The sequence below is a fragment of the Filicampus tigris genome, chromosome 3 (assembly GCF_054856515.1).
Source record: "Filicampus tigris isolate MCC_2025a chromosome 3, RoL_Ftig_1.0, whole genome shotgun sequence".
In the NCBI taxonomy this organism is placed as follows: Eukaryota; Metazoa; Chordata; class Actinopteri; order Syngnathiformes; family Syngnathidae; genus Filicampus; species Filicampus tigris.
This window is the reverse complement of record NC_141219.1, coordinates 9,274,751-9,346,839: the sequence shown is the minus strand read 5'-3', so window position 1 is coordinate 9,346,839 and position 72,089 is coordinate 9,274,751. Positions and strand designations below refer to the sequence as shown.

The window sequence follows — 72,089 nt, the reverse complement described above, 5'->3', positions numbered from 1 at the left end:
GTTGTTTCTTTTAGGTTAGGCTACTCTGTACCACAAGTCAGTAGTCCGCTTTCTGTTGGATGGCAGTGTTCTTGACTTCCTCCAGTTGTAGTATGTGTTATTCTTTTTAAATACTATCCACTGGCTATGCATAAGATAAGTTTGATCTGGTACCATGATGATATATGTAACCATCATTGAAATTGCCACTTTTAGCTATTCTATGTCTTGTGCTTAGTCCCATCGTAGTAATTTTAATAATTCACATGCCTGAATATCTTGGTTAAGTAATAGTTGCCTTTCTCTTCATGTGAATCGTTGGTGATAAGGTTCAATCAGAGTCCCTTAAGGTTTTTGTATTTGAAATTATTAGACAGTGCACGTATACCTAACACTGTGACCAATGAATATATGTTATTGTTTTCATGTGTCTTCCCTCTTTCAGTAACTCTTTGGGTTAGTACTTGTCATGATGAATCAAGGCCTGGTATTCGTTCGGAACCTTTAGATTAAAATTCTGATTATCAGTGCTTTGCAATGTATACTAAATTGATACATTTTTTTTCATGCAGGGGAAAATATAGCAACAAATGAGTACTGTTACAAACCTTGATCATAGAGGTTATACAATTCTTAAGAGTGGACCCCAACTAATTGCAGGTATTTTGGACCAGGGCAGCTCGCAAATAGTGAAACTCCATGTATAACCCACCAATAAGCATTTTCCACAAACATTTCCCCCACGCCTCCCCCCAAAATATTAAATATATATGTTTGTTTACATACTGAAAATTCTTGAATAGGTTAATCTGCGGGTGCCAAACCGCAACTATGAGGAGGTCCACTGTATTCTAAAATTGTCCTTACAGATTAGTCTGTCATACAAACTGGCCTGACAGCTGGGATAGGCTCCAGCACGCCCCGCGACCCTTGTGAGGAGAAGCGGTACAGATAATGGATGGATGGATGGATGGACAAACTGGCCTGATTACTAATAGTAATAATTGCCTTCATACTGTAACTGCAAACTACGTCTGCTGTATTGTGTCTGTAAGTATAAAGACAGCCTTTACAACTGTTAGGCCTTGATACTAATGTACTGTATAACACCCAAAGGAACAACCATTAGAGTGCGCGAGAGCAGACGTTTTTCAAGCGAGACAACGCAGAGCTGGGTGAATCTCTTTGTGAGGCAAGAAACACCTACAACGGGGGATAAACCCTGTCCCTATCTACATGTCTCTGGGTAGGGTGTTCATTGTTCGGGTGAAACTGCAGAGATCCGGAGGGAGACCCTGACCCCGCACTCTCCTCACCCACTGGTTTTTCCTCTGCTGGTTTCATTCTTATCCGACCAATAGCATCAAGTCTATTTTTTATGCTGAACTGTATCTTATCAAGTCTTTGAGCCTTTTGACAGGGCATGAAGAAAGAATGAAGAAACAGCCTACGGGCGATAGTCTCAACACATTGTCTTGCACGCACAAACACGCACGTTTTAATAAGAGCGATGTCTTTGTCACCCACTGTGTGAAAACGACAGTAGCATCATCTCATTATAGACCATTAAGTTGCCACACAAAGAATCAAGTGACTCTTGATCATTGATTTTTCATTGTGAGAATGTAAAACTATATCGCTGGTGGCTATCTTGGAATTAATTAGTTGTTTGCTTTGTCATTTCATTTAGCAACCAATAAAGTGATAGAATAGACCCAAGGGACACTGTAATGTTGAAACTATAGAATTTAACACAGTAGTCGTTATTTAAGCAAAGACATAGACACGATACATAGAGTCTAACATGGAGCACGATATTGATAAACAGAGTCTATGCAGAGTACTTTTCTGGTGGTGGGCGTATCCTCCATCTTTGCAGTGGCAGCACCCCCTTTAAATAACGCACGTCAACTTCACTCAACAATGCCTTTTGTCCACCTAGTTACCCACACTAATTTGATTTTGGTAACAGATTGGCACCTGAAACAACATGTTTTTTTAAAATCTGATGATTGACGCAAAAAAAAAAAAAAAAAACGGGAACTTTTTAACAATCCAAATAAACCAAGAGTGTAGCAAGAAAAATATTTTAGTAATAGTAATTGAAATCTTAAACCATGCCATTTAAGGAAAAAAATATGGAATTTCCTTTTTTGGTTTAAATTACATCCTGTACAAATGCTTTCAAAAATGTCCTTTTTTTGGGTCACCCTGTACACGTGTACGCTGTCATTTAACATATTTCACTATTTATCGCCACATTAACAGTGTACCACTCATATAAACATTGGGACTTGTTTGAGACTTGAAGGTTATGACTCGAGACTTAGTTGTTATGTGCACATTCGTCTATTCCTTCCCATCTGTTTGGTCACTAGAAACACATGAAATATGAAATGAAAGATTTACAAGCTTGTGCTAAATGTTTCTTCAGTCCTCATACCTTTGGTCTGCGCCCTGTAAAATACAATGCAATACAATACAATTTTATCAAGGAAAGTTGTGGCAACCATCAAAGAGGCACAATTCATTGAAGTCTGACAGACTAGCTGCGAATCATGGAGCATAGTCTTTTCCTGAGACTTATAAATGCAATTGAAAATCATTTGAACAATGTAACACACTTTAAATATGAAATACGTATGCATCGTCACAAGTTGGGACATGAGCACGGCTGCGTAACACAATACACGTTGAAAGAGAGCTGTTCTGTACATCGAATATCAAATCACACCAAATTCCTTAAACTCATCAGAGAATTCGTACAGTATAAGCACATGGGCAGATTTGACAGGCAATGCCCATATCTTGGGGTTGCTCCATCTGCAGTGTGTATCTGGCATGAAGGGTAAACAAAAGAATGTGCGCAGTCAGAAGAGTGTGCAGCCGCATGGGCAAAGTATAACCCTAAATTTGACATCATACAGAATGGCTTTGGGTGTGCTAATGAGGATCTATTACAACTACTTTATTTGTAAATTATGTATTAACCATGTAAAAGTAAGTTCAGACAAACACATTCTTTTGTACATGATAATTACGGAGCATTCAGCCATCGAGAAATGGCATAGGAGTTGAGCAAAATGTATTGATGCACTTGGCACTTCTTAAACCACCGTTGCAAAAAGGTCTGCGCCCGCTGAAGTGAGGATGTCTGGCCGAGTGAATTACATTGGCCTTGTTGTTTTTGGATTGTCACAAGCCTTTTGGGACTGACTTAGAGTAATGCCTTGCCCCATATCTCCCTCAGCACTCAGCCAAATGCAGCTGCGCAACAGTAGGCCCACTTAATGTGATCTTCCCTGGCTTTCTGAGAGGGAAGTGGCAGAGAGACAAAAAAGGACAAAGAACGAGTCAGACTGATGCACACACATACACACATTCTCAGCAATACACAACCACATGCCAAGAATTGTTACTGTGTTTGTGCTTCCGCACATTTAAGTGTATGAACTGCTCCTATCTAAGTCATATGTAAGTCTAAGTCATCCATTCTCAATATCTGTTTATGGGGAGACGCAAAAAGTAGACTATTATAGATTCTTTACTGGTTATCTAACTAGGTTAACGTCAAACTTAGAGGGATCTAACGGTGTTTGAGGCACGAATAACTGTATATGGACAGCTACATATGGCTTCAACCACTTAAGCCGATGTGACCGCTTTGATCGGGTCATCAGGACTGTATTCCAAACAATTGCGACATCAAACCAGGATCATTTCATGTTTGGCAATATGCTATCATGAATATTTTATGCTGGCAATGCAAGCTACCTTGGCATGCCCCATGTATTAGTGAGCTTTGGGCATTTCTTTGAGCAGAGATGCGAGGGCTGGTAGTGAAATGAGGCTATATTCAAATCTTGCTAGCAGTATGAAGACTGTATACACTACCTAAGTAGGCAAGGGCAAGTTAAGCGAATGTATTTTTCGAGCACATTTCATACACAAGGCAACTCAATGTGCTTCACACAACCAAAAGCATAACACCAAAAAGCATTTGCAAACACAACATCCAAAGGCATTCAAAGGCAAAACAAAGAGAACAAAAGTTACTTATTAAAATTAGTAAAAGAACTCACGTTGACATAATTTAAATACATTGACAAACAAAAGGTTTAAAGTTATTTAAAATAAAAAGAAACTTTCTGAAATGATTAAAAGACCATAGAGGGAAACTGATTTTGATATATTTTAAAGATCTTAATCAAAGGAATGTGAAAAAGCATAGATCTTAACCTTGATTTTAAGGCATTTAAACTTGGAGTCGAATTCACTTCTGTTGGCAACGTATTCCATTTGCGTGTAGCACAACAGCTAAATGTCACTTTGCCATGTTTGCTTTGAAACATGTGCTCCACTAATTGAGCTGAGTTTATTTTCATTAATGTATTCAGGACCCAAACCATTCAGTGATTTATAGACCAGCGACAGAATCTTAAAATCTATGTCACAGTACAGCTGACTGGCAGCCAGTGCCTTTAGGACTGAAATAATATGTTCCAATCTCTTTGTTCTGGTCAGAACCCGAGCAGCAGGAAATAGTCATTATTTGTTTTCCTGAGTCACAGAGAGCCACAACAGAAGGATGAAAGAGCCAAATGTGGCCCTGGAGCTGCGGTTTGCAGACCCCTGGGATAAATGGTATACAAATGAATGGTTGGAACACTCATAATTCCAAAACAGTGCCAGTATAAAGTGCATCTAATATATTGTTTTACATTTTAACTCAACTCTATCTGTAAAAAAAATTTCGTCCATTTTGTGCTCCCTCTCAGCGTCAACGTTGCCTTGTTTTTATAAAGCAGATTATATTCAGTCTCCAATCCAGAACATTAGCTATTTGTTTTATTAAGGCTCTGTTTTGCATTTGAGCTGGAAGTGATTGATCACAGGCAAAAGGGGACAGTGGAGCAGGGACAGCCTGGTGATTTAAATCACATCGGATAGAGGGCACATAGATAATTGGTTGTCTGGCCCTATAGTCACGTGGAGCGAGCTGTTATCTTTTGCGGGAAGATAAACTAGAGGGCAGCCCACAATGATAACAACATACCTGACTGTCAACAGATGAGATGCAAAATGAACCCCCCTCGCACCACTTTCTTTTCTCCCTACCCGTTCTCCTTGACTGTTATTGTTCAAATGAGAAGTGAAGTGTTTAAGTGGATTGCAAATCAGTCGACAGAATGCTTGTTTAGCCGTTTTTCTTCTCTTTTCCCCCCACTTATGTCCTGTTTCAAAAAGAAGTTGTGCTGCTGTGGTCATCTGTGAATAGATGTATGTTGGGGTGCCTATTGTAAAGTCTAATCAATAAGGCAACATGAAGACTTTCTTGCAGCAATAGTGATGCTCATCCATTATCGCAGAGTGCTACCATCATCTTCTCAAGACATCTCTTCCTCCTCTCCATCACTTACACTTTTCAGGGTTTGTGAGGGTTGAGCAATAAACGTGATGTCCGTGCTCATCTGAAACACAAAGTCAGTCTTGATTAAATAACTTGACAATGCTCTGAATGTCACTGTTGCCAGGGAAACCAAACTGACCTTGGGTATTTCCAAGTAGGAAAAGGACACATTAGGCAGTACTTCAAAGCAAAAAAAAAAGAAACGACCACTCGTTAAAACGTTGAGTGTGTAAAATGAGTGCAACATTCCTGGGGCAAAGAATAACAAGCATGTTTTTGTTGTATACATCCAAATGGCACATTTAAATGCACCATATGGACTGTGACTGTGAATGAATGGCAACCAAACCAAAGTCTTCTGTGATGGGTTCCAGCTCATCTGTGACCCCTAACAAGATAAACGGCAGACTAGGCATACATGTTTTATTGTACCGCTGGCTTAGGTACACTACACAGCGTTTATTTTTATACTCTTCACTCCATCTATTTTGTGTACTGCTTATGCAGAAACCTTTACAATATACTGAACCCCACTGAACTCTACTTGGTTGGACGAAATGGGTCTTAATACAACTTTGCAAGAATGCGTTTCTCACTAGATGTGTCGCAGCCATATTATACAAGACAACAAAATAATATTGCGAACACCGCGAGCAGTGACACTTCTCATTTGGAGTCGTTTTTATTCAATGCAGCCTCCACATTTCTACTTATAAATGCGGATTACAGGATTCTTGGAGCATCCGCAGAGAACACAATACATTAAAAAAAAATAGTTTTCCTAATACTGTGTATCGGATTAAATACTTCCTGAGCCCATGGGTGCAATAATGGAGCCAAAGTGGAGCAACAAAAAACTGCTCTGAACTGTTGGCAGGAACCTAGCGCCTTTATTTTATTTCCTTAGTGTTCAAAAAGACTTACTGTAAGTGTAAATGGGCCTTGAGCTTTGCATCAAAGAAAATAACACACGTCTTATATATATATATATTTGGTCTAACGTGTCACCTCATGTCAATACTGGAAAGGCCAATCTGGAATTATTGGGACAAAAGAGGAGGAACAGTGGACCACTGCTTAGCACATCCACCTCACTGTAGAAGCCGTGGGTTCAAATCCAACTTCTGTTTTCTCTCCACGCCTGCATGGGTTTTTTTCTGTGAATGGTTATCAATGCTACTAAAAAAACGAAGATGGAATCTTCTTCAAAACTCAAATCAATTGTTCGTCGGAGATCATTTAGCAGTACATAAAATTATTATTATCATACATAGTTGGTTTGTTAAATATTATGTAATCCTAATAATACACACAAAGTAAAATGGATAAACATGCAAGATTATGAAATCATTAGTGGAGGGACTAATGAACACAATAACGACATGAAGAAAGTCAGAACTAATCCTAAACCATCATACTTATTTGTAAGCGGAAACTGCATAGTCATGCGCTTTTTCATTTTCTGCCAGTTACGTCTGCTGGATGCTTGACAATGAGTTTTGGTGGAAGGGGGATTTGAAGGGGAGGCCTTCATTATTATCATTCACGCTGTGTTTTGTGTGTGCCTGCTAATTGATTGGCTTTTTTCCTCTTGATTTCTTTCAGGAAACAATTCCGCAGACGAACATTCATTTGCCATTGGGGGATGGCTTCCACTGCCATCATTGAGCATCAATTACTATACCAGCATCACAACAGAAATGAGTGTATGTACATGATTGTACAGAGGCAGGGGTGGACTGGCCATCTTATACACTGGACATCGTCCTGGTGGGTCGGACACCCAATGTGGGCCCTTCCAGTCTGCTGTTTCTTTGTTCTTTTTTTTTCTTTTTATTTTTTCACATGGCTGATCAGACAGTCTATGTCTACTCATAACTACCGACAGTGGACTAGCAGTGAGTTGCCAGCAGACATCGACAGATATTATTGCACCATTGTTTGTCATAGTCAGTCACTCATGAGCTGACAGGGTCAGAGAGCCATTACAGTACTCTTTATCACTATATGAGCTGGGCTAGGGCGTGACATCTTTGGACAGGGCAAACTGTTAATAAATGCTAATAAAAGGATAAAATGGAGAGGAAGTAAAAAGAAAATGCTTGGGTGGCGCAGAAGAAACAACGGAACAAAAATCCCAAATCTCTCGAGGTTTCAAATGCTCGATGTTCAAAATTGATGGACCCATCTGGTGCCGTCACCACCCCAGCGACAGTTGGTGCTGCAATGGGAGTTAAAATGCTCAGACTATGCAGTGGGCGGAGGCAGACGTGACAAGTAACGTTAGCTTGGAGCTGGCGAGGATATATTTTTGAGACGTCCAAAACAAAGGAAACATTGTACATTCAAAGTTTTTACATCAAATGTGATGTTATCTTTATTGATAAAGACAAGTATCGTTCCTTCCTGCAATGCTTTACCTGCAAAGTGGCGCTCTGAGAATGGAGTGTCGCGTTTAGCCCACGCTTAATCTTGTTAATGGATGAAATACATTTAGAACCACTCAGTAAAGTATCCAGTTACATAAAACTGAAAAACGTGAATTTCTTTGAATGTAAAGGCTAAAGCATTAGTTTAGCCAGGTGATTTAGAATTATGTTAAAGGTAAAAAAAAAAAACCTGGAAAGTATAATGGCAGCACAGAAAAGGTTCATAACATTATACATATTTTGATCTGGAGTACGAGAGAGGTAGGATAGAAAATGATGGTTATTGTCAGAAATTGTCCAATTTGAGGTTTCAGTAAAAGTCGTCCGACTATTTCATACTCTCAAATGTCTTTTTTTCGGTTTAGTTTTGGGGCATTTTTCTGATCAGAATTAAGTCTCCTTACTGTTCCTCAAACCTTCACAACATTGAGTCATTTATGCACATCATAGCAGCAGGTGGTCATTCCATCTAACAAATTGCAAATGCTTTTGGCCATGCATCAATTGCTTTCACCCAATTTGCTGCAGTTTTGTACCATTCATTTTCATTTGCTTGTCATTTCAGTCAAACTGTACAGCCATTCCCTATAACACTAGTAGTTAGTACATACACAAATGCTCAACTAGTTGTTCAAATCTGTCAAGCAAATGTGATACTGTGTTTCATCATGAAGTGGCCTGTGTCTGACAGAAAAAATCAGGGCCAAATTTTTATCCCCAGTTCCTCCCTGTGCACAGTTGATAGGCTGTCGTGTCAAATGATAGTTTTCAGTAGCAAATACAATCAACAGTGTTTCGCTTGTGCTGCTTTAAAACAGCAGTTCTCATCCGTGGAGTCTGTATTGATCCTAGAGAGGTATGCCCTACTCCTCACATGCATAATCAAACTCAGATACATTCAGCTCACTCAAATCAATAGCTATTCCGACAGCAGATGCTCCAAAGCCACAATTCCTAATAAATGGAACACTGCAATATATACACCTGACCTCTTTGTTATGACAGTGCTTACATGATCATATCACAATAGCTGAAATCGATCAGAGCCAAGTTCACAAGGAGGTGAGTTCACTTATGCAATTTAACAAAGTTAGGGCATGTAGAGCACAATCCAATTCAAAAGAAGAAATTCTGAAATGAGTCAAAACATTATTCAGCCTTGTTGGTCCCTCTAGCAAGTCAACAGGGGCAATCCAGATTGCATGTTAGAGGACCAAAAGCAAAGCGCACTGAATACTTTACTTTAATTGCTTAGAGGCAACAATTTTGATCTTGTATAGTTTACACCCTTAAAGAAATCTTCCAATCACATCAACAAAACACATAGGAGAAATTCACTCCCATAAAACAGTTCAACATATAGTACTGTCCTTACATAGTCCCATTCTTGATAATCTAAGATCTCATGTTGAAAACATGACAACCAGCCCAAACATGTTTGGTTAATTTGTGAAGTTAATGTGCTAAAATTTGCATCGGCTGTGGCCAGCAACACTACTACAGATAACATAGATACGTTTTTTTTTGTTTTTTTTTGAGACGTGAAACAATTCCTGTGGCAAACCCTGTTGTTCCCTCCATTTTCAAAAACTGCATTAAAAAAATAAAATAAAATAACATTCACGATTTGAACCCTCCAGAGCGCAATATTTGTTTGGAGAAAAAAACAACAACTACAACATTAAAACTTTATTTTGTTGTGCTACAATAACCGTTGTTATATGGGTCATGTTTTTCTGGAGGAAATTAGTGGCTGAGAGGGCTATCTACCTATGTACTTAATGAGTTGCCCTTGTACATGCTGTAATTAGGTGCTATATTTATGATTTTCACCTCGCTTGCTAATGGGAAATGTGCCTCTCTTGCAGTCTCTCAGCAAATACATATCTGTTGTTACAAACCAGAGGTGGGTAGTAACACGGAACATTGTACTTGTCAGAGTAGCTTTGATGCAATATTGTCTTATTTTAACTTGAATATTTGTTTTATTAAGAAGAAACACCACTTTTACCTTGAGCTTCTTGAGTTGTTATATACAGGTATTTATTATTATGTTTATGATCTTGTTTGATTTTTCAGAGATAGTTATGTCACATGACTATGTTGCAGCAATCAAATGCAGCCAGGCAGTCACAGCACCACACAGTCTCCCTGGCGACATGACCTGATAGAGAAGCAAAGTTTTTAAAGTGACTTATTTACATGGCATGAATTTATATTAATCGTAAAGATTGGCTCCAATTTACCTAGGACCCTGGTATAAGCGGTATAGCAACTGGATCGATGGACCCCAAAAAAAGCAAAACTATGTTATTTCGGCACACTTGGATGTTGAGAAACAGCTGTGGCTAGTGACACCACAAATCCAACTAATCACTTTTGCGGGTGAAATGGTTTGGGATTGATTGATGTTAAAAAAAAACCATGAAGGCAGCATGTTTAATCTGAGGTCAGATATATAATACGCTGGGGCTGCTGTGCCCTCAAATCAAATCCATGCAAGCTTCCTCAACTCTTTCTCTGAAGCGAAGGCACGAAGCGTACTGTGTGCTGGCTGTCTGTGATCTAAATGCAATCAAACTGTGAAAATGAATTCGCATATTGTTTTGGTTCTCTTTTATCTTTATCTCTGAGCTGTTTTACAGAATGTGGAACTTGGTTGTGCACAACTGTTACTATCAATCAACAAAATTGTGGCTAGCAAAAATACTGAGTGGCTAGTAACTCTGTGAAGCCACTAGACACAGTGGATGATGAGCAAAAAAAAAAAAAGTTAATATCAAGCCCAGCTCTGTGGAATAAAGGTAGCTGATAAACCTCAGCATGCAAAAGAAAATTGCAGTTGCTCCAGTTTTGGTCCAATAAGACCCGCTGGAGTTCCTCCCTGTAGAAAGAAAGAAAGAAAGAAAGAAAGAAAGAAAGAAAGAAAGAAAGAAAGAAAGAAAGAAAGAAAGAAAGAAAGAAAGAAAGAAAGAAAGGAATCCTTTGCAGGCGCAGCATCTTTAGCAAGGATGCCCTAACTTCCCTCTCTCCAGCCATTTCATCCAGCTCCTCCAGGTTTTTTTATAATAAGTTTTTATATTGTTGCATTTTGCATTGCTGTGGAATTGCACTGACCATATGAAGCTACCTAAATAAGGTAACAAAATGATATTTGCATTAATAAGGCCAATCCCTAGTGAAGTGCTCTTTAGACAAACACTGCCTCATTTTGCAAAATACCAAGACATTGTAATTCTATTCAAATTACTGCTCGCAAGGTTAACACTGCATTTTTCTGTTGCTTCACTCCAATTTCCCACATGACTGCTCAGCATCCAGCCAAAGACACATCCAGAAAAGCTGTGGTAAACAGAAAATAGTATTGTGCCTAGTTTAATTGTTTGTAGCTTCAAGAATTTGAAGAAAATGGCTTCAGTACATGATGCACATTTTAATCATGAATCATTCAATTATATATTGTATCAGACCAGTGGTTATATTTTGGCAGATAAAAATCACATTTTCTTTGTCGATAAGTGGTTTTACTAAGTTATTTACATGTACTAAATAGTTTACTGCAGTGGGCAGCATATACCTGCACCTGTGCATTAAGAAAATGCAAAATTGGCAAAGAATCAACAACAATGACAATGGAACTCTCACTAATATGTGTGTGGCGGGGGATACATTTCTACACTCTCATGTCTTTCCTTGTGCTCTTCAAATCCTCCACAATCCAGTTGATGTGTTGAATGGCTTCTGAAGTAAGTGACATGAAAAAGAAATATCTCCTTCCACCACTGCTCACGTACACTTCATGTGAGAACTGTGGCGTTGTGAGTGAGGGATTTGAGTCTGCTCTTTTGACATCTTTAAAACCAGCCATCCAATCTTAATCCTATGGGCAAAATGCTCTCTTGCAAAGGATTCTGTCATCTGCTTTTAACCTCTAACACCCCCTCACCCAAAAAAGCACAGTGAAACATCACGTGCCTGTTGAATTTTCTACATCTGCTTGCAACATATTGGTGATTCACCTCTCATGTGGATGAATGGATGACATTTTACTGTATACCTGTACTACATGTTTCACTAATAGTGGACTTACTGTGGCACTTCTTACAAAACTCTTTAGTCAAATAGAGTTTTAATTTGAGAAAAATAAACCTAATTCCCCTTAGTTTACTTTTTTTTTTCTCTGTCACTTCAAAAGCCACTTCAGTCAAGCGGCAAGTTGTGCATTGCTTTGAGGATCATTTAAAGTGTAGCACTGTCAAAGACACAAGGAAGAGTGAAAAGCTAAGTGGATCAATAACAGGAAAAAACATCTTCCAGTAAAACTTCTGTTGTAATTTAGACTCCCCAAGAAAAGAGTCTTAATATTTTAACTCTTTAGTCTCAGGGGAATCAGATGAAATCTGGTGTTTTCTTCCCTTGGTTCCTTAATAGGTCTCCTGGGCTTCCCAACCAATATGTGGCAAAAAGAAAGTTTAGGGGAAAAAAAAAAGAAAAAAATACATTAATCATTTGTAAGTTATACATAAGGTAGTTATTAAGATACACCTCACTAATGCTGCTCCCTTTCCCAGCTATCCCCAAGACATTTACCAACTTGTTTTGTTTTCAGATACAAGAATCTTACCTTCTGCCATCACCATATGTACATTAGCTCAACACAGACATACACCGGCCAAATTAGCACACAAGCTTTGTCCTGCTTTTGAAAATTGTAATAATTCTCTTTTAACTTCTGAATTTGAATTGAGATTGCTGTGTTACACTTTAGCGAAATAATATTCTACTATGGAGCCGCAATTATTTTGGATTAGAATTATTGTTTCAAACATTATTAAATGTGTAAAATGCTATGTGTAAAATGCTTATTAGTCTACTTGCGATAGTAGTGGATGCTATGACTTCAAAATCTCCTGGCAAGATAAGCCAATTCATCAAGTCACCACATTCATCCCCCTCAACAAATTCACTCTCTTCACACAACCTGCTGATGCAGCTCAACACATACAGTACATCCTGACAAGCTATACAACCTAGAGTTTGACTTGTATGCATTATCAAAGTCTGCAACTAATTAGTCTTCATTATAATTGTTATAGACCGTATGCATCAATGTTATATGATAAGATGACCCGCATGTTTCATCTCTCCACAAAGGGCACACATAGACAAACAACCATTCACACCTACGGACAATCTAGACTAGGCTCTTCAATGAAATGCATATTTTTGGGATGTGGCAGGAGGCCAGAGAAAACCCTCACAAGCACACGGAAAACATGCAAATACCGCACAGAAATGCTGGAGCCCAGAGCTTATTCATTCATCCACTGTGCCCATTAATTTCTTTATTTCCCTCCCTCTAAATTGTCCATAAGTGTGTATGTGAGTCAGATATAATAGCAGTATAGGAAAAGGATGAATGGATGAATATAAATCTGAGTCCTTACCTTTATTCAGATCCTCAACAAAATTTGAGTCTTTCTCTGTAAATGTGTTACCCCTCTACTTAGTGTTATAGAGATTGGCTGCTTAATTGTAAGCACAATTTTACTAACAAAGCATTTAGTTAAATTCCTAAAACAAACTTACCAAAAAAACCTCTCGAGTTGCATTTTGCACTTGATCCAAGTAATAATGCCAAACTCAAATGTGACTCCAGTGTAAATTTTGAAGCCTGGCTCAACATGTAGCATCATATGTGTGTATGCCATGTTTAACATGGAGGTGCAGTGTCTTAAACGTGGCTTCTGGCTGGGTACTTAACATACACAAATATATTCATACATTTTTAACACATTTAAAAGTAGGCTCAATATCAGCTAATCAATTCAGTGAGTGCTTGATTATTCTTATAATCTTTCACATATTATTTAAATCACCCTCCTTGGTTGGGGCACAGTTTGGCTCACACATGGACACAAATGATCGGTTATGAAAGCGGTCTCCCACTTCACAGTGGTGATCCTGCTCAATTTACATCATCCATCAGTGAAGGTCCGCTTGCAGTTCCTTATGAATGTCGATTTTCTACATTTTCTTTTCTTTTTCTGCTTCCGCAATGGGCATCAGGAAGCTAGTCGGTTGTGTTCACGCCCACAGCAACTCAAACCCCCATTTCTGAATGCACTCAGCTGTGAAAACACCAAAAGAAAGAAAATTTCACCCATGCACACAATTAGACCGCGATTTGCGCTTGACTTGCCCGGGCATAAAAATAGGACCTTATCATCTTTAAACCTAAAATGTATTTTTTTTTTAATGGTGGGATGTGCCTTCTTATATAAAATCAACACAAGAGGAGCTTTTTCCTTATTTCTGATTTTGTTGGGTCGTGTGATTTCTCAGAATTTATCTGATGAGGTCTGTGACAATAATGACTGGATTTTTCCTGGGAAAAGCAAGGTGTTGTTGTGTGTCAATAAAGGGGTCTACCAACCACCACAAGTGCTTACCACTTCAGCATTTCTCCAATGCCAGCTATTTTTACCCGACTAGTGCATTTGTAACAAACCAAATAGGACTTCAGCACATTTCATTGCAACCCATTCCTTTATTGATTCAGGGAGGGCCAACTGAGAGCACACTCTCTTTTCCAATGAAGCCCTGATTGCAAACAGTTCATAAATCCAATATGGAACATGCAAAGTTGAAACAAATGTGACAATGGTCATCCGGTGAGGTCCTGCCCAAGGCCTGAATCTATGTGAGCACCATCCCCTGGGTTAAGACTTGAGTGTGTTAACCAGCAGGCTAAAAGCCCATGCTGCTAACCTGCAGGTCAGCACTACTCTTTGGCTCCCGAGGAGGTTTGACAAATGTACTTTTGCACAAACTGGCAGCCATAACCTAAAAAAAAGAAAGACACCGAATTAGAATTTGAGTTTTTGAATCACTTTATCACTTAAGCTTCACCTGGCGCTTAGCTAACTCAAAAGGAAGTGCCAGTTTTTCCCATTTTAACCAGTTCTCTATTAGCCAGTTTAACCTAGAGCAGAACTACTTACTGAACTGCAGTTGTTCGAGTAAAGAAATCACCAGCAAAATCTCTTGGCATTGGTTGTTGCAATGTTTGAAGTTCAGATGTAATTCTCAGTACAGTATGCCTTCTGTTTTATTTCTTTTCAGGTCACCATGGCTGAGGGGTAGAGTTAGAGTAGCTGTCTTGCAATTTGAAGATTGCTGGTGTGACTCCTTGTTCCCCCCCAGACCTGTCAAAGTGTCCTTGAGGGAGAAACTGAACCCCATTTGCTCCATGTGCTGGGCCCTCACGACTGTAGGGACTGTAAGGGATTATCCTCTTCTTCTTTGAACTTATTTCCCTTTTTTGGGTTGGGGGAGGGCATTTTGCAGGCAAGTTAAAGCAAAAAGTTATTTGTATGACCAATTTTATATGAGAGTCTACCCAAAGGACTTTTACTTGAAAACTGCTACGGAAGCTGCAATTAACTCTTTACTTTTTATCCTACAAGATAGTGTAGCTAAAAACACTGAAGAATGGCTAAGAGCAAAACATTGGACTGTTTTGAAGTGGCCTTTTACGACATTTAGCATTTACACAATCCTGCATTCTAGTTTCTATACACAAACGCACTGTGACATGGAGGTCTTATTAACAATTACTTGCAACCACACCACCCAAAGCCTTACATGTATTTGTGTGTAATATATTACCAGAGCTGGGCACTTGACCCTTTTTTGCCCGACCCTCCACCCTTGACCTGGGTACCCTTCCGGCCGCGACCCCTCGGCCATATTCGTAAACATTGGCGGCCCTCGACCCTTTACGAACCCCAGCTCCCCTCCTTCACACTTCCCTGCCTTCAAAATAAAAGCATACCAGCAAACCACTACACAGCAGGTTTGCTACGGCATATTTCCGGAAGTAGGGAAGTGCATGATGTGCCAGTGTCATACTTGAGTGCTGCGCGCAGCTTGATTTTCCTCACGGACACAATTTGTTTTGAAAGAAGCCTAAAAAGAAGCCTTTCACCAAGTAGGCTGAGATTAAATTTGGCCGCCTCGCGACTACTCACACGCATGAGGGCCGATTAGTGGGCCGGGCTAAAATCCACTCCCGGCCATGCTTAGTCTAGCCACTTTTTTTCAATTTGTCACCCCACACCCCTCCGCCCCCAAAATGGGCATCCGGCCGGGCCGGAGGGTCCGACCGGTCCGGCCCAGGGACGGACTGCCCAGCTCTGCATATTACACAGAAAAGAAAAATGATTTCACTGCCAATGATTCACAAAACCTGTGTTCGGGAGGTGTTAGTTCAAGCTCTAAGATCACCCCTTCATCCTCCCCTCAAAAGAAAATTTTGTTTTTTAATTAAACATGCTACAGATGGGTCCAAAATAACTACAGGCATATGCAGAATTAGGATTTTTATAGACTGGGGTCTGCTGCTGGGGAGAGCTAAAGTTTAAGAGCATCATGCACAACTAACTGTTGGGGACTTTGATGACTTGCTGTGGTGTTCCTCAGGAGTCAAAGTCTTAAAGATATGAACTATTAATAGGCCCCTCACGGCCGAAGGCAGAGGGATGCCACCTTATGTTGCCACCTTTACGGACAACTTGTTTTTTTGTTTTTGTTTTTTCTCGCTGTAATTATTCTTATTAGTGAGTGTTTTATGCAAAATCCCCATATGGAGTAATGAGAACCTATCAAAGGACAAGCTTCTCTTTTTGCATCGCCCATTCAGAGTATTATCTCAGTGCCGTGAATTGTGACTGCATTGGTACAGTACAACCATATGCCATACATGGTGGAATTTTTGCCATAGAGATAGAAAATAACGTGAAAACGCAGCGGAGAAATCAAAGTATTCAAGTTAGGCGGACTTAGTGATTAGCAATGGAAGATGGCCGCCGGTGGCTTCACTCTTCCCGACGGCGAGTAAGCGACATTGTTAGTCCATTCAGATAGAAGTATGTGTCAGCAGTGCTTTTGCATCAACTTGTCTCATTTCCATATTTTGTTCTTTGAGATGCCTAGGTCTAAAACTGGGGTTTTAATACACTGCTGCTACAAAACCACCCTATATTAGAACTGATTGTGTAAAAAAGTGACCAGAATGAAACAGAAATAATATGGATATTGCCACCGTACAATTTTGCGGAAACTGCTGTACCTTATAAGATTCAGCAAGGAGAACAAAGCAATCCCCTTGACTTCCTCAAGCATTATTGTTTGCCTCCTATGGCTCCTGAGGTCAGAAGTCTGGCTTGTGCCCATTGTGTCTCCTACCCCAAGGCCAGAAGAATATTGTCCTCGTCTTCCTACAATGTGATCTACCTTCAACAGAGCCATTATTCCAGCTGGGATTATTCTTCCTTTCTTTCAACTTCCTCCCAGTGACAGATGGTACCATAACTCGGATCAAATCCTTCAAGGCAAAGAAATTAGTGCCTTTCATATGGATCCAGAGCAGCCAGACACCAGGGATGTTTGGCAGAGGTAGGAGATGGGTTGAAGCCTTTCAGTATCATATACCCTTCGTTGTTGCAAAAAAAAAGACAAAACAAAAAAAAAACATTCTTGTAGAAGGCAAATACAAAGCTACAATATAATAGGGACCGGCCTGACATATTGTCTCTATTGTTTTACAGAACAAAAGAGAAGTCTGCATCAATATAAATAGAATGCACAGGGTGACACATCTGATTATGTGTATGTATTCCCCTACTATTATTATACACACACTCACATACACCTCTGTGGGCTGGTGATAACTGTTTAGCAGCGTGTGCTCCAACAATTGTCGGACTGCCAGTGCAGAGGGAGCCAGTTAGTGAAAAAGAGCGGGATGAAGGAGCAAGCTCTGAGTGGCACCACCGAGTGGGTACAAGGAGAATTGGATGGAGGTGTGGAGAAGGATTGGCAAGCAGGAGAACTGCAGGGAGTGATAAAAACATGTTTTAGTAAACAGAAAGTGCGACAAAGATTGCAGTCATAGAGAAAGGAACAGAAATAAATATACGGCAGGCTCAGCCCTGGGGCACCGATATGGGGTGGGGGAAGTGATGGTCAAAAATGGCCAAGCAATACTAATGTGCGAAAATGCCAAAAAGCAATCCTCGTAACAAAAATACATAAAAATGCATGGGGCCCTATTTTTATGCCTAGCACAAGTCTAGCGTAAAGCGCTGTGTAACTGTGCGTATAGGTGGAGTTTTCTTTCTTTGAGCGTTTTCGTTGGTGATAGAAATGGCCGTTTGCGCCTGTTAGGGGACTGTAAAGCACTAGCTGGTTTCGTGGCCGATGGAAGCGGCTCCCGCCATTCCCTTTAAATTCAGCGCAGCAGTGCCCCGCGATCTACATGGCAGAAGTGAACTGGCTGGAGTCGATGCAGGAGATTGGTGCGTGCAAAGTACATTTAAAAGGAACTGCAAGAAGATCTCCACTTGCAGATGATGTAAAATTGGCTGCTGTGAAGTGGGCACTTCAAAACGGTCCTCCAACCTTGATCGTGCATCTTTGTGTGACAAGGTATTAATACAGTCCAGAACCATAACGGTCCAGTCCACCTATCTGCCTATGACGGAAGCCCATTTTGTAGGCGATAAACGAAAGATGGGAAAGGCAAACCGGCCATTACTATTTGGTGGTACAAAAAGACGGATAAACGGTGGAAGTGCACTCCGGCTGCAGGTGCAAGGCGATAAACGGACCAGGATTTTTTTTTTTAAATGCCCAGCTCTGGGTATTAGTATCGCCAAAATCGTGTTTCATTAGCTGTGCCACAACTTAGACCTGCTTCCAGTGGGTCTAAAGTTAAGTCTAACTTTCTGCCACCAAAATGTCAATTTGGTCCGCCGGAACGCCCAGAAAGGTGCGGTGCGGTCTGCCAAATTTTCAAACACGGTAAACTACAATCGCAAACAAAAAATTTTTTACGCAGTGAGCATGTACACCTGTCTATGAAAATAGTGGTCATTGTGTAAAATGTGCCGAATGCCTCTCTCGTCCAAAAACAATTTCAAGAGACTAGTCACATAGTTTTTTGCACAATTTTAGTCACAAAGAAACGTCTATGACAATATGACATTCTTGGACCAAGTAATACATATTTGGGGGGAAAAATATGACAAATCATAGCAGGTGGCAGGTTATGTCTTCACATCCACTGACTACTCCCACTCCTCTCATGGTTAGCAGTCTGTCATCAGCTGTATATCATTTATTTATTGTACTGTGTATGATTGCAAGGACAACTGATGCAAGGCTCTTCCTTTTCAAACAAACATTCTCATGGCGTAGGTGAGTTGAGCTGCCGTATAACCTTAATTTCACTGAATTTGTGTCATTTCACCTCACACCATGCTATGTTGAAGAGCAGGAGTGAGAGAACGATGTGGTAAGTGTGTGTGTGTGTGTGTGTGTGTGTGTGTGTATGTGGGTGGAGGAGCATACTGATGCCATGCAATTGAAACTGTCCGTGACCCAGTGGTCAGCAGTCTACTAGCACCACCATGTGGCTGAAAAATCAGGGTCGTATCCCACAAAGGTTGTCTTGAAACACGGTGAAAAACATCCAGAGCATTGCATATGCTTTACGGTATTTGAAGTTCTTACCAAGTGCTGCTAATGTTTTGCAGTATAAACTTAAAGCACATTATCCTTGAGTGTACAGAAAAAAAAGGGGATGCTCTAGATGTATACCAGAAATATACACGGGCTCCCGCTTTGAATTGGGTCCTCAATGGGTCGCTATGGTGATGCTGTATCCCCCATTTGTCCATGTCAACAACTGACCTGCTTTTCTTCAGCTCCCCAACCCCCTGCTTCCTAGCTTCACACTGAAAAACCTTTTAGCTTTGTATAGGGCAGCCAGTTCAGGTTCTAGGCAAAGGCAGAGAAGGGAAATCGATGATATAAATAAAGTCTGTCACTTGACTTTTGGAAACATGGATTCACCAATTCCTTAATGACTCCAGAATAACTCATAACCAATAAGAAACAGATGTGGTCTTTTTTTATTGTTATAGAAATAGATGTGGCTTTATTATTATTATTATTATTATTATTATTATTATTATTATTATTATTATTATTATTATTATTATTATTATTATTATAACTATTTTTGTAGCCAAACTTCCAAAGTTTTTCAAGCCTGTTCACTGGAAAGTCAAGTGTTCAGTGCAACTTACGGTGTGGATGTTTCGCTGACCAAATAACCTTCGTCAATCTGAGGGGGAAAGACTTTCTTCATCATTTGGGGACTTGGGGGTATTGATGATTCAATATAGGGGTCCAAATTTTACTGTGATGCCCCTGGGTTCATCTTTGCTTACTTGGAAGTCTCCAAAAATATGTCAGAGCAGAATCACTGAACTTCTCATATAGACATTGTCTACAATGGCTGTGTAATAAATAACCCCCCTCCCCAGTCCTTTTTTTCCCATTTCAATTACACATAAAGTGCATTCACTGAACACATATAGTAAAACTGACATGGACTTAAGAGGGCTTCAGGTCCTATTCTTCAAGTGTGGCCACAATGCATTTTCTCCACAGGGCTGCAGGATGGAAACAATACTGTCTATCAAGGTGTGGTTAAAGCTTCTTTTTTTGTGCATAAGGCACCTTAAATATGCTTTTGAGAATGGATGACACTAATTCAAATGTTCTGTTAATCATGTTCATGTAGCAATCCGAATCATGCACGTCAAAGTGTGGTTGGAAATATCTTCGTTGTTACATCAATTTTTAGTAGCAACAAGGCTTCCTTAAAAATAATTTTATGCAATTTGAAAGATATTTGCTTCCCTAGGAGAACCCTGCCCTAATCATAACAATCATTCATTTGTAGGATTAGCAGCATAACTGAATAGGCCTATGTAAAATGTGTCAAAACGTAACTGCTTTTATTTTGTTGTTGCTTTTGTCGGATTGTATGACTCACGTCTGACCTGGGAACTAGCCCTGTCACACACTGCTGAATGGTGGCCTCGTTTTTCCATTGATGGAGGTGCTGCCCACACCATTACACAGCCTCCATGTGTTACGATACTGATACAACAATAGCGAAATGCTTCTGCCGGTCTTCAGCAAACGTTGACCCCGTGACTTCTGCAGGAATCAGATTTCATTGCTGAAGATGAAGTTCCTGAACTTGCTCAGGCCCGAATGCAGGTGTTGCTGACACCATTGCAAACAGGCTGGATGATGACGGATATTTATGGCAGGTCTCCTGGTGGCCCTTCTAGCCTGGAGATTGGCTACAGTATGTGTATTCTGTTTTGGAGCGAGAACTGTTCCCTATCATGCTATAGACCAGTGTTTTTCAAACTTTTTTGAGTCAAGGCACATTTATTTCATTTTTAAAAATCCTGCGGGACACCACCATCTGAAAGTGTGAAAAAAAAAGCTTATTTTAACAACATAAGTGTTATAGGGTTTATATAAGCATTTTTTTAACATTGAAGAATGATGTTATGACATCTTGAATAGGAATTAAAGAAACACAAAGAAAAACGTATTTTATAATGTTTCATATTGATACTTACTCAGTGTGAAACATGGGCCTGTTTGGATAAACATGCGTCACTAATTCGCTTGTCTCTAAACAAAGAAAATGTGCTACCTCCTGCTGCTGCTGCTGCTGCTACATACTGGTATGGAAGAGTACTACAATGTAATAACTACAGTACATGATTACGCTGCCAGGCACTAGACAAGCACACAAATTAGATAATTTGCCACGGCACACCTGACAATATCTCAGATTTTGAAAAACACTGCTGTAGACCAAGACTGCAAATTTGTAGAAGACATCCAAAATGCTGAAAGGTTGATGAAATTATCTGTCAATTCCAAGGATTCCTATATTATACAAATCTTACGGAGATCAGACACGGCAAGCTAATTCTTGGAAAAAGCATTTTTTCTTAGGCCCATAATCACTGGTGGGGGCACTGCAATTTCAGTTTTTAATAGCAACTGCAGAATAAATACCATACAATCGGAAACCATTTAAAAGGGAAATTAGAAAATATATTGAAGAAAAGCAAGAACCACTGTTGCAACAGAAAACTCTAGTAACACATTTTGTATTCTAATTATTTTTTCCTCCTATCCTATCAGGGTGCTGTGCAGATGAAAATTAAAACGATGAATACATTTTTCTCACAGTCTCAACAAGACTAGATAAAAGGTTGGTGGAGGGTACTTTTTATCAGCTGATGTCTGGAGGAATATGTGACAAGTTAAATCTCCACACACGTACAAACACCTTCTTTCTCACTTTGCACAATGATTTGGAAGGAAAAGGCCAAATCGATGGGAACAACTCAATCACATTTTCTTATGCAAAGAGCCAAGTGACCCCTCCACACGTTGCCATGCTGTTAGCATACCGCCGTGTGGCTCCTCTGGCACAGAAATGCACAAGGGAGAAATTAACATTTACTCTCATAGTCTGCAAATGGCAGCTCATGCTTAGACTAGCCAGCGCAGAAGAGAAAGAGAAAATATTTGAGTGGTTACCGATTAATAATTCGTCTAGCAGAGCAGTAACATTTGCTTTTGGGGTCAGTGAATTGACAGAATGAGTTTCCTTGGGAACTTTTGACTCAAAGCTGGCTTTTTGCTATCATTTACAGTTTCCACAGTGAATCCCGATGAATCACTTTGCACATAGGGCCATATTTTTTTAGGCTTAGCTGGCACACCTTCCAGCAACATCAGGGGTCTCTAACTCGCGGCCCATGGGCCATTTGCAGGATGATATTTTGCTTCCCCCTATACCATAGCTCACATCCATGACAGCTTTTGGCAAAATAGAATTCTGAAGTGACACCAAGTGGAAGGAAAACATCCTCTTACCCCGTCCCAGCCATGTCTTTTTACAAACCTACCAATTATGAGAAAGGTTGGTGATGGTAACTGCCAATTTCAAGACTAAAAGTAGACGAACAGTATTTGTTTGTTGTTGTTGAATACAGGAGTACACACACATTTCTTGAATGCACAGAGACAGTTACAGTGCTCCAAAAAAATCTGACATTATTACTCAAGTAGACATGATGAGGAGTATGCAAATTGCCAGGGAGATGAGAGAGAGGACCGGGTCACACATCTTGTTCACATTCTGAAGAACCATTTAGTTCCTGAATTGTTATTAATAAAGATTGAGAGGACTGGATTAGTCGTACGTTTTTGAATACTTGAACCCCCTTTTTGTGATATACTTGATGCAGCCCAGACACACCCAGACTCTCTCCAGCGCGCCGCACATAAATTGAGTTTGAGACCCCTGATCTACATCCCATCCAGACTTCTGGCACACCCACCATGCATAACCTGGGGAAATGTGTGCGTAAACACCACTGGTGCGATTCACTAAAGTCTAAATCATGGAGTACGGCGTTTTCCTCAGCCTTGTGAATGTCATTGAAATCCAGTTGAAAACTATAGCACACAAGGCAAGTCGCCTTGAGAGAGGTATTTTAGTTGAAAGAATTTGTGCTAATTATACAAAGAGTATAAAGACTAATTCTCTCCATCAATATGTAAACATAGATATAAGGCCAGTGTGATAGACATCGAAACCGTGTGATGAATTTATTGATGTTTAAACGAAACGGTCTGGCTACCACCAAGAGAAGAAACATAACAAATGAGTTTGCAGGGGTTTGCAACCATTCATCAAGGAAAATAGGACACATTGCAATAAAAGCGTAAACGACTGTAGATGGGCCACAACTGCCTGCTGAAACACCACAGGATCCAAGAGAAGAGCACTGTCCCCCTGCTACTCAAGATGTTTCACTCAAGGCAAAGAGGGCTACAGATGGCTTTTCTCTATCCGGTTGCAGCTGGATCCTGCTGTGTAAATGTACTGCCTTTTTTTTTTTTATAAACTCATAGTTTAAATGAGAAAAAAACAACAACAAAAAGATGCATAATCAGCTACCTTTTCCATCAACAATGTCCATCTTTAAACACCCTCGTGAAAGGTCATCGTAGATGGAGGAAATTACTTGTTTCAGAGAAAGGTCCCAATAGATCAATATGTCATTTAGTTTGGAGTCATTCTGTCCTACTGTTCAACTATTTTCAGGAGCTGAAGATTTGTTAGTCCACCAACATGAAAGTTCAGCCATTTTATATACCTCTCTGCATTTCTAACATTTCGGTGATACGTTTGGTTGTCCGGTATTAATGACTGTAATTCGGTATGTTTGCTTTCTCGCTCTTCTTTCCAACTCACACCAACACACTGACAAGCACCTATGTGGTGCCCTTTAAAGATCCTGGAAAAGTTGAGGGATTTGTTTATAAAAAAATATTAGACATAGTTGAGGATGAAATGCGACTGCAAATTTTAAAAATTTCAAGCTCATGCCTAAACTTGGTCGTTTTGCTGGAACACTAGTCCTGCGCCTGTGAGGGACAAATCCAAAAGACACCACTCACAGGGGTCTTCAATCCTGTTCCTTGAGGGGCGATTTCCTGGATGTTTTCCATTCATTCTTGCTGCAACACATCTGATTCAAACAGGCAGGATCATTATCCAGCTTCTGCAGACTTTGCTGATTGTCTGATCTTTTGAATCAGCTGTGTTGCAGCAGGGAGCGATGGAAAACCTCCAGGAAACCGGCCCTCGAGGAACAGGATTGAAAACCCCTGGTGTACACTGTGGCAAAAAGCCAGGTCAAATAAGATTTCAACCAGATTAGTAATATGAGTCTTTGCGTCTCTGACCTTCCTGGAGATCTAAATAAAGATGTCCCTTAATAATTGTTTAGGACTTTGGCTTCTGCCATCAGTCCCAACAAAAAACGTCTTTCAAAGTCATTTGGACATTTTTCTCTTGCCATCTTCATTGTGATCAATCATATTTATAATGTAGGCTGCAGGGCCATGGCTGCCTGGTATTATATTGGTAATTCGTGATTGGTGACTTTTGGTGCACTGCGTATTCATTGGCAGATTAATTTATTGCTCTAATAATATTCATTGACACAAATGTGGGTTTTTTTGTATCATTATAAGAAACAAAGTTCATGATGCATCCATTGCAGGAATCATTTTATTTTTGGACCCAATCAATGCATCTGTCCAGAAAACATCCAGTTTATATGATCGCATGTATTCTGCCATGTTCCTTTAACCAAAGTAGCTATTTCATCTGCACCTTAATTGTGTTTAATCTCTTGTATTCTACTGTGAGGACACTCGGTTTTCATTTATCTGGGAGTCAAGCGTGCTCAACTTCAAGGAGATGTGCACCTTTTGATGAGTGGGTCCAATGTTGATGCTGATTAAAAAGAGAAAAGCATATTAGAGCGTGGCTGTTATACGCCGCCTCCCGAGCAGAGAGCATGGTAGGCAGAGCATGAAAGAATCCCTTTGTAAGAATAACCTTGGCTTACCTGTGTGAAGAGCGTCTTGATCAGAGTATCTGTCGGATAGGTCCTCTGACATCGCATGCTCTATTTCTTTCACAACATCAGTCGTCTTCATTAGAGTCGAGACAGTTCAGTTCAGCCTTGAGAGGGGCAATAAGAATCAGCAGCTCCTCCTCACACATTACTTGGTGTGGTGATGTCACAAGGGACAGTCAATATTCTTTGTCTCAGTCACGTCATACTTTTTCCTGTAAACTCATTTGGCTTCTGTATGCCAAGTGTAAGTTTTCATATACAGTGTCCAAACTGCATGTTTGTTGAATAAGGAGAACTCAGCAGTAATGGGTTGCTCTAGTTCACATTCAGCCCCGGTAACATAAATCATTGTCAGCTAAAGTACATGTTTGTTTTTGTGACATGTATTGTTACAGTAGAATGCAAGCAACGCAATAATCAGATTATTACATCAATAGCTGCATTTAGGATGGAAGAAACAGCACACTGCTATAAAAGGCCAGTTTGTCAAATATTTTCCACATTCTTATAAACCTGTACAATTCAGCACAAAAATATTGGCAGGGAAATGTCATGCAAGCTTTTCTATATTCCTGTGAACATTCTCATTCATCCAGGTCATTTTGTTCTCAGGGCATTAAATCGATCGGAACCGGACTATTCTGGTTGTTTTCAAAAACGTTTCGCCTCTCATCCTTTGGTTAAAGGAAACCCGTTACACACTGACCAGAGCTTACTTTTGACTCACACCTCCCACTGGAGAACAAAGTGGGCACTATCAGAACCCTACAGCACAAAACTGATAATCTCACAAACAGCCCTCAGGCTAAAGAGAAAGACCATAGGAACGAGGCTGGAGTGGGGCTGGTTTGGGGGACTCAAAAGCTGTGGTTATCAAAAATGATAGTTTGTAAAAAGTGCATATTTTTCCAGAAGGGTGAGGGTCAAGATCAAGGTGGCTGATGAATAAAATAGTGACAGAGGCAACATTGGCATTTCATATGTATTAGATCTATCTGAGATTTTTTTTTTTTTCAAACCAACACATAATTTTGATACAAACCTGTTCACACCCAGAGACTGATGCACCCCAAAGACTAGGCACTCCATACCCAGAAGAACTATCTGGTGTACGCTGTCAAGTGCAGTGAACGAATGCATGATGTATACCGTATATTGGACCAACCAAACAAGCGCTGAGCAGACGCATGTCTATACAAAGACAAAGATCAAGACTCAGCTGTCTAACTGCACCTCAAAGAGAAACAGCACACTTTTGGGTGGGTGCTCTTCTCTCTTCAATGTGTCTTCTTAATGACTGTCATTTTGCATCCCAAACGAGTCATAGCTACCATTTGTGGTTGGGCCGTGCTTTGAACTTGGGGATGAAAAGCAATATTCAGACTAGAGCTGTCCGAGCAAGCCTCAGTGCATGAACTGATGAAGCCTGCTTGGATGAGAGGCGAAATGTCTTCTAAGACAAGACAACTAGAACAGTCCAGTTGCAATCAATCCAATCTCCCTTTCTTATAACACGTATCCTGTACTCGGTTATGATGGAAGAAAAGCCAATCCTAGGTGTTTTAAACTCATTCAAGTAATTTAACTTTATCTGTTTTTAGGTCTGGTCTGAACACAGTAATCAGACTTGGGTTTTGAGAAAACCAATCCGTACGGTTCCAAATGAACTTGATATGTTGTTACATAAGTTGTCCAACCTTGATATGTGGCAACAACATATGAATGAAATAATCAGGTTTCACACCTTTAGTGTGCCCCAACAATATATTATTAAAATTTGGGTTTGCTTGTTTAGCACTCAAATCAACACCCTTATTCCCTTTACCACCCTTCCTGTCTATCATCTTCTGCTTTGTTATTTGATTTAAATTTGGGAGAAAAAAAGAAAACAGGCAGATGAGTGTTTGCAAGATCCTACTGAGACTAAAGCCTCATTTTCGATGATGTCCTAGAAACATAAATCTCATTTGAATTTCTAACATCAAGACAATCTACTTGTGAATAGCAAAATTGTGAGTACAGCTATTAAAAAACAAAAAAAAACATGCTGAGGAAGGCAAACAACTTCAAAACCATCCATATGCATGGAGTGCTTTTCACAAGAACTAAAGAGCCTTACATATCAGAGGAAGAAACAAATAAATGCATTCTGAAATCTTCTGAAACTTTCCAATACAATAATAACCAACAATGTTGTGTTGGGCATACAAAGAACCCCGTATAGTTGTGGTTTGGCATTTGAAAATTCATGTGCAGTATTTGCAAATTTTTTGGGGAACCTATCCTCCGTTGTTTGCTGAAAATCTCAGCTATATTGCATTTTTGTGTTTGGGAAGTATTTCTTTGGGGCCATCTGGTGGAATCGTGTTATGGTTGTTAGTTTTGATTTATTGATAGTGTTGTATCACAGCATTGATTATTATGATTCTCAGAGATTATTATCAATTTTTCACTATTTGTGGCAAGTCTCGGTCCATATTCACTTTATGTTTGAACCAGACACAAGCGTATCGTGGTCTACTTCACCATCAATCTTAATTCACAGATGACTTTTTAAATTTTGCTTCATAACACAAGTTCACGTGACACTATTTTTTTCTTTGCATCCGGATCTATTATTATGCTTTATGAATAATGGAGGTCCATTACAACCTGAAAATGTTCTTTATTCTCCAACCATATCCTTATTATCAAGTTGTCAGGGCCTTAATTTCATTTCCTCCATTGATGAATGTGGAGTCATTGGGGGTCGGAGTAACGGAAGCTATTTTGATACCTCATCCAACCATGATTCCTCTGGGAAACTAAGTCTACAGCGTAATAATACTCATAACGGTCTGTAGAACAAAAATTAATTTATAAGGCACTTATTGCCTCCTGTTGAATAGGGTAGCAGGGGAGGGAAGTTTTTTTAGAGCCTGCACTGGGGGTATCTCATTTGTACTGTTTACAATTGTCTCATCTCATCCACCACCAGGGGAGTTTTGGACCAGGCTCAATGGTAATTGGAATGCATACTGTATGTGTTATACACAGTCAGCTTCAAGCCACAGTACAACAACGTGTGGAAAACAAGACAGGAAGTCACAGTGTGATCAACATATACTTTACGAAGTATGTCAGAAAAATTCCAGGGCTGCTGTCACAAAATGTATTTCAAATCCAAAAAACAGATTATAGGTAATCCCTCTGGAATCTGACACACTTTCCCGGACTTCTCTGCCTCGCCTTTATTCACTCCTGCATGTATTCTTCTGGGATCCCGGCTCCATTGTCGGTCCCATCTTGATGCTGTCCTCGTCTTCAAATTGGGTCCCATTGATGGCCCCCTTGAACTTTGGAAAGAGGAAGAAATCACACGGAGCCAAGTTGGGTGAGTAGGGTGGTTGCTCCAGCACGACGATGTTCTTCACCCTGGAACTATCGGATGCTCCAGACATTGTGAGCAGGGACGTTGTCAAGGTGAAGCTGCCAAAATGGAAAATTAACAGTTTGTTGTTCGGGTTTGAAATGTTTTGTTTGTGGAACTTTACTGACACGCCTTGTTCATTTTGCTTTTCTCATACTCGCTTTTTGAAAACAAAATGTGCACGACTGATTTTATATCGGGCTGGTGAAAGGGAAGAAGAAAAAAAACTTCTTTTTTTTTTCACCTAATTTAACCCCAAAATATATTGAGTCATGAATACAAACATTATAAAACATGCTCTTTACTTGTGACAGATGGTCAACTAATCATTTTGGGATAATGCGGAATTTAACGGTAACATATCTATGGTCCCCTTTTGAAGTCTTTATGTGCAAAACACTCATACCTTCCATGTGATCTTGCGCCAAACAGATCGCCGCAGTTTGATACAAAGCAGACTCAGTTGGAGCCTATCCCAGCTGAGGTAGTAATGACAAAAAGCAATGACAATGCACGTTGTGCTGCTCATTCTGGTGTGCGTGCCTCGGCCACCATTAAGCAATGTAAAACAGATACTGTACTGGAGAATAAGCTCCTTCCAGGATTCTCAGTACAGCAGTGATATTAAATATTCTTTGCAAAGGAAAAGATTAAATGCCTGTGAGTTTTATATTTATAAATGTGATTGTGATTGAAATGTTCAGCTCATCAGAAAGCTTTTCAGAAGCCTGATAAAGATCCAGATCATTTGAAATTGGTGTGTTGCAGCAGGGAGAGATGGAAAACATGCAGGATACGTGCCCTTGAGGACCGGACTTGGTGACCCCTGATGTAAAGCATGTGCCCTGACTCAATTCAAGTTGGGCAACAGTTTTTAGGGTAGCAACATGGTATACTTAACTGCTACAGAGTACTGAGGTTCTGGGTTGAATCTAAGCTCTGTCATTACTGCGGGGAGTTTGTGTTGCCATTGCGCTTGTGTGGGTTTTCTCCAAATAGGTCGACAGCGGCCTCCCCCCATAATCCGTAAAACATGCATGTTTGATTAATTGTGATTCTAAATTGCCCACAGGTGTAAATGTGAATGCTTATGCTTACTTGCCTATAGTGCAGCTGCAATTGGCTGGCTACCAATCCAGGGTTTATCCAACCCTCTCACCTCAAGTCAGCTGGAATCGGCCCCAGCTCATCCAAGAGCCTAATGAGGACAAGCAGTCCAGACAACGGTGGACAGTGTATAGCCTCTCTTTAAAAAAAAAAAAATACTTACATTTTACACAGCTTTCAGCTTTTGAAGACAATGCTGCAGCTGTTTGCCTCTGGACATATTCAACATATTGACGTTTCTTTAAGGGCATTCTTTTTTTAAATATGTAAATTAGCCTGAAGATTAATTTTTTGCTAACATTCAACTGTTTTGCGGTCACTTCGTGCATCCGACCCCATTTTTAGTTTGCTACAGAAAAAATATTGTTAACTGTACTGTATACTGCATTAAGCTATATGGCATACAAGGAAGTTTAATTAGTGTGAATGAAATATTTTCTCTTGTAAAAAGATCCTAAAGTAAACTAAAATTGCTCTACAGACACCATCTTACCTTTATTACATTTATATTCTCATGTGAGGGATGAACAATGCAATTTTTAAAGCTTTTCAGAGCTACAGATAATTTGAAGTGACTTAATGCTCTATTTATTCAATCATAATAATGTCTCATCCATGGGAGTAACAGAGCTCCATCAGTCCCTGCCACCCCCTGGGGCAACAGATGTTTCACGGCCCATATGGTGCCTTAATTTCTTTCATGGTTTCTCTGAATCTGTGCCTGTAATCTCAACATTTGTTGTTCTCTTGTTCTAACATGAGATATCCCTGCAGCCTTATACAGAATATTAGGTGTGTAAATGATGACTTTACAACGCATGGGATATTATACTGTACAATATTCCAGTCAAACTCCTGTTTGTGGGGTTTATGTGTTCCAGAGCATAATCCAAGTAAAGTGGAACGGTTTTCGAAAGGAATCAGGTTCGAATAGCGAATTTCCGTAGATAACCGATGCTCCCCTAAAAGTTATTATAATTGCTTTGCTTGGACCAAAAAACTCAAACTGATCTCAAAACACTAATAGGATTTCAAATGGTTACAAAAAATCCTCCAAATGTTGTCCTCTTAAAAATACAGGAAATAGTTAACAGCTAAATACACAACATAGAGTACCTGTACGTACGGTCATGATTCTGATGTTGATGATCAGAGTTTTCTATGACAACTAGTTCAAAGTTCAGTTCAGAAATAAAAAAAATATATATTTATATTTATTGCAATGTTAGAACCAGCGACTAGGTGAATTCGCAGATACTGGAGCACAAATATGCAGGGTGTATAGAATCGTCTACCAGCAAGATGCATTCACGTGATTTATTCCCACCCGTGCCATGATCTGTATTTGCAAACTTTTGCATTCTTTTTGAATATATTTAGTTTTGTTTCATGTTATGTCTCTTTTTCATGTCTTGTCAATTCGTTAGGTTTTCATCCCCACCTATTCTTGTCAGCACTGTTAGTTCTGTCTAACAATCAGATCCCTTCAGCCACTCATGTCTTGTCCAGGTGTACGTCATTTTCTCATCAGTGTGCTTTTACTGCATTTAGTTCCTTGCTTTCTTTCACCCTTTGTCACATCCTGCTGTGGGAATTGTTTGGCTTCCTACAGTTTCTTTGCTGCTTTGAATTTTCATTTTGGGGACTTTGTTTAGTATTTGTATTTAACAATGTGCCTTTTTTGTGTTTTTGAAAATAAATCCTCTTTTGGGATTCATACTGCCTTGCTCCTCCGCGCAGGGTTCTTCCATGTTTGTCAACATCACATTGCAAACCGTAACATTTAGAATTTTCTTAACTCAAAATTCTGATCACATTTTCCTATCAGGTCAGAAGTTGTTGTTTCTATTGTAGTTATCATGTTGTGGACAGAAAAGGAATCTATTGCCAACCATCATTTCACACACAAACACAAGATGAATAGGAAGCATGCATATGCCGTCAGTAGCAGTGGAGCTCTTTCTCCAAGAGACCCAAAGAGCTCTGCTGCCATAAACATTTTATGTCATCCCTTATTCCATTTTCTATTAGTTTATATAACAACTCTCCACTACGTGTGAGGTGACGACTCTTGCTAATATGTGCAGTAAATATATTTACACACAGTATATTCAACCATTTGTATACACATTAAAATGGTTATGCACCATATACTGTATTCATTCCATATAAGTTGTATTACTAGAAATACTATATGTCTCAAATTCATATATATACAATACAATACAATTTTATTTATATAGCGTATTTCATAACAGCTAGAGCTGTATTTTAATATATTTCCGTGCATGGGGAAATTTAAACTTAATTCAGAACAACTTTTTATACCCAAATATGGGGCTTGGTTGGTTCAAGACACCACCGGCTGAAAGAATGTAGACACAAAAAAAACAAAAAAAACACAATTTTAAAAGAACTTAAGAGGATGCGGCAATGGCTAATCCACTCCCACCAGACCTACGGCTATGGTGTCTTTGAGCTAGACACCAATACTCCGGGCGCTTAAGTTGCACCTTGCTCCAGTGTGTTTGCTCTGTCCACTACTGTGATGGCTCAAACACTGAGGACAAATTTAATCTACCTGACAAATAAATATGATTCTTCTCAAATTTGAGCAGGCTCACTGGGCATTGGTGAGAAATCAGAAATTAATCAAGCACAACATTCAACCACCAAATCTTCTGAATGCGAATGCAAGCAAATATCTAAAATTTGACCTCTTAAACACTTGTGTATTTCATTAAGTGGTTCACATAGCTGCCTCTTAAAAGTCTGGCATGTATAGTGATTTCCTACTAAATATGTAATCAAGAGTGAAGTTGAGCTATATCATTGTTTTATTGATAACAACCAAGTAGGGTTGAATCTGAAGAAGGTTACCATATACCCAATTGAATACTTTTGTTCTGACCATTGGCTTTTTGAATGACAAAGTCAAAGGTAAAACTCTTAAATTGTCTTTCATTTGACCTACCCGCCTGAGTATGTCAAAAAGCGCAGCCTTAGTTATTTTTCAAGTGCTATGTTTAGGCATTTCATATTTTCAACCCAAATGTGTGATCCAGCAAAAGTTAATAACACCCATCCTCCGTGCATCGCCATCACAGTGGCACTTGTCATTTCAGTGTCCCGCAGCCTCATCATCTCATGACAGTTTTGTGCGGTGAATTTTCTTGTCACAGACGCTTGTCTACAGATCCCGGATCTAAACACCTGCCATTCATCTCCTGGGATATCAAGCCTCAGTTGCTGTCAGTGCTCGGTAGCCTCCCCAACGGGATTCTTCTCATCACGGTCACAACAGCTTATTATGTAAAACTGCAAATATCCTTTATTCCATGATCATGTTATCCTACCTACGATTATCATAGAGGAAACTGAACATAGCCTTTCTTTGTTTGTTCAAACGACTGCATGGTGTGAGGAGTCCATTTGTGCATGCTGAGATCTTTTGTGTAAATGCTTCCACAGCACCTCGAGCTCATCCAAGCCAAGAGTAAACCACTCGAGGCTTGCACTGCAATCGCCACAATCCTCCTATCATTAGAGACAACAATGTGGTAACCCAGCTTCCTGTCGACAATTTCAGTATCATTATTGACAACAGCTGCCATCCATCATTCAACGACACTTGACACGTACCTGCCTGATAACAAAGACACTTTCTGGAAGCTCAAATCTAAGTACTTAGTGTTCACAGAAAAGTTTCCAACATTGTTATCAGGCCCTTCTTTACATCAGTAGAGTGATGAATGCACACCTCTCTCCGTGTTCAATTTGTAAATTATTAGAAACAAGCATTTTTGTCTTGATCACACTTCCTAAGCTATTGCATGAGTAAAGTAATATTTGGGAGTAATGGGACCAGGCTCTGCTTAAGTGAAGGAGGTGGTCTATGCAAAGCGTAGTCTGACGATGTCTTAAAAGACAGGCTTTTGTTTTGAAGAATGAATAAATAATCGTCACAAGATAAAAGAAAACTAAAGGCTAAATATGTCCCTTCGAGCATGTGTATCCTGTTTGGAATATGCGTGTCTGTTTAAAAAAAAGATTTAAAAAAAACACCGTTCCACTTTACTCAGACAATTCTCTTGGAATTTTCTGTGTTTCTCAGGATCATGTTCCATTTAGACTATCCGACCAGCATAGCTTTAACCCCATTCCCTTCCTCTCATCGCCTGAGGGCGAAAGGTAAAGCGAGGTTTCTCCGTCAAAAGCCCAGAGCTGCAAAAGGCTTTCAACTCCCACCAATTGAACCTACGAGCAGAGGAGCTGTCAAGCCAAGCTACTGAGCCATGTGAGAGACCAGTGAGGGGGAAGGAAAAGCCAAACACCATTACTATCTGTTTATGCCTACAGAGTAGAGAAAGTGGGGATAAAACAGGGTCATTGAGCAAAAGAGGAAGAAAATTGCTCCGTGATCCAAACCGAGGAATCCTAATGAAGGAGCACTGACGACTACATGTCATTAGGTGCAATGTACGCATCGTGAATGATTCTTTCAAAGCTGGCATCCTACTTTAATGTTTCTTTTCGCTAATTGCTGTGCCTCTCTTGGGTAATGTTAGACTTGGTAGTCATTAAGGTGGGACCAATAACTTTATAAAAGAAATGCTGTTTTAATAAAGTCGAGGAGGAATGAGAGAATCATTTATTGAACAATTTCCGTTTGTGTTCTTTTTTTAACATACGTTGTATTTGAAAATCATGCATTTAAATTGCCCAACAACAACACTGACAATGTGTGTTGCTTATAAATGTAGGTAGCAGGGTCACCACCTTTTATAAATGCATCATATTTATATTTCAAATGAAAATCAGCACTAGTCACAGTTAATGAAATATTTAGCCACTAGACTTGGTCCTACTAGCATGAGTCACACTTACAGTAATTCAGTCAAATAGGAGGTGGTAAGAGCAGAGTCTGTAAGGACTTGATATGAAAATAAGCGTTGGTTGTTGGAGAAATGCTTGTCTTTCACTTCCCCACACACATGAATAATTTTGGTAGTAAATATTGAACATGTTTAATAAGATTATTGTCCCCAACCCATGTCGGACCATTTTACTGGGATAAATCCACTCTTAATACACCTCAGAACAAAGGATAATCTTATAGGACAATCATATAAGACATACGATAGTCATTCAGGCATTTGACATCCTTGGTTGGGAATGGGAAGGGGCAAAATCGGGACAAGAACGGCCTGATTGTCTTTGAGTGTACCTGGCCGTATGCTGGCAGACAAAAGACCACAACAAAATGTCTGATCATGAGGCAATATTACCTAAAATTGAAGCATTTCTCCCAAAATATAAAAAAAACACCAATAAATCACCAACAAAATGTTTTTTGGTTTTTTTTTGTATTGAGTTCAGTTGTATTGAAAAGGAAACCCCAAAATATTGATTTCTGTAATTATAGTGTTCATAGGCACACACTGCCTAAAAGACATATAATACACTGATTATATAATCAATAAATGTTATTCGACGGACATCGACAAATCCAAATTGATTAAGAAGTCTCAAATAAAAACTGTTGTCCTCTTAGATTGAGCTTGAGTACTAAAATATTACCATGGCATTTTACTAAATTTTGCTGGTCCGTCATTCGTCATCCTGCCCAAAACATGAGGCAATAATGTTTTATCTTTTACAAACTCACAAAGACAAAGCGGGCATCATACTGTATGGGGGGGGGGGCGGGGGTGGGGAGGCGTCGGGAGAAAGGAAAACAGTCACTGTCTGCTCTCTGCCCCTGATTTTTCGCAACACTCCACTAGACGACATTGTGACAGCAGTGCTGGTGAAACATCAGTTATGGCAGGTCTGAAAATGTCTTGCTACATTCATGTTCTGGCTTAAGATGACTGACATCGCCATCACCCATTCCGGCCCAGTTGAACACTCAATAAACAGACTGAGGTCGGTGTGCACAGAAAAGGCTGTGATTCTGTTCTAGCAATTGAGAAAAAAAAAATGTGGAACAGAATTGATTTTACAATTGTGTCACTATCAATGGTATATTTGTTGCTGTACTATCAAAATACAGACATTTAAACGGATCATCCAGCCGGGACGGTCCATTTTTCAACAAAAAGCTCAATTTATGTATTTTGTTTTTAATCAGGAAATTATCACTGGTACCATATGATATTTTCTTCGGTGAAGGCCTATATATATTTTTTTTTAATTGACTACGCCACTACAAAAAAAAAAAAAAAAAAAAAAAAACACAGTCTGAACGACCATGGGGACGGTCTGGGTTGCCACAGCTGTTTTGCAGTCACAGCTGTAAGCCAAAAGACTTGCGAGGGTAAGGGAGCAGATGAGGAAAAAAACTGACGTGAGAAACGTGCATTTCATCATTGGTCGACAAAATGCAACATTGATTCTGCATCAACTGGGCCCATTTTGGGATGCGAATTTAGGAGTCGGCAAAATAAATGTCAAAACACTGGAATGAGGGCTTTGTGTGTCCTAGAAATAATACTACCTTCATTTGACTTAATTGCACAGCCTCAAGACAAGATATCTACATGCTAACAATTGAATCAAGTAAAGAAGACAAGAGTGTTGAGTACGTGACCAGACGTTTAACAATGGCATTGGTGACTGAGGCGAAACAAAACATATAAAGGAATTCATTTTTATCAGGTTCATATCCACAACTGCTCATTCCTAAGAAGTTGAAATTAAGATGAGTCCTGACCATCTGTTAGAGCAAAAGTGAGCATGGTGACCTCCAAAGTCTTTCTCGGTTTGAGCAGTAAGATGAGTTGGCTGTGTGAGGGGCTTAGCAAGGTGATGGGAGGCGACGACCCTGCTGCTCTCTCCAACTGGCCATCACAGCTTGAGTTTTGACTTGCAATGGCCTTAGACATTCTCCAAGTGACCTTTTTGACCAGGTGGCCACTGAAATAAACAAAACAAACAACCTCAGTGAGCTCGTCGACACCATTTACAATTACAGCATCATAAAAAAACATTTAAGGACAAAATAAATTGCCTAAACAAGGCAGTGATAAATAAATGTAGGTTAAATATTAAGAAAAGAGGTTTAACTAATATCCGGCACATCCAACTGATAGTAATTTCATTTGAATGATTGGAATGCGACAGCTCAGTATTAACCATTTGCAGTTCAACAACCTTCAAAATTACCCTTTCAAAGCAGAATATCATACTTGTGAAGATGGGATCTGGTGTACAGCTGTAACATTATCCTATATTTGTTTACACAATATACTTGAATGTCAGTCTTAGGCAGGGGTGCCCAAGTCCAGTCTTACTCATGAAGAAGGGATCTGTTTTGTACGGCTGAAACATTATTCTGTATTTATTTACACAATACTAATGAATGTCAGTCTTAGGCAGGGGTGCCCAATGCCAGTCCTCGTGAGCCCCTATCCTGCATGTTTTATACGATACACCCGTTTCAAATGATCAGGATCCAATGATTGGGCTCCTGCAAAGCTTGCTGATGAGCTGATCATTTGAATCAGGTGTGGTGGGGTGTGGTATAAAACAAGATGGATAGAGGCTTCGCAGGGCCAGACTTGGGGACCCCTGGTTTTAGGCATGGGCTGATATTAGATTCTGATGGTATGATGACCAAGCAAAAATATCAGAGTATCACAAAATTGCAACTCTGAAAGGCCCTCTGTTGAAATATGTGGGTGAATAAAAACAGCATTTTTTTCCATTGAACACAATCTATTATGATTTTTCAACAAAATACAGAAAATATGGTAAATTAGCAAATGCATACCATGTTAAGTTTAAAAAAATGTTAACTTTCTTCTTCTGTTTTAATTCTTCTAAGTCACAGTGTCCTGTCATTGATGGACTACTCATGTTGTTCTTGGGGCTAATTAGTACCCAGTGGCACCATTTTTTCCATACATATTTATTTTATTTCCGCACAATGCACATTACCAACAGAGCAGAAAGGCATTCATGGTTGCAGTGTTTCTTTTTTCTTTCTCCCGCCCTCCGCCTCCGTGTGTAACTGCTCACCCATCCCCTCCCTGCTCATTGAGAAGGAAGAAAAAAAGCTTCTGACTCCAATTAACGTCAAAGAGGCAGCTGGTTTAGTCAGCTTTGCAAGCAACCAATCAGGGCCTAACCAATGTGGCGCCCTAGGCGAGATTTAATATGGCACCCCCTTTCATCGATGATTTTTCGTTGCTGTCAAACAAGTCATACGAGTGACTTGCTGTTGCGACATCTAATTTTATTTTCACAAAAGTTTTATTTTTTTGTAGTGTATTATACTTTGTCGCAGGAGCAGGGTTGCCGTCAGGAATTTGGGGATAATATGTTAATTTTCCCGAATGGCCGGTGTATTTCTGGACCAGTCCTGGCAATCATGGCCGCCAGCAGCCGTCCCAGACACAGACATCTCAACAAACCCCACGACGCCCTCCAACAATTATGTTTCAGCATGATGGCCGCACCCAATCGCCGACTACGTTTCGCCACATGACAGCCCGTCGAAGACAATTTTTCAGTGCATGGTGGCCTTCAATTTGGAGTTATCATAAAGCCCTCAACATTCTGTCAAAGAGACAAGGGCAAAAAAAAAAAAAGGAGAACTATGGTGTTTTTTGTCCAATATATGGAGACTAATTGGCACATTTGCCAAGTGCAAAGATATTGTTTCCGCCACAGTTTCACTGCAAGTTTGACACTTGGGTAAAATTTTTACATTTAACCTTGATTGCGACATTTGTGGTACAATGGGTGAGTGATTAGTGCACCCATCTCACAGTGTTGTGGTTGAGGGTTTGAATTCTTTCTGTGTAGAGAATATGGATGGATTGGATAGATAGATTTCTCTGTCCTTTAGTCCTTGCTAGAGAGGTGATCTTACCACACATAACAGCATGTAACTTTGAATAACAGAAGAAAATGGACTGGAAAAGAAGACATAAAAGGGGGGTGGACGGCACAGTGATAATAGTTTGCATTAGCCGCATCTGCTGGGAAAAGGCCCGCAGAGAGGAAACTTGCCCAGTGAAGTGTAATCTTCAGCGGCCTTGTCCCTATGAGAGCCAGCACAGTGAGTGGTTCTGGGTGGGGCCAGTGAACCCTTACATAAAGCAATGACTTTCACAATGGTAGGAGATAGAAATAACACACACTAAGCATAAACACAGAGTGAGCTCGTCAGACCATATAGGAGCCCCGACTGAAAGGTAGATTAGCAATGATATATAGGGAAAACTCGATGTTGGAGAGGGGACTGTGGTGAAATTGGCTGGAGGGCGTAAACGGATGTGAAGAAAATACCAGGCAGCAACAGTAAACAGAGCTGAAGATGTGGAGATGTACCGGGAGGAAAATAGTGGATAGAATGGTACAGAGAATAAATGTGCCACACACAGGGAGATGATACAACACACAGCCACATGTCACAACAAAGACGGGATAATTCGTCAGGACTCAGCTGCGTACCTTCACCTCAAAGAGAAACAGCACTATTTTGAGGGCAAAAATTTACATAGACAGCACAGAGAAAACGGATGGTGGAAAGAGGAGTAAAAGAGGCCATCTACATTAAGGTTGAAATACCATCTCGGAACACAGGGTGAGATCTAGGATGCTATCTCCCACATGCAATGCTGTCCTTTCCTTTCATCCCTTCCAAATAGATTCAACAATTTAGCCACTTTTGGCTTTCGGGTGCCTCTGTGACCATTGTTAAAAGTGAATGGATACTAACGACGGTGATTCCACCTAAATGACGATCGTTGGCTGGCAAGGCCGCTCTCTAATGAATTTTAACAACTGTCATTTTGCATCCCCCAAAAAGTGAAACTGCTCTTTTTTGGGAAATACTTGAGCCCTACACCATCCTGTCAGACTAGAGCTGTCTAATCTTTAAGCATCAACTGATGAAACCTGATATGATCACAGGCTAAATGTCAAATTAAGACAACTTGAACATTCCTGTTGGTATTGATTCAATGTCTTGGGACTAAAATGACCGTAATGAATGACAATATTCACAGGCCAATACAATATTGATCTATGTGTAAAAGCATTAGATCAAGATGGAAAATTTGGTGAAGGCTTAACACTTCTTGTTTGTCCCAAGATGCTATGAAGATCCATGTATTACGCACTGAGAAATCAAGAAATCTGTTGATAAATGCCTTCTAAAATCAACACAAATGGTTCAAATTTACCCAAAAAGCCTCGATCCACAGGTTTAGCCAGATCCAAACACTTCCTGACCGGTACACAAACCAACCAACCACAATGTATCCCTGCAGGCTCAAATTAATATCAGAAATGAATAACCTGAGATTTACAGAATTTTCTTCAGCTTGCTTTCCTACTGCAGAGCCATTTTTCATTGACTAACTTTCATTGTTTGAGTAATTCCAGTTTTAATGTCACTCAATGTACATTAGTGACAAAAATAGCTTTGATGCAATTTGCAGCCCCTCTCACAAGTACTCATGCACACAAAGCAAAAAAAGCACTTAGAATGCAATCAAATCATGGAACTCGTGCATGAACAGATGAGGCGGCTGCCTCATCCGTGCCCATCAACGCAGCATGACTATTGACGATGTTGAAAGCTGCCGCTGATTCCACTTGACCCTTTGACTCTACCAATGTGTCATTTGTCTTTCATGTTGTGGTTGAAACATTCACAGCACATGCAGGAAATTCAGTAGATTCCATCCCCATTTTGCACGTCCGCCTCTCTTAACACCCTTACAGGTGCATGGCCTTTAAAATAAGAGTCTGGTGAAATGAAATTGGCAGATAACCCGAGAGTGGCTCAGAATATGTGCACACCCCTGAAGGAAGATGGGCAAACTCGTCGACACAGGAAGGCGAGCCACTTGAAAGCAAATAGGAAGCAGGATGGAAATAGAGGTGCATCCGCAACTGTTGCCTGCAGGGGAGAGAGTACTTGTTTGGTGTTCACCACTGAGGTGGAACTGTGTGGATGGCCTGGCGTGGTAGGTGGGCAATGTTTTTTTAAAGGGGTGGGGGGGTGGTTGTGGGACAAGGTTTCCTTGACAGCAATGTGTGCTTTCACTGAAACTACTGCTGAAGTGATCAGGAAATATTGGATATTACACAACTGGCTGTGAAAAGAAATGGACTTGGACTGCCCTTAGTATGGATATGGCATGTTGTTGTATTTTTTTTTTAATAATTCATCTTGCACAGAACACAAATTGGTGTTGGAATGTCACTGTAAAGGTGGTTGAATCATGGCATTTAATTGAAACTTGAGAAATATCATGTTCATTCAGTTCAAATCACGGAACAGAGCCAAACAATGATTTCCATCCATCGCTACAAATTTATTGTTAGATGCAGAACTGTATGACAATTGGGTATTGTTGTTTTTTATCCTATGCTCTTTTATCCTCTCTGGATTGCTGTTGTTGCTAAAAACTGAAATAAGAATTAAACCAGAAAAGTCCTTTTATCTTACACTTCCAAAAATCAACGGTATGAGGACTCAAGTCATGTGACTTGGAGCTGATTTTATGAATGAAAATATTGAACTTGACTGGAAATCCATGACCAAGTCATTGTGTTTTCATTTGAATATCTTTTTTTATTATAGTGTGCTTTTTGTTTTTAAAAGAAAACATTATTTTTTTGTGTTGTGCTCGCCATTAATCTGGTAACCCTGAGTTACAATGCTGTAATCATGCTACTATAATATCACAATATTTACAGAGCACGTAGCTGTCTGCTATGGAGTTCAGCAATCAATTACAACCAAAACACGGTGCAGCGTACCGAGCCAAACTCTCCTGCCATTTGGAAATGTGTCTATAATAAAGGTAAAAACAACCTGCTATTATTCTTTTCTCCCCGTGCCTGTGTCGGTTTTCGCCGGGTACTCCGATTTCCTCCCACATTCCAAAAACATGCATGGTAAGTTGATTGGACACTCTAAATTGCCCCTAGGTGTGATTGTGAGTACGGATGTTTGTCTCTGTGTGCCCTGGGATTGGCTGGAAGCCAATTCGGGTTGTCTCCCACCTACTGCCCGAAGACAGGTGGGATAGGCTCCAGCACGTCCACGACCCTTGTGAGGATAAGCGGTGTAGATAATGGATGGATGGATAAATAAATTCATTTGATTGAATGGCTGGACTTTGAAAAGACAACTAAATTCGTCAATGGCAGTGAATGAGTTAATGTTTGTATGTCAACTCCTTTATTTTTAAAGGCAAATGGTCCTTGAAGAGTTATTATTGATATTGGTCTTAATCTACAAATATAATGTGTGATTTATTTTGTTTTTGTTCCCCTGATGCTGTCAGCAATGTGAAAAGGACACAACTCATCTGCCTGATGGATGGGCGCGAATGTAGCTCAGGGCCTCAGGGTGGCCTGTGAGACAAATGTACCTCCTAATTCACACACAAAATCACAAACATGACCACATAAACATACCCTCCAGATGGTTTCCCCTTTGTGAGTACTATGTAAAATCCAATTATGCATGTCTGCATAGTGTGTTGGTGTGTGGAGGCTGGGATTACAACAGTGTGAAATGTAACAATTGGAATGTTTGCCCTTTCATAGCTTTTATTTCTAGATAACAGTTACTGCACATGCAAAAGTCTCTTGTAAGATATATCCCGTAATATATATTAAAAAAAAAACATTTAAAGATAAAAATAAACTGGAAGACTGATCAGGCTGCACTGTAGTGTATCGTGTCTGCCTCTAAGCGGAGAGGTCCTAGGTTTTGATCTGGGCTTCGTCCTGTGTGGTCGTTGCATGTTTGTGAGAGTTTTCTGACACATTACAAAAAATATGTCATCCATAAGTCTGGATTTGTCCTGCGATTGCCATCTTTTCCAAAGTAATCTTGTATAGGTTCCAGTTTACCCATGACCCCGATGAGGACATTTTTTTTAATGGATGAATAGATGGATACATGTAACATACATGCTTCATAATAGTAGTATCTATACCACATTCAAGGCTGAAGATTCTTTTTTTAAATAACATAGTAGGAGACCCTTTAGAGGCGCCTGTAAGACGTCAGCCTGTCGCCATAGCTCCACTAACTTTGTCTTTAATTTGTACTTTTCTACCCTTCTTTTACCTATTTTTGTTTGTTTTGCATTGCGTTGTAGCTGTAACATTCTTTAGCAGAGAATATCAGCACTTGCTGTGTGTGCCTGTTTATCGGGAGCCTGTTAAAACATCCGGGAGGAGGACAGAGGATTTTAACCACAAGTGTTACTCACCGACGGACGAGTTAATGTCTGTTACAAAACCGCAGTTGCTGTTTACATTCAAACTTTAGCTTGCAGCCATCGTATGCCATGTAAGCCATGTGACATCATGCACTTTTCAATCTTTTTTCTAAATGTTTTGGTTTGTTTTGTTTGAGGGGAGTCAAATCCCGTTTTTTGTGGGAAATGCACATTCGAGGTTTATCAGTGCTTTTTGCAGAAATGTTTGGTGTTACAACAGAAAAAAATCCAATGCTTTTCAGTGGCCATCAATTATTAGATTTTCTCTGTTTACGGGCCGGCCCGGTCCCTATTCTCTGTGAATTCTTTTGCGAATATGTGACATGTATCAGGTTTTTTTTCATGCAATTTGAACAGTGCATTTCTGATTATTTCTTTTCCACAAAATCAGACCCGTATATATGCGTATATAAATCTGTAAATTTAGCTTTTTTTTTCACTGGTGCAAGACACATTGAGTGAGCATTTCTTTTAAAAAACGTTGATATCATCTGTTCCACAATGATGAAAAATTCATCGTACAAGGTCAGGCTCAGCATTCTCAAAACAGTGATGTTCATTATTATAATAGTATTTAGATTATTTTATAGATATTTTAATTTTGCTCTGAGCCTCTTTGATTTTCCTTTTTATAAAATCTCCATATAATTAGTTTGTTTTCTCAAAATTTTGTGCTCAAAAACAAAGTGATCCATTTGTAGGTAGTGTAAATAAATACCTTTTGGAATTCACAACAATACCCTTGTTCTGGATCATTAAGTCATTGTCCGTTGTTGTCTATGATACTGGTGAGTATGCTATTAATAAGAGCACTACAGTATGGTATGATTTTTGCGTGTCTGGTGGCTCAGCACACAAGTTATTACAAGTCAGGTAATTTTATTTTACAGGTCAAGGTTATGCGTTGTTGTTGCCGTAAAACCGTGTAATGTGCAGTATAATCTTGTGCTACGGCATTAGAACCATTGTTTATAGTACATTTATCTTTTGCTATTGGGATCATTTACAAAGACACGCTTTATAGTGTGGCAGATAAAGAGGACAGAATGAGATGCCAGGTGTTATTATATCCTATAAAGTACAATCATTTGTTGTGTCACTATCTGATGTGATGCTCGGGACCACTGGTATGCACGCATTCATGCTAATGGTTTTCCATTGTCAGTCAACTGCCTCACACCTGTTTGAAATTAAACATGGCCATTACACCTATCGTGTCCTTATGGTATAGGAATAATCTACCCTATTGAGGGAGAGGATATAAGAGATGAAAATTCTAAAGGGCAAATGTTAGAGACTAGTGAAGCCATACTCACTGTCCCTTCGCCAACCTTCAAGCAGTCTTAAAGCACACAGAGGTCATCGATGAACAGAAGTCCCATGTGGGTGGGCTTTAGCACTCTGACCTTTTTAGGGCCTCATCCCTGATGTTCATCCCCCAGAGGTGTCAGATTAAGACAAGCCCAGAGGTCAAATATGCAAAGGCATGCAAGCAAAATGGAACTTGAGAAGGTGAAAGGGGAAAGAAAGTGATTTCAATGAGTATGCAATATCCAGAAGTCAAGGACCAGAGAAAGGAGAGAAAGGGATGTAGAAAAAGAGAGGACACTTTCAGAGGGACTTCAATGGAGATGAGTTTCATTTAGCAGCACATCACAGGCCAATTACAGCGGTGTCTCTTGCTTCTACTTCTTCCTCCTCTTCTCCCTCCCTCCTTCACTTGCCCTGTCCTCTCACTTTCCTCTTCTCGCCTTCTCTTTTCACACCTCACAACTCCTCTACCCCTCCTCTAACTATCCATGTGCTGTCAGCAGCAACAGATCCCTAAATGATACCAGTGTGCACTGGCAGGTTTTATCTTTCAATGCTACAATAGGAAAGACGGATTTGAAACGAGATAAGATAGGAGCCACCAGCGGTGGCAACAGCAAACACCTAATGGTGAAGCACATTGTTTGAGGCAGTGCTTCACTGCCATCTATTGGTGGCTGCAACAGAAGTGCCGCCATTAAACAGATGCAGGTTGTAACGACAAACTGCTGTCATTGTCTTTTACAATAGGTCAACTTTTGATATCGCTGTTGTATGGGCTGGATTTCTCCTATTAATACAATGTGCATTATTATATCATTATGCAGGAGATTTACCTAAACATTTACCTAAATTGCTGAATTGAGTAATGACAGGAAATACTAAACAAATCACCACAGTCTGTTCATTTGCACCAGTGTACCAGTTCTGTCTGAAATTAATATTTGACTGCAAAGGTACCACACATTTTGGTTGTCTATCTTGTAGATTTCCCTCCAAAACTAAGATTACTAACTCACTGCTTTGTAGCTTCCTCTGTCAAATTGGAGTCTATTGATGTGTTGATTGTTTCATTGCCTGCTCGTTTACATCCTGTAAAAATAGCACTGGGCATTTGGAACGTTCCAACTCAAATTACGTTGTTTAATGCTGTCCAGACACTTGCGTTTTAATAAGTTGTAAAAAAAATGTCTTTGCATTCAGTCATCATTTCTGTGTGTCAAACAGTGTCTTTTGTGCACATTATGCATGCGTTTATGTCAGTGTGTATAGGCATGGTGTTAATAAAGTTGTAGAGTGTTTGAAACAGTTAAACATTACAGTCGTAGGCCCACTGCAGAAATAATGGGACATCTGGTGGAGACATCTGGAGCCAGAGGACTTTTAGGAGCTTCCCAGCATCCTCTCACCTTGCGACTAAATTAGCAAAGTGAGGAAATATGGTGGGGGTAAACGATGCTGACAATCTAACAGAGGGAGGATACTTGCAACAGCCTGCAGGGGCATTCATCATTTTGAGGTCTTTTTGTTTTGCTCTTCCACAAACAATGTCGGATAAGTAATGGGCAGTGTGGGAGTTGCTATGACAATGTGTGTTCATGCAGACCTTTGGAGGAGGTGGAATCTGTATCACCTCTTTTTCATCATAATACTCAAGTAATAGTTTACTGTACTTTGAGCAGGGGCTTAGCCAGAAAGTTTTCAATGGGGTGGCCAGAGTAACAAAAAAAAAATCATACAGGAGTGGCCATAAGAGGTACGTGCATGCATATGCATACGTATTATGCATGCCCATACATGTATATTTGCATACTCTAAACCACTTCACTCCATTCAGGGTTTCATGAAATAAAATGCTCACATATGCAGAACCTTGCTTAACACATTCTTAATAATCAAGTCTACATACAAAGCGACATTTTGCTCAGATTAATTTACCAGATGCCTTTTTTATTTGCAATTGCTGTACTCGTGTGTACACAGTACATTTTACTCTAAAAAGACTATATTTGGTCCTAGCATAAACAGAGTAAAATTTACACTTGGAAGAGAATAATATTCAGAGTAGATTTTACACAGAAAAACATTTGGAGAACATCCGGCCTTCCCCTCCTATATGAACAACAAAAACAAAAATATAAAACTTTTTGAAATCAAGTTTTTTTTTTCATTCTCACAAAGTTAGGTTTCCATTTACAGAGGTTAAGGGTCACTACTTATTTTATATCCCTCAAATTTGAAATGCCAGTAAAAACTTGAAGGCTCTTGAGTTTAGAGGCAGCAATCAGGGTATCCGAAAAAGAGTCCCCAGAGGTTTGCTTTTCCAGGCTAAAACCTGTGGTGAAAACTGATCTTTAGAGATTACGTGTTTTTATGCAAGTACACACACTGGCGGGTTAGCACGTCACAGAGAGAGAAGTGCCGGATGTGATGTTAAAGGAAAGCATGTGTGCCTCTCTCTCATTTCCCCTTGGCTTCATGTAAGGTCATAGTGGAAAGGTGAGACAACAAATATACCAAGGCACTCTGACAGCTTGACCCTTGGGAGAAAAAGTACTCTGTCTATGCATTGCTCCGCCTCCCCAATGCCCTATTCTTTCTCAAAACTCCTCTCCTCTTCCATTTCATCTAGTTTGTTCGTATCATGTGTAATTCATCCTTAACCTTTTCTCTTTTCTCATGTGCAGAATCACCAATTGTGGAGGATGACTTGTAATGTAAGCCAGCCCAGTCATCCATCCATTATCCAAAGCGCTTATCCTCACGAGGGTCGCTGGCCACAAAATTAGGCACACCCACATAGTCTAATAAAGGACATTTGACAACCGCATATGTAATAACATGATTTTGGTTTCATCTGCATGGGGGCAGTATGATGCATCGGCTATGTGTCTTACATCACTTTCGGTTTCAAAATAATAAACGTTCAATAATTGCCTCTCTTGTGGTGTGCATAAACACCAGGCATCTTAAGAAGAATCTTGCATTGGATTCTCAGAGCAATCGTGTCTGATATTGTGGCAAGGGGGTGTATGTAAACATGCACAAATGCGGATACAAACTCCTCCTTGGCAGTTTCTTTGGACTCTAACGTCAAAACGAAGTACAGTAATAAAGATGTCATTGAAAGGACGCCCAGAAATCCATATTCTTCCTTTTGTTCCACTCCTCTCATAGGTCTCCAGAGCGCATGAGGACATACATCACCTGGAGACTCTAGTGACATAGAATTATATTGGTTCTGTGTAGCTTGTCCTCATGCACAACAACCTCATGCATACACAAAGAGTAAAGTACACCACACAAACAAGGCTGCATATTGCTGCGCTTCAGTCTCTGGGTATCATTAAAAGATTTATCTCATCGTAATCAAAACGATACAACAAATGTATGTTAGAGGTCCCTGCTTAAGGGAAAGAGGGAGGGGGATCAGAAGAGGACATATGGTATTTATTCCCGCCGTGCTTCCTTGGGCCCACAATCTGATATGCTGTGCCATGTTGTCTTGTCAGATGTGACCTTGAATGCGTCCATTGTATCATAACATCTACACCGTGCTGTCACATCGCACCACTCCAGCAATCAGAATAAAAACAACCCAACAACAGCATCCTAATGATCTAGCGCCGTACAGCAGTTGCATTAGCAAACAGCTGAGGAAGGGTTGTCATATCCAATTAACGCTGTGCAGTGCTGTCTTCCCTGTTAAATGCTTGGCTCTGTTTAATACTTGCAATTGGCATTAAAGGAATCTGAATGACAACAACTGTTGCTATATAGAAATATGTGATGGATCTTTTTAAATGACTGATATAATAAATGATTAACACCTCAACTTAATGTTTTTGGGCTGTAGTAGGCAGCAAGTGTAGAACTACATGCAGCATACTGAGATATGTTAATCTTGCCCATCCATCTTACCATAGTGATCAACGAACCTCAGTCAAATGTTTTAATGCCTACTGCATACTTTCTTATAAAAGCTTCCCCTTGAAATTCACTGTGCTTGTCTTACACAATATGACACATGCAATAGTCATGGCAATTACGTTAGAGCAAAGCGATCCCTGATTAGCAATAGAAAATTGAAAGGTCTGTCTGACCCTTCACCCTTGCAACCCCAATGGACATGATGTCTTTCAAGTCCAGTAGGGCTCTGACAAATTATATCATATACTCAATGCAAGACCAAAATTTAAATTATCTTGAGCTTCAATATGGCTTGAAGTGATTTAAGGAAATTGTTGGGTTCTTGCAGAATATGATTTAAAAAATGTAATATGACAACCTCTCAAAATTCTAAGCTACTCACATTGTTCGATATTTTTCCCTCATCTGTCAAGTTTAATGAGCCATATGAGCTATTGAACTCTCCAACTGAGTGTTGCATAACTAAGAGAACATTCTCTTAATATTATAACCTCCCCAATGACCATAAAAACATTGAAAGCCTTAAAATAAAAGATCCGATTTTCCATTGATCCAGAGGAAGTTAAATTGGACTTTCTTAAGTCGCTTACAATTGTTTTTTTTCTATCGGTAATTGACAACCAGCAGGAAACACTCTTTTAAAAATTGAACTAACGCACTTAAAACTTTAAATTAAAACTTTGAAACAGTCAGCAGACAGAAACAAGTACCCACGGTGGGCTCAGTCAATAGAAACTTCATTATTGGTCTGCCTGGCAGGTAATCTTCTTGGCGATTGCTGTGTGAGAGATGCATTTCACTGAAGCGACTTTCCCCAGGCAGGGACATACACCCAGCATGAGCCTTCAGTCACATAGTCACACTCAAAGCATTCTGATACTTTAGTCTCAAACTGGCTTGTTTTTCCGTCCGTCAATCAAATACAATATAACCTCAATAGATTTTGACATCACTGTTTCTGTTGTGTTCTCGTTAAGATGAGCTTTGCACTGTATGAATAGGACATATTCGGCATTTGAAAAGAGCCGAAGGGAAGAAAAGCCCCCTATATGCAAGATGACAAAAGACAGACATACCATGGGATGCATTTCTGAGTTGATGGATGAAAATAAATAGGTTTTCAAGATATCATCTATTTAAGGTGTTCCGTCACGTAAAGATGACAGTGCACCCAAAAAAAAAGTTTTTGTTTTTTTTAATTGTAAGGTTGTAGTAAAACATTACTGCCCGAAGACAGCTGGGATAGGCTGCAGCACCCCCGCGACCCTTGTGAGGATAAAGAGGTATAGATAATGGATGGATAGTAAAATGTGATCATCGTGTTTAATTGTAACCAGCAGATGGCAGTATAAGCGCAAATCAATCCATCCGTCCATCCATCCATTTTGAATAGCACTTGTCCTCATTATGGCCGCGAATGAGCTGGAGGAAATCCCGATTGAGTTACCATACCTTGGAATGGTCGTCAGTGAGTACCAGTATGACAATTTTGAGTCGTCAGGTATCCTCAAGCATATTTTTGCAGCATTACCATGGGAAGATATGAAAACTGTTGTGACTAGTTGTGTGACTCTGATTTGGGTTGGGTCCTTGATGTTATGCACCGGTACTTTATTTTTCATCTTTATTCTGTCATATAGTATTGGGCATGGCCTGATGTCTACTAGTATTTTGAATTTTATCTTAAGTTGCTCAGTGACGCAATTATGTCACTTTCTTCCATGCCGACTGCATCCAGCCCGTGCTCTCTGTCTGCTTTTGCTTCCAAACTCTATTCCTCAGGTGACAAAAACTCCACACAGTTAGAAGTTTGAACCTAGGACCTCTCGAGACAGACCTAACTACTGACTAGACCAGTGGTGTCCAAACCAGGGCCTAGGAGCCATTTGTGGCCAGCCATCCATCTTTCAGAGGCCAGCAGCATACACTAAAAGTGACACGGCCGGCCCATTAGGCTCGTTTAAAAAAAAAAAAAAAACAGTTAAAAAATACATAAATAAAGGGTACTCACTGGGGTAACGGGTGTGTTGGAGCCCATCACAGCTGCCTACAGGCAAGAGGCGGCGTACACCCTGGACTGGTGGCCAACCAACCACAGTTAACAATGGTCTATAGTGCTTATCCTCTTCAGTGTCACACCATGACCTGGAGTTTATCCGTGTTAAAGGGAAAAGGCAGACTACATCCTGCAGATCAGCAGTCAATCACAAGGCTATTACGAATGGAGCGCTGAGTGGGAATTGATCTCACGCAAGCTGTATCAAAGTCAGTCATGTGAAACACTGGGCCATGCAACACAAGGCCATCGAGACGGTATGCTTTGGATTGCGCAATACTTAGAAGTCCAGGTGATTCACATATTTAAATAGCATCGTTTTTCTGTGAATTTCACTAAGACCAATGTCAAGTAGCAAATAGATTGATTATTAATTAAAGAGCATCCATCCTTTAGAATGTATGAACTTGTGCATCAATATTATCTTGATTTAAATACTACCACAGCTTTGTTAATATAACCCTTTGATAGCGCAATTGATGGTGGCCCACTGAAATACACGGGTTTTGCATAACGATAAAGACAAACGTGCAAAACGGTAACAACATATACAGCTTCATAAAAATCGTGTGACTTCAAATTCTGTGGATACATGCGCATAAATGCTCCTAACTCAGGAAACCCATTACTCATCACTCTTGTCTTAATACAATCGTAATAAGGGTAAAGACATGCAATAGTTCCGACATTTTCACATGATGGAATAAGATACACAAATTGTAAGGAAATTGTTGAATATTTACTATATTGACACTTTGCGATACCATTGTCAATTTCCCTGATGGGGGAATGCTGCACAATCAATTGTCTCAACAATCCAGTCTTATTTGTATAAGTACGTACTTGACCTCGAACAATACGAGCTCCAGAAGGTTGAACATGAGCCAAGGCACATATTTCACTACCGAAAAAATCTCGCGGCACACCACTTACTAAAACGATTCACAAAAACTTGCTATACAGGGTCATTACGTATCTTCTGTCATCTAGTGGAATACATTTTTATTGTTTTGTGTGCTGTAACTATACGCGGTTGGCATAAACAAATTAACAAAATTGTTTTGGACAAAATAATTGACACTGGATAATTTCCCACGGCACACCTGATGATCTCTCACAGCACACTAATATGCCACGGCACACTGGTTGAGAATCACTGATCTATCTGATCGAATTTTAAAAACCTCAAACACTAATATTCTCCAAAATTTATCACACTGAGAAGTCATCAATAGCCAAAAAGAATTCTGGCCCAAAATTTTGGATGCTGCTCTTGACCTTCAGTAGAGCTAATGTGTGTGCTCATATCCATTTTACCAGCCACAAAGTTGTGTCACAGCTATCAAGCTAGCTTAGCAGCACTTTGATTAAAAGAGGAGACCATCGTTGATAAGACATCTGTTCGGAAATCTGGGAAGAGATTACCCGGTCTCATCTCACACAGAATCAAATGACGTAAATAAGTCATAAAGCCCTTGGCCGGATTGAATCTTACTTTTTTAACCCAGGAGTTGCCAAATTTTACACATAGTTTTGTATTGTACAATTCCCTGCAAGTGAAAATGTATTCAAACGGAAAACGGATTAATCCCATTAACTAAATGTGAAGCTTTCGCTTCCAAGAAACACCAATAGTCAACATGCTGCTTTTAACCAGTTTGGATATTAACTGAACCAGAAATGTTCTGCATCTGTTGTATATGGATTGACAAGTGTTTGAATTGACAGTTTTCACTCTTTGCATGAAGTTAAATATCTACTTTCAGAACAGATGATATTTTCATTTGCACACATTACAGCAATTGAGCACGGGCAATTTATAATTCTATTGCCTTAAATACTGTTTATTTTATGAGCACTTTAAAACGACAGTTGTCACTCTTATCAGAATTAAGCCCATGGTGGACAGCTAGTGTGACAGGTTGAATTAGTAAAACACTGCAACACAATATTTAAAATACATTCTTGTAGCTGAATAAAATAGAATTAACGTTCCTTTATTTTGAAAAAAGTAAATACAAGTCTAATATACAGAATAATATTTTCACAGAAAAACAAATATTCGATTTCTGGGTGGAGTCTCAGGTATGTACCTGCAAAGGGTCTTTTGCATCTCAGAACAACGCTGCACCACTGACATTCCCACACTGTAAAGTCAATAAATGTTTACAAGAAATGTTTTGAGGTTTTGTGCTTTGATAAAAATATTGGAAGGAAAAGGGATTTATTGATTATCTACATTGCGATAGTGTGTGTGCGTGCGTGTGCGTGTGTGTGAGTGTGTGCATGCGCATGTGTTTTTCCAATGGACTTCAATCATCATTTTCTCTGAGCAGTATGTTTCCAATCCCAGCAAACAGCTGGCCTGGCATTTAGAACACATGGGGATTAAGGGTCTGAATTATTTAAAGGCTCAATCCAGAATCAGACCATATCACTACTTATGATGCCAAGATCTGCCTTCTGATCATTTTTTTCTATTAATTTCATGAACAAAATGGCTGTAAGCAACATGTCACTATATCCTAATCATATTAGCATACATTTGTCTTACCTATGTTTGTGGGTTTGTTTTTAAATAATACTAAATCAAATCAATCCCTTATGTATGGATGTTTTACATTTTGCAAATTCAGACCATTTCAGACTCATTGGTTATAATTCATATAGCAGCCGCAGACCCCCGATGCTGCAAATTACATTGATGCGTGAGTACAGAAAGGCCCGGTGAAGGTGATGCATGTTAAAAGCATGTGAAAAGGGTAATCTGTGAACTACAGATGTCTCAGTGGCCGTTAGGGCTCATTGGTTCGCATATGGAACTGATTTGCATATGGTGGGAGTGTCCTGAGCCAGCCCTGCGATGAATGAGTGGTTGAAGTCAGACAGCAAGTAGGCTTTGGACAAGCAGAGGTCTGCATGGCTCAAAATGCCTTGCTTATTTCAAATGTTACGCCTCCTGCTGTAAGTGGAAACAGTTGAAATAGGATATACCATAAATATGCTCAACAGAAAACTCCCCGGACTCCGCAAAAGAGTGGAAATATGGGTAAGTGTTACTTTCTATACTTTTGAGTAGAAATTGACAAGCCTACATAACTTTAACATAGAAATTACATACACAATTTAGTTTAGCTGTAGAAAATGACTGAAAATATAGATTGGTCTATATTTTCATTCAAATGTCTCATGATTATCTTTTGTTGCAGGGATTTTTCATCCTTTTGCTTTACACCGGCCCTCTGTCCTGTTTTGCAACCTTCAGTCAAGCAAAAGAACTCATCTATAGAATAAAGGAGGGACTACCCAAGGGGACCTTCATAGGATCTATTGGAGTGGACTTAAATTTGGATTTTACAGTTGACCCCCCCTATTTATTCAGTGTGGCTCAAAGGAGGCTCAGTGAACAGTATGTCACACTCAATAATCTCACTGGAGAGTTTTTTACATCCGCGACAGAGATTGACAGGGAGACACTTTGCCCTTATAACCCCAACACACACGGATGTTTCCTCTCACTGGATGTGTTCGTGCTTCCTCAGCAGCATTTTCAGCTCATCAAAGTTAAGATGATCATTGAGGATATCAATGATAACAGACCAAAGTTCTCTGTGGATGAGATTGTTATATCCATCCCGGAAAACACACCCATTAACGCTCGCTACGCAGTGGAGCACTCTGCAGTTGACGCGGACCTGGGTCTTCATGGAGTGCAGACCTACTGGCTTGTGAATGACTTTGGCGTGTTCACGCTGGATGTGGAAGAAAATGAAGGCGGGGAGCTGACACCTTTCATCATCGTAACCGATTTTTTGGACCGAGAGACACAAGCTGAATACATCACAGACATCATTGCAGAGGATGGCGGGACCCCCCCTCTACTCGGTGCAGCCACTTTAAAAATTGTCATCTTGGATGTGAATGATAATTGTCCCCAGTTCACAGAATCGCACCTTAATGTAACTCTGCATGGGAACTCCACCAAAGGGACACATTTGGCACGTCTACATGCTTTTGACCCTGACCTTGGTACAAATGCTCAGATCAGCTATGCTTACAGTGAGCGTGTGCCAAGGGACACCAGAAGCTTGTTCCATTTGGACAGAACTACAGGGGTGATCAAACTAGCAGGGAAAATAGACACTGGTACAGCCATGCTTTACAAACTCACTGTTCTGGCCAATGGACCTGGTTGTATTCCCGCTGTTGCCACTGTTGCTATTCATTTGATAAAAGTTCAAATGGGTCCCCCTGCAGTCATACCTAGATACATCGCACAGGAAAAAGATGGGGTGGTGACAATTAAGGAATCTGAGCCAATATATTCTCCCATTGCTTTTTTTACTGTCAAAAATGTAGATGTCAGTCAAAGGGTGGACTGCCATTTGGAGGGTACCGGGCCGTTTAGGATTGGACCGTATCAACTCCTCAAAAATGAATTCCTGCTTGAAACTACAGAGCCGCTGGACTATGAAATGACACAGGAGTATGAGCTCATTGTAGTGACAGAAAATAGTCAAGGGCTCGTGATCAAGACGTTCCTCAAGGTTCAGGTTTTGGATGAAAATGACAATGCTCCAGTCTTTGAACAGTCTTTGGTGGAAATATCAATCGATGAGAACAATCCACCCAACACCTATCTCACGCAGCTCCATGCCACAGACCAGGACAGCGAAGCCCGAGGGGCGGTCATCTTTTTCCTTGGAGGCGACGCTCCTGGGTTCTTTGTTTTGGATCATGTGACAGGTATTCTGAGTGTGACCACGTCACTGGACCGGGAGGAGAAGGAAACATACCGCTTCATAGTGAGAGCAGTGGACCAGGGAACTCCAAGGAGGGAGTCAATTGCCACTGTGGTGGTGACTGTGCAAGACCGCAATGACAATAGCCCACGGTTCATCAATAAGGATTTCACTTTTTTTGTGCCTGAGAACTTCCCGGGTTACGGCGAAATTGGGGTGCTCTCAGTGACGGATGCTGATGTTGGGGAAAACGGATGGGTGGCCCTTTCGATCCTCAACGGTAGTGACATCTTTATGATAGACACAGGCCGGGGGACACTAAGGGCCAAGGTCTCACTTGATCGCGAGCAACAGGGTACATACCAGCTGTGGATTGAGGCCGTAGATGGTGGGGAACCTGCGCTCTCCTCTGTAACCATGGTGACCGTGCTGCTGTTGGATGTCAATGACAATCCACCAATTGTCCTCTTCCCTCAGTCTAATCAGTCCTACATGTTGGTTCTACCCAACACTCTACCAGGAACGTCCATCACAGAGGTGTATGCTGTGGATAACGATACAGGAATGAATGCTGTGATTGCATATAGTATCATTAAAAGAAAGGGAGGGAAGCCAGGGTCTTTTTCCATTGACCCAGAAACGGGAAATATCACTTTAGAGAGGGAACTGAGCAACCGCGGTCTCCATAGCCTCCTGGTAAAGGTCAGTGATCATGGTCAGCCGGAGCCACTATACTCAACAGTCATGGTTAATTTATTTGTGAATGAAACGGTGAGCAATGAAAGCTATATCCAGAGTTTGCTAACAAGAGAGGCAGATATTGAAATAGAGGACCGACCCTGGCAGATTGGTCAATTGCAGGAGAGACCTGAGAGATATGACATGTTTCCATGTAAACCTGCCCTCATTGCCCTTTCAGTGACATGCATCGGGCTGTTCTTCTGCCTTGTTACACTGACAGCTTGCGTATGCTTAAAAAGATTTCAGAAGCAAAAGACAAAATCAGAAGCTGAGTTACCCCTGAAAATGAAGACAGACTCTGCGCAGGTCAATAATAGGAATTTTAGGCATGTCTCAAACATTTGATGTCATTTCCACTCATCTGTTTACACTTTTTACACTCTGCGAGAAGTCGACATAAATTTGCCCTATATGTCTGTCATTGCTGGCGAAACATTCACTACATACCCTCTCAGGCCACTTCATTGGAACACAATGAGATCCACCATAGAGCCACAAAAATTATACTAAGATATATTTTCTGAGGTTTAAATTGAATACATTATATATTTATAATTATAGCTATAGTTTTCAGTGGTGTCGAATTGCATTGCATCATGCTAAGAAGTGTTAATAATATTTCATCCATCTGATGCAGCTGAGTACAATGACTACAGCAAATAACCTTACATTTTGATGCAGCTCTTTTATTGACTCCAAATCTGTTAGGTTGTGCATCTAAACAAAATGTTATCCTCAATGAGTGTATGCATATCCATAGACAACTGCTTGCAATGCATTTTTTTTCCACATAGCTAAATTGACAAATTTCTGTCGAAGTGAAGGAATGGAAAACAAAGTTATTAGCGGAATCCGTAACATTAAAATGCAACATGTTTTCCAAATGATGTCATGTATATATTGTACTCTTTTTGTCAACTTTAAATGAACATATTTTATCTTTATAAGGCACAGCTGATAATCATTTTATTACTGTTGTTGACCATCCACATTATTGTCATAGCTGTCACACTAGGTAATATCAAAACAATGTTTTTTGTATGAATGTGAATATATTTTTAAATGTTTTTTTTTTTATATTTATAATGTGACCGTGTTTTTTGGAAGAAACAGACCAAGAGGAATTGTTCCCTTTTGTATTTCTATATTCAAATGTAGGATTGAGTAAGAGTCGACCCAATATCAAAATGTATGTAACGGCAAACTGTTCACAAATGCCATTTAAAATCTCTCTGTCATATATGTCTACCATGCTAGATTTTGAGAACTTTTTAAACAATTGATTACTTTCTTTTTAAAGAGTAAGTCAACCCCCCAAAAATTATTGACAATAATATGTTCTATGCAGCCCCCTTAGCCTAAACATGGCATTCTGATTGATATTGTGTTTGTGGAATGTGAGTTAAGTAGTAAAATCCACCTGTTTTTGTCCATCTCAGGGGGTGGCCATCTTTTCACTTGCTGTCAACTGAAAATGGCATCACAGTTGCTCAAGGCTCACGTAACAACCAATCATGGCTCAGCTTCTGAAAACAGGTGAGCAGTGATTGGTTGTTACCTGAGCACTGAACAGTTGTGATGTCACTTTCAGTCGACAGCAAGTGGCAAAATGGCCGCCCCCTGAGATGGCTAAAAACGGGTTGACTTTGTTGATTAACTAATATTCCACAAATGCAATATTAATCGGAATTCCATCTTTAGACTAGTGAGCCTGCATAGAGCATATTATTGCAAAGACATTTTTGGGGTTGACTTCTCTTTATATAAATACATTTATAAAAAAAAAAAACTCAAGTAAAAATACTTGAGTTTTTTTTTTTTTTTAATAGATCAATGAGGAATTTGATCCTTCCATTTCACAGTGAGGACTGACCTAAAGCCTTGCTTGGACTTGTTTGTTTGACATTTCACCTCTCTACCAAGAGGGCTCTCGCTAGTATTTTATTTAACTTTACAGTTAAACCTGTTATAGCAATTCTGTTCAGGTGCCATTGTTGGCAAGATGCTTTTTAAATTGACACAGATGTCTTCACATGACGTCATATGTTACGCTGATGCGTTTAGTTGGTCTGTGTTGTTTTATAATACAAATCACCCTCTGCACGCGTGCAATTCTCAATGTGTCTGTGAAATTTTACAAAGTGTTAGAGAAAAGGTAAATATTAAAGTACTTTATTTTATTATACATTAACGTTTGGATTTTTAGTTGCAAGTCTGATTTTTTTTCACAATGCATGCATGCAACATCAACAATACCACAAAAATCCTCTTCAGAAACCTTCAACACAAATAATGTGGTGAAAAAAACAAAGAGGAAAATCCAGTTTGGCTGTCATCACCTGCAAAGGTGAGGACTTGGGCATTCACATCCAGTCATGCATAGAAAGAAAACATACATGCGTTGCTATTTATCACTATGTTTTTACAACACATGGATGGAATGGAAGGTTAGTAAAAGAAAGACACTTAATTGGCATTGTTTCAACTGTGCACCCTCCCAAGTCAGGAACTCAATGGTACCACACATCTTTTTTATCTTGCTTGGGTGTGGCTCGAACAACAACAGAAAAATGCAAACAAACCAGTGCTGGGCATGAACGCAATCACGTGCAGCGTCATAAGTTATAAACAGCATTGCAGCACCAGTACATGCCATGTAAGCACGGAGCACATCAGGAGGAGCTCAGTGTAATCCGTCGTAATCACCTCTGGCCACCCTGTCCCCTTCACAAATAGGCTGAGCTATGATATTCATTTGACACACAAATATCAAAAGTAAAATGTAAAAAAGACAACAAAAAAGTGTAATAAAATGTATGTCTCATTGCAATCATGACCTAACAAGGAAATGTTTTGTTAGGGAAAATGTCCTGATATGGCTTACAAGTAAAGTAGTTTATCAGAAATTGGAGATACATTCTATTTGAAAACAAGTATATGTGCTACTGTGCTATTGCTCAAAAACGTAAATAAATTTTAAATATTTTTGTTGCTGACACATTTCTGCTCCACATTTCGGATCAAAAGACTTCTATCACCAAAACAATGCCGGCACAAACAGGATGTTGTGATGACGCAAGAGAAAAACAAGACTGGCTGGTGTACAGAAGTGAAAGACTCAAATTCAAACAGGCATGAATTGGGGTTAGCCTCATGTTGCTAGCTTTTGCTAGCGGCTAGCCCTGCCTAAAACTGTGGTATAGCTTTTATTTTCTGGACCTGAATTTCCCATTTCTGGTCTGAAATGGTGTGAAATAGTGTGCCGCTACATGACCTCATCCTGCCATAATGCTTCTGACAAGCATGCATCTTCAGACCATGCAGAATATGCTGCACAGGCCGAATAAACAGTGGAGGCATGACTTTGCTCTTCGTGAACTTTAGGACAAGTAATCTCTCCTTTTCATGCAGGAACATACTTATGTACTGAAGAAAGACAACAAATTTGCAAGCACAGAGACCTTGTACAGCTGGTTCCTGTAAACGGTTCCCCCCCTCTGTACCATCTATCTGTCCATCTGTCTCTCCAGCAATGCCCATCTGAAATTACATTAAATTGTTAATGGTGTTGACAGACAGTAATTACTGCACTGTATTATCTGTCCGAGCATGATCCAATTTTGAGATTGGCTTGATTGTAAATTTGACTGCCATGAAACTCAACAAACAAATAAATGCAAAATGAAAAGGCCCAGGTCTGGTTACACCTGTTCCAAAGAATAGGAAAGGCCACATTTCAGAAGTAGTGATATCAAATATGGTCCTCACTGCTCAGCATGCAAAAACACATACAGTATACACACACACATACACACACACACCCACACACACACACACACACACACCCACACGCACACACACCCACATTTGCAAAGGCTGTATGACATGATAAAATGATAAACATTGTTGTGGTGGGACACAATATACCGTGGAACATCTAGTTAAAACTGAATTGGTTATGTGAGCCCGATGTAATTTGAAATGTTCATTAATCCAGGTAATATTTCCCATTGAAATAAATGTAAATGCAGTTAATCCGTTCCATCTTCAAAATCAAGTTATACTTACCACTTTTTTTCATGAAGATATAGACAAATTTTTAAAAAGGGCTGGACTAAGCATGGCCGGAAGTAGATTTTAGTCCGGCCCACTAATTGGCCCTCATGTTTGTGACGTGCTTGCGAGGCGGCCAAATTTCATCTCAGCCTACTCGGTGAAAGGCTTCTTTTTAGGCTTCTTTCTACTCCCGCAACGGCGAGATTGACAACTGCCACATTGATTCACATGACTGAAGCATTGTGCTGTTGGCGACAGGTCTGCTACACATGCCACGTACACATCAGGAATTGGGGGGGACCGACAATATTTATGAATATGGCCGGAGGGTCGCGGCTGGAAGGGTAGCCAGATCCAGGGTGGAGGTCGCGGCTGGACCGGCAAAAAACGGTCAAGTGCCCAGCACTGAAAAGGCGCGTACGGGCGACGAGGAACAATAGTGAGTTGTTGTTGCCCCCCACTGACCGATATTTGAACAGCAAGAGTGACTCACTGCTTTTACATCTTGGTCCATCACTCAAATCTGTCCCCCAAGCAACAACAACTCGCTATTGTGAAGCTTCGCCGCGAAAAATAGACTAAAGACGGACTCAAGACAGATTCAATACATGGGCCACCGACTATGCTTAGTCCCTTTATTTTAAAATTTTTCATCAGCAAAATAGGCGTCCGTCATAGGCGGATAGACACACCGGTCTGTCACATAGACGGAATGCCCAGCTCTGCTAATAAAAATCACAACAACACATATGTAGCCTGGTTACAGAACGCGAGAGGAAGAGCATGGATCTTTTCTGGTCCAGTATGACAAGCACTTCCAATAACACTTCCTTTACCACACTCCCTTTTCTTGAGGGCCATTTTGATTGTTTAGTTTATTTACGTCTTTGATTGTTTAGTTTATTTACGTCTTTGGGAAAATGTCAATGTGTGTCAACACAAGACCAGCTTCAGGAGCCTTCTTCCTTGCAGGGACGTAATTATACCGACATTAACCGTTTGTTCTCTTAATTAAAAACAACAGTACATTTTAATAAATAACACACTATGAATAGATTATTTTTTGACAAAATTGAAATGATTCGGACGTCACAAACGCAACAGGGATTATTAGGGTCATTTTTTCGAGGAACGATTTGTGTGTAACTTGAATTGTATGTAAAAAAGAGCATTCGTAACTCGAATTTCCACTGTATTACATTGTTGCCCTTACATGATCCTGCGATGGATAGTTATTTCCTTAAGTTCTCATCTTCGTTTTCAAGTTTAATGAGTTACATCCCAACAACCCACACAGATGCTTAACAGATTTATTTTGGCTTTGATTTGTGATTTTATGTGTGGATGCGTGTGTGTGTGATTCAGTCTCTCATTTTCCCCAGTACCAATTAGTCACGAGAGTCATTCATGTATGGTAAATGTGGTTCACAGAAGGAGTTTTATATGATTGCGAATACTAAAATAAGGGACATTGTTTTTTTTTAAACAGTATTTGTTTGTTGTCAAAACGACAATACACACTCCTTTTAAATGGCATACTCTGGATAATACGAGTCAAGATAGTTATTTTCTAACTGATTCAGATGCACAACGCAAACAAAAGACTTGAAAAAAAATCATGCCATTTATTGTCTATGAAAAGAGTTTTTTGCTGTCGCATGCGATGTTTAGTTGTCAAGCCATTAGCCTACTGAGATGTTCATAGGTATAAATGTTATTGTCTTTTAACTCTGTGGCATGGTGCTTTGAACCAGTTCAGGCTGCATACGTTCAATATGTTCAGTGTGAACATGCAAATGTTCCAAATCTCTAAGAGTGTTCAGAGTTGAGGGGAGATGGAGAATATCCCAACCCATCTGACTGTGGGCGAAAGGTAGACTTCACCATTCACTGCTGACAAGTCAATCACATGTCACTTAAACAGACAACCATACAAAAAATTGTAGACACTTTCTTATTTAATAGCATGAGAAAGTGTGCCCAAACATTTGACTACTATACTATACTATACCATGTACAGTGGATAAACGCTCAATGGCAACAATATTGTGTGCATTCCAATGAGATTTCGTTTCTTTATGTAGGTTGATATGATGTCTTAGTTACACTAAATGCCCAACTACAGATAGTCACTTGCGATATACTGTATGTATAAAAAAAAAATATATAAGTCTGTAATGGCTCACGGGAAAGCAGCATTTCATATTTTTACAGGATGCGGAGACAGTCATGTCAGCGTCCTTGCACTTCTGGACACATTTTTCAAAATCGAGTACTGAACCATTTTAAAAGTGATGATGTAAAAATTGTTTTAAATTTATATAAAGGTGTTTTGGAATCATAGATTGGGGTGTATATATACACAGTTTAAACTATTAGTATAGGCAATTGAAAAAAGTTAGGAAGCCAACCATTAACTGCAAATTTTCTCCAGTCGCAGGGGATGGGAGCATATGCCAACAGTAGGCTACGTTTAGATGGAAACATTTATTTGGATTAAAAGCCTGATCGGGATAAAAATACTTCATGTACACACCCCATTCAGAATATTCTGATCCGATCAAGATTTTATTCCGAACGAGAGGCGTGGTTTATGTTGATGGATAATCTGATCGGCGCACAAGAAAACACTTATTCCGAATTTTTTCCACTGTTGCTTCATTCACATACCTATGCTATTTAGAAAGTTGCACCTTTGTATTCTTTGTACATTTTTTGTCTTTTGTTTAGAATGTATTTTAATTTGACAATGTAATGACTACATTCGTAAAATGTTTGGAGCTGTACAATATTTTGTTTTACAATGTGATCACACCATGCTCTTTTAAATGACGTGTCTATATTGCTGTCAGTGTTTGGCATGTGCAAATGTCAGCAAGAGCCAAACTGACAAGGAAGTAAGGCAAAGAGGTACTGAGGCAAATAAGCCATTGATGCCCTTTTCCATCCAACCCTTCTGGGGAGGAATTGTAAGAAAGATGCCGTTTATGGTCTTACTGTGCGGTTGAATTGTTGAATCATGCCAAGTTTATTGTGCTAGATGAGCACTCCTTGTTAATATTAGCCACTCATGCATTTCAGGAATCCTTTCTCTCTGCCAAGAGGAAATAAGTCCATGCACCACATTTGGCAAAGAAAAAGTACATCAGATTTTCAGGAATCATTTTTAAAAATCGGTGTATAATAATTTCTCTTATTTCCCCCCCTGACCCATTCCGATTGGAAGCTGGACAAACGTTAATTTGATTAAACTTTTTTTAAATTTAATTTAATCATGGTTGTGTCTGGATCTGAGAAAAGAGAATGATATCGTTAAAAAAGGGAAAAGTTGATTTGAGGACAGCAGATTTACATCTTAATCTTGTCAATTTTTAACATAAATAAATACAGAACTTGTATACTTACACAGTTCTGTCTCAGATTTCTCTGATCCTATTGATTTTTTTGGTTTATAACCTCAATACAAGACATGCAAATCAGCTACATCCCCCAATGTGCCGCACAAAGCTCTGTCAGTTTTCCAGGTATAGCAGTGCCAAGCTATGGAACAAATGTATTCAAATCTCGGCTCAATCTCACTAAGTAATTTTAAATACATGTTTGACAATTCAAAGCTAGTAAACCTCATGGACACATCAATCACTTATGTTTGTAACACACTCACCTTTTATTTTTTTGTAGATTTTTCCTAAAACGTTTATTTTTGATTTTGTCTGTATTTATATGCAGATGTATAATGAGGTGAGATTGATCTTGTCAACCCAATATGTTTTTTTCTGATCTCACCGGCACAGTGACTTCCTATGTTACAGGTTATATCATTATATTATTGTTTTGTTGCCTCTGTGCAAATAAATAAATACTGTTTAACCCGATGTATAAATACAAAATACCAGAGCTGGGCATTTTACTAAAAATGTGCGGTCCGTTTATTGCCTACCGCCTACAGCCGGGTACCCTTCCGCCGTCTGTCTATCCGCCTTTTTGTCCGACCGGGAAAAATAGTAATCACCTATAGGGCGGTCCGCCTATGATTTTAAACGGGCTTCCGTTAGCATTTTCCGACTTCCCACTTCAACAAACTACCACTCGCACAACGCAATATTAATCAGAACACCGTTTCAACTAGTGGGCCTGCATAGAACATATTGTTGAAAAAAATATGTTTGGGTTGATTTGGTCTTTAAGGAACTTTTCGGACCTTTATGTACCTTTAAGGACCTCGTGCCCTGCCGCATTTAAAGGATATGCATTTAGTTCGGCCCTCAGTCTTGTAACATAGGGAAAAAGTTAGTTCCTCTCGCCTGTTCCCTCACTCAAATCCGTCCCCCAAACAACAACAACAGCTCAATCTAACAATAGGATTGTTACAGAAACCTCTCCTCACCACAAAAATAGACGATTACATAGACGGATAAAAATGGGCTTCTGACTATGCTTAGTCTGACTATTGTTTTTAAGTTTTCCGTTTATCATTTAGCGCCTACAAAATGAGTGTCCATCATAGGACTGGTCCGTCACATAAGCGGAATGCCCAGCTCTGCAAAATTCAAGATATAATGTGGCTTGGGTGGTTTCAAGTTCTCCTGATGGACAGTGCTCACATGCCATGTGGCAGTAGGCTAGTTCATAGATTTGTGTCATACAAAAGGATTTGTTTACCAGCCGTGACGTCTGGCTGCTATTGTTTAAGCCTCATAAACACACATCTCATCATAGAATAAAGATATGCTTTAAAAGACACCTATTACGTAGGGACTTTTGTCACGGTGCCTTTTGAAAGTTGACACCGCTACAGAAAATGATCCAATCATCTCTAAAATGTATTTGCCATAATTTTATCTGAAGCTCGTTTTCTTTAAAAATGGTTAAACTGTACCCCACAATGGTCTGAGACATTCATCAAGAGGTTTTACCTTGAGGGGTGGGTTGGGGATGTGGTGGAGAAGTAACTCCGGTTGCCACGTTACTAATTTAACAGATGGAGTGTTGTTTTTGCGAAGCGTAAACTGTTGTCTCATCAACTGCAACATCTCCACGAAACCAAGATTAATGAGGGTAGGGTCAGGGTCTTCTCTGTGTAGACCTGCAAGTAACTGACAACCAATCCAGATTGTAATCTGACATTTGCCCACAGCTCAACTGGGATGGGTCTCAAACTTCTCCACAGCACTGAACAGGATTAGCGGTAGAAAAGGGTGGGGAATTTTGGAATGGTACTATGGTAAATTTCAACTTGTGCATAGCCTAGAGGGTTTCCAGATTTTATTTGTGTATTGATCTTCAGGTCTGTTACTTTAACATCATATTATATGGGGACAAAGTCGATCTTTCAAGAATTGTGTTTATACCGTATACACTAAATAAAGCACCATGATGTATAAAATGTGTCCTATTTACAGCCACAGAACATGATGTCACGAAAATACCATTTGCCTTTCATTTTCAGTTGTTTTGGCTTTCAAAGAACATCATCTGCTTGACCATGTGCTTCTGTAAAATACATATGCATATATAAACACCAGTAAATAGCCTTGTAAGAAAAACCTCTTAGTTGTTGAGAATTGCCAAGACACCCATCCTCTCTGTTTATGGTGGATTATTGTTTTGCGCATGCACGGATAATCGGCAATGATTAATCCTTCTATGCTTCATCAAACAAAGGCCATGAGTACAAATGACCCATTGAACCCTAATTTCTACAATGATTCAGAGGGTTTGATGCACGCCGCTGTCATTTTATAAATGAAACAGGATGATATCCGCCATATCCATGGACTCAGAATGTATCTGCCTGCACCTCAATCAAATTCAGCAAAATCGTGTTACACCACCTGGCATCTGCGCCACAACTTGGACCTGCTTTCAGCTGATCTAAAGTTGTGTCTATTTTCAGCCACCAAATGGTCAGGTGTGCCTTGTAAAGGAAAATGCCCTCTGTCCACTGGAACGCCCGCATTGCTAAATTCAACACGCTAAACTGGGCTGGCACCGGCATGAAAATCAAGATGTGACAGTTTACAGGACCACATTTGGCGTTGGCAGGATTTATTTATTTATTTATAATAGAAAAGTCCTTAAATCCACCAACATCATCTTTAGTTTGGCAACACTTCAAGTTGCTGCTCTTGTTTCCTTCCACTGCTGACACACATGCACATCAAATTAAAAGCATCACATACATGACGTTTTATTTTGATTTCAAAAAGACTGCACTTGCCAGTCAGAGACTAAGGACAGGCCGGCTGTGTCCACTGGCCCTACTTCACTGTACGTTTTTAAGTTCATCCATGAGGTCAGTGTGTTGGGGAAAAATGAGCACCAAACAACAACCTCTGGTGCTCATTTGAGAAACATGTGAGAATTGTTATGTACAGCCCTCACTATATGTTTTAAATCATTTATGATGTTTGAAGACTTTCCAACCTCAGAGGAGATTAAACGTACGCTGAACATTGCCAGGGCCGTGAATCTCCAAGAGGCATTCGAAAGGAGACATGAGCCAATACTAGCATTTATCATCTGAAAAGATCAAAGTACTGAATGGTGCATTTTCTGAGTGAGCGGCACAAAAAAAAAATTGACAACATCCATCCAAAACTCTGACTCAATAATCTGATAATGAAGATGAATACTGAAACGGGTGGTGAAAATAATAGACGAGGGAATTGCATCAAGTTCATAAGATTTTAGAGGGAAAAACTACAATCATGAAATGACAGTAAAACAAAAAATTAACATCTTCTATAAAGGGTTAGCATCTTTCCAATAGTAACACTTGTAAAGCCACATAATATCTGGTTTCATTTAAGTTAGTCTGTCACTTCAAAAGCACAATAGGGAAGCCTATATCAATCACAGATGGTTTAAACAAATACTTTTTTCCATGTCCATTATTTTTATATGAGAATAGTCTGAGAATTGTGTCCCTCTCTAATTACACTCACTGCACCAAGCAAGCCCAATGATAAAAACATTTCTCCTCTAAGCCTTCACCTTAGAGACTGTTCTCTGTTCTCTGGAAGAATTCTCACATTCCTTTCATCAGTAAAAGTAGTCACAGTTTGATCTGTCATGCCTCCTGCCTGCTTGTGTCTAAACACACAAACCAGATGCCCACAACAGTAGCTTTGATGCTTAAAGGCTTATTTCACGGAGCATAGCAGTCAGGATGAAAGATAGCAGAATGGATCTAAAATGAGAGGTAAAATGGTATGGGACTATTACTGCTTGTTTATATTATCCTCCATACGATACCGTCTATTGCCAACATTTTAAATCAGGTTTTAACTTTGTTTTAAAAACACAAAATCATTGGCATATGAAGAAGCGTGTAGACTTCAGAAATCATTCTGCTGCTACCATCACGAGTTACATCATCAATAAAGACTTAATAAGACGAGAAGAAATATACAGGTACATTCCAAACCACAAGACGCAAATCACTCATCAGCTAAAATAAAAAAAAATCGGAAGGCCAAATTGGATTTTGCAAAGAAGTACAGAGATGAGTCACAAAAGTTTTGGGAGAAACTTTTATGGACTGATGAGACCAAGATTAGCCTTTACGAAAGTGGTTGAGAGGCCATACGGACAAATAAACAAGCTCATCTGTGAAGCACAGTGGAGGTCACGTCATGTCCTGAGTTGTTTAACACATCTAGATGTAAATGCCGTGAAATAAAAGATGGAACTCTGAGCATTTGTCTCGTATTCATGTTTTGATCTGGAGCCCAAATGTCTTCAATATAAAACAAAAACAAAGGAATTTATCCTATTTCAATACCTATGGAGGGGATGTAAGTCCAAGGTCCATTTTTGCTGCTCAATATAGGGCTGGTTTACTCCAGAAAAAAATGCATAGTGTTTATGTGTATGTAGATGTGCTGTTATATCAAATAAGTTGTCTTTCTCCACAAAGGGCTATGTGTTTATTTTATGATTCCAATCCATTCCACCATTGCTGTGGTTCAACATTAAATAACCGTTATCCGAGATGACAGATGAGTCACAGACTCTCCCAAAAAGTGTTGTGCTTTTCTTTCAGAAATGTGGGAAAGGGATTGCATTAAAATGTACAAAACTGTGTAATTTATCTTGCCTGGCCGGGAGCTTGACAACCCTCGGCACCCTTAAAACCTCTATTCCGAGAATCACCCGTTTCTGGCACAATTTTAAAGTGTACGGAATAGAAAGTGCATACAGATACATGGATGAAAATGTAAAGAGTAAAATTTGTACTTGGTTACGTGACACCTCTTAAAATCAAAACTCAATGGAAGCATACTAGGAAGAATACCAACCTTTCATTTGCACTGACATAACAAAAAGTGTGGATGGGGAGTTGTACAAAAACAAACCTACACTAATGACAACAAGCAAAAAGAAGTCATATTACCTGGACTCAATAGTTCTTGCACTTGTGGTGTTGGAGCCATTAAGTGGAGCAACAGAGTGACAATGAAAGTGACTGAGAGGTGCTTTACTTTATTTGCTTTGCTGTGTAGAGCCATATCTTGCAATGGTGAAGATCAATATCCATCTGCTGATTCATCACTCACCTTTCGTCTGCACTATGGTCAAACTAACAGGTCCTGTTTGACCATTATATTGTCATGTGTTATGAGTAGCACAAGAGGTACTTGGCAACAAATGTTGAGTGTTGGAGGAATGACCCGTGTAGGCCACGGTCCCATGCACACTGAAAACATCCATTATCACTTGACAAGCAGCCAGCACCTTACTCATTATGTGCTGAACCTCTCTGCTGTGGAAACAAAGACATTTTAAACCCCGCAAAACTTTATCCATATATGTTATTGTTACATCAGACAGTTAAATGGGTATTATGGGGTCAGTGAAAGGTAATGTTTTTGTCTCTGTGGATCTGTTTTATAATGTAGGAAAAATATAATAATGATCATAAACAGCGTGCATTAATGATGTTATAAGTTTATTCACTTGACAATCAATGTAAACAAAGACAATGCAACAAACATGATTGTGTGCCGAAAGTATCAAATAAATCAAAGCTCAATATGCGGTCTTAAACTGTTACACCTACTGTAATAGGAGCTTTCTCTGACCCTCTGCTGATGAAGAATATCATTTCCTTGAATTAATGTTATGATTCCAAATAATCCCTGTAAGCACATTGATGTTACCGTTGACCAAAGATGGACTTATTTCAGCAGTTAGGACTGACACAGGGTCCCAAAATGGGTATAAATCCTTCAATTTCGTTGAACTTGCTGGCCATATGTTTAAAACCAAATTCAAACAAGTGTCCCAGGTCCATGCAACATCAGGTTGCCTGTACCGGTATGCAAATGTTTCTGTGATTTGTTGAGCATTGAATTGCGTCTGTTACAGTGTTCACTGTACGAGTGAAATTTTGCAATTCAAATCGCATTTGTCAGGAGATGCCAACAAATCATTCACGTGAAGTGACTTGTTTACATGGAAATACCATGCGGATATTAACCAGGTGTGGCTGAGCTTTATTGGTGTGGATTCAAAAGTTTGCATGTATACATTTACATGCAGTGCTTGCTTCTACAATATGTGCTTATTACATAAACAGTTGGGTTCCGAGTAATAGCACTGTAATGGTACAGTGCAGGGTTAGCAGTGTGAGCACAGTAAAACTCATTATTAAGTGATAGCCTTTCCATAAATTGGGAACACTGCCCATTCCCTTCTTGATCAAAATGTACACAAATATATTAAACCATAAAATAAAATAGCAGCATCTTCCATTTTCTTTACTATGTAGAATATGTAGCTTTCTTCTTAAAAGCGACTCGCAGGCTGGAAATGTACATTAGATCGCTGTGGCGTTAATATGAGGTAAGCTATATCTAGCCCCAGCCTCTCCGGGTGATTCTCAAATTTTCTTATTCTGTTTTGAGGTAGTTATTCATGATTATTTTCTGCTACAGAAACAAACTGCACCCACTGTAAGGTAAAATGTGGCATTTTCAGCCAGCGCTGAATGTTGCCAGTCCACACGAAATATGAAAGATAAAATACTGAAAAATACTGCAAGACATTAAAGGGGTTGATAGGCTTTATCAGCATTTTGTCATCTACAGTATTTAATACAGTATTTATTTAGCTTACCTTATAACACGTGAACACACATCAAAAACATTTTTTAAGTCACACCAAGTTCTCTGTATGAGATTGGTCAAACTAGACATTTCAAATCCAAAGTAGAAGTTTTTTCCTTTGAAGTGTACCCACTGGAGTCTTGAACGTTTCCCCAGCCTTTTCTGCTCCGCTTTCATGCACTTTCAGAATGATTCTTCATGGCTCCTCCGCAGCTCTGTCATCACGGCCATCTTGATGTTCCCAAAGTCTTCAAAACAGTGGCCCTTGGGCTTGAAGAAAGAAAGAAAAAAAAGAAAAATCACACAGAGCCAGTGCGGGTGAGTAAGGAGGTTGCTCTGGCACAGCACAGGAACTGTCAGATACTCAGGGCATTATGAGCAGGCATGTTGTCATGGTGAAGCAGCCACAAGTTGTCCTGACACAATTCTCGCTCACTTAACAAAGCAAATGGTGCAGGATGTCTTTGCAGATGTACTGCTGGATTGTCCGGCCCACAACGAAGGGTAAAACTCATAGCTTGGGTTTGAAACATTAAGTTGATTGACTCCATACAACACACATGTGAAGCAGTTCAAAGAACCGGTGCCTCTTACTAAATATTTCCACAGTAAAGCAAACATTTTTAAGTATTTTAGTTCGATGATTGTGTTTGCAAACAGCTTAATCCATTCTTCTTTGCTTTTTACTTTGTGTTGTGATTTGGAATATAACTGGTATAACTCTTTCCAGAGGTGGGCATTTTACTAATGCTTTGCCTGTCCGTTTATCACCATCCGTTTGCAGCCTATGTGTACCCTTCCACCGTCCGACTAGCCACCTATTTGTCAAGCCGGATCAAATAGTAATCGCCTACCGGTCGGTCCGTCTATCATTTTAAACGCGCTTCCATCCGACCCATTAGCTGACCCAAAACATGCCTGATGTAAAACACGAATCAAGCAGTAAAACCTAACTGCATCAAATAAAACAATGCTCATCAATGTCAGGTTCTACATGATTACATAGACGGACGAAAATCCACTTACACTTAATCTTTTTTTTTTTTCCAAGTTTCCCGTTTATCACCTGCAAAATGGGCGCCCATCATAGACGGACCAGTTCATCGGCTGGACGCAATGCCCAACTCTGCCCTGGTTTGACCTACTGTATATCCAACCAACAGGCAAGTTTGTCACCCATTATAGGACAACCTTACCAATGATACAAAACATGAATGAAATGTAGCCTATGTAAAATTCTGACTTTTAAGTAACGACATTTTGTCTTAAAAAATCTTTCTCTGACTATTCTGACCAAATATTTTAGTCTGTAAACTGGTTTCAACTGTTTTATGTTGACAATATACAACCATAGACAAAAAACAAAGCTGCTCTTATGATGGTAACTTCCTCCATCAGTTCCCTACAGGAGTTCCTCTTTGAGCAACCAAGCTTTAAATGTGCAAGAAAAAACACTTTCCAGTCACTTTGATGCAAGCTAGTTTCTGGTCTACTTTATTCCTCTCCACAGAAGGGACAGAAAGGTTTGTGTTGTTTGAGTTGATGTAGAAATGATACAAGAAAGGACACATTTACATGGACCACAAGGTTCAGATATCACTGCCACAAAAGTCCCATGGTGAGGATGGAGGGTCAGGTAAAACCAAAGATAATGGTCAATGACTATGAAAAGTGACATGAGAAGAGGGAAGCTGGTGGGAGGCAGGCAGGCAGAGAAAAAGGATGTTTTTGTTGCAAAGCAGGGTAGTCTCCTCTCGTGGGGTGCATAGCATTCCTCTTGTAGCAGTGAGGGTTATCAAGTTGCAGTTTATGAAGATACACTTACCTTGCTCCATACATTCACCTAGCACTGCTGATCCAATCTTGAATGGCGTCCTTTGCGACAACCGCAAGCAAGTATTATCATAGACAACATTTACAATACATATACAAAGACGCCTTAAGTATGTCGACACCATAGCTGCATTGAATGCGGCAAAGTGAAGCAAATTGTGAAGATGCCTCGTACACTTGCTCCTTGGAGATGTATCAATAATCAAGATCTCAATGGATTACAAACTGAATTATTGCTTAATTGCATCAAGTCATTCTAACTCAATTTTATGATTATTATTTGCAGATGTGGCTAGTAAAAACACATACCATATGA

The 72,089-nt window shown here is 39.7% G+C and overlaps 2 protein-coding genes across 7 annotated transcripts in view; one reads left to right on the top strand and one right to left on the bottom strand.

Annotated features, from left to right (window-relative positions):
* The first annotated feature begins 53,190 nt into the window (after positions 1 to 53,190).
* pcdh20 (protocadherin 20) lies at positions 53,191 to 57,240 on the top strand. The gene is made up of 2 exons (XM_086027047.1): positions 53,191 to 53,338; positions 53,499 to 57,240. Exons 1-2 carry the CDS (start codon positions 53,291 to 53,293, stop codon positions 56,115 to 56,117), a joined length of 2,667 nt encoding a protein of 888 aa, XP_085883173.1. The 5' UTR covers positions 53,191 to 53,290; the 3' UTR covers positions 56,118 to 57,240.
* A 12,639-nt stretch (positions 57,241 to 69,879) lies between these two features.
* The window catches only part of tdrd3 (tudor domain containing 3), a 19,062-nt gene continuing 16,852 nt past the window's right edge, over positions 69,880 to 72,089 (bottom strand). For 4 of the 6 annotated variants that reach the window (XM_086025915.1, XM_086025917.1, XM_086025916.1 and 1 more), the window contains one exon: positions 69,880 to 72,089. This exon is cut by the window's right edge. Coding sequence is in view for 1 of the 6 variants with exons in the window: in XM_086025918.1 (XP_085882044.1) it covers positions 70,124 to 70,210 (87 nt within the window). In the remaining 5 variants the exon portion in view is untranslated. The other 2 variants (XR_015086194.1, XM_086025918.1) reach the window with 2 other exon arrangements.

What these genes read in the sequence shown, in the direction of transcription:
- pcdh20 (XM_086027047.1), top strand. Translation starts at nt 53,291, where the DNA reads ATGCTCAACAGAAAACTCCCCGGACTCCGCAAAAGAGTGGAAATATGG. An exon ending in GCAAAAGAGTGGAAATATGG is followed by an intron (nt 53,339 to 53,498) that starts GTAAGTGTTACT and finishes CTTTTGTTGCAG; the next exon opens with GGATTTTTCATCCTTTTGCT.